The following is a 72089-nucleotide window of genomic DNA, read 5'->3' as shown; positions in this document are numbered from 1 at the left end:
GCGGCGGTGAGGGCTACTTCGGTGTCCCGATCAGTTTTTTGTGGAATCCTACCGATTTCTGGAGGTCCCTCCTTCAGAAAAAAAAATCAACAAAAACAAAAAGGGCATCAAATGAATGGCAGTGCTGCCAGAAAAGAATGAAAAATTGGTTCTCATGTGTTTGAGTGTGTCGAAGAGTATTTTTGATGTGTTTTACACAAGGTGGCAAAGTGGCTTACCCCCTGAATAGAACACACCATTTTCCACTCGGTATCTGCAAACTTCTAATAAACTAGACAGATGCGCCAGAGATGCTTAAAACATAGACGCCTAATATATAAAAAAAAATATAAAAAATGTCTTATCTTAATAAATAGTTATTTTGGCGTTCTTGTACCAAAAAATAACGATTTAGGTCCGTTGTGCACTTACCTTCTGAAAACTTTTAAAATAATAGGTTTGGATATTAATTCCATTGCTTTAGAAAATGCATCAGAAAAATAAAAAACACTTTTCTTTAATTTGTTTTCCGAAAATGTTACATTGCATTGAACTTTGTTTTAGATAGTCTATCTTATGTAAAAATGCTCACACGATGCTGGACACGATGGTGCAATCAAACCAAATATTTAGATGCATCAACTTAAAAAAAATCACGTTTAAAGTTTTTAGTCGCTAAATAATATTTAAATTTGACAACACTGTTTTTGGTAATGTAATAGATTTTTTTTTCTTTAAATATTATTTTACACAATAAGTCATGAGAATGAATCCACTTATGAAGAGGAAACGGAAAAAAAAGTTTTACCCTCATAATTTATGACTTTCATTCATTCAAAATGCAATATCTCAGGAACTACGCAAATTGCTTTTTGTCGTTAAGTGTTTCTTATGTAAAAAAGGATGAAGAACACGATGGTGTCCTTAAAATGAAAATTAAACGACACGTATTATGAGAAAACTGCATTTAAAGTTTTCAAACAAAAATAAAAAATATTTGGCAACACTGTACAGAAACAAAAGTTACAGATTTAGATTTCTTGTCTAATTTCCTTATTAAAACAATACTTAATGCAATTTGTAGCTTTATTTGTTCCGGAGATATGAACAAAAGAAAGTAGTGCTTTCCAAAGAATTACGAAAAATGGAAAATGCGCCCCTTGACCGAGGGGTGCTCCGATTAGCATAAAACTTTGGATTTTGAAAATTTAAACTTAAATGAACATTCCCTACAAATTTGGTTCAAATCGGAAGAGGTCAATTTCATGTGCTGTGTACACTTGGCGCGGAATGACCCATATATATATATATATATATATACCAATATATATACCAATATATATATATATATATATATATATATATATATATATATTTTTTTTTTTTTTTTTTTTTGTAAATTTAAGCGTAATATCGTATGTATGCAAGCTTGTAAGCAATTTCAATGTTTAGGCCAACTATAGCTCAAAATTAAACGAGAGGAGCTTTTACACGACAGTTAAAATGCAGATTTTTTTTCTGCAAGGGTTGCACAATTTTGAGATAAAATTAGTTGTGCCATTTAAAAGTCAATATAACACAAAAACTGCAGAATTTGAACCAATATTCTTTAAAAAAAAGCTCCGTATTCCGGAAAGATTGAAAGCTCCATATAAGGTATTACTTTAATTGTTAATTGATCCATTTGAGTAAATTCCCCTTGACCGAATCCTGTTATAGCAAGCGAAGGCCCCACGTGGATATAGCTACTATTCAATTTACCTTGTGACTATACAACCTCGAACGGTGAACTCTGGTAGTTCTTGCGAACACTGAAATCGAATTCCCTAATAGGATTGTCAATGCGATTATTACTTCAACCGTTCGAGAAACTGGCAGTCTATCGTCGTCTCCGCGGTCACATGCGTGTCGTCCACGTGGCTTCCAAAACAGCCCGAAGCCGCCCGTGTCCTAGAAGAAAAGAAAATGAGCAAAATTTTGCGGAAGCATTCCTGCCACTTTTCCAAATGTGCCTAGGAAGTCTTGCAAAAAATAACGCTAGGTTCACCCCAGAATAGAACACTAATAATAAAAATAATAATAATGACCAGCTATAGGGAAACGAATTCAATTAATAGCTCGTTGCCATTGGCTATGTAAATTTTTCGAAAGTCCTTGTTACGAGACGAGAAAATGGGAGTAAGCTTAAGTGAAGGAAAATGCGACGAAGAACAATTTGCGCTGATTTTATTCGAGGGGAAAAGTTACGCCGGAAAGGAAGAGGTTAGGGGTATGAAATGGGGGAGACTTCTCTCCTACTCACATCCATACCGCAGGAAAATTGTGCCCCCTGTTTGTGGCGATCGGTCTGCTGCATGGTTGGTATGTGATGGTAATTCACTCCGAATCTCGGGGCAAAAATATGAATCACTGATTTTCTCACCCTCTTGCACTCGCTGCATACATTATAGTGGTTGTACGCAGAGAAAGGAAGTTTTTTTTTTCCATTAATGAAGTCACGATACACTTGAAACGAAGTAGTTTTACAACTTCCCCTTACCTCGCCGGTGCGTTTTTAGCAGTTATCGCACATGAAATCACTTGAAATATTGCAATTATGCTTCATTTTTACGGAATTTTGATATGAAGGATGCGGAGGATTGATTATAAGCATCATTTGCTATGTTTGATTATAAGCCAAATTAAAACCGGACAAGTCACATTAATTCGTTTGTATAAGATACTCCTTGCGTCTTGATAGGGTTGGATACTTACTCACTAATGTATATATTATGAAGTGCATAATAGCCGTTACTGAGCATTGTTATTCCTGTGCACTTGCCTTCCTTAGAACAGAAAAATTTGACCATATTTGACCTTCCTGTGGTCCCCAGAAATTCAAGTGCAGAATATGCTTTTACCCTAATACGTAACGTTTTATAGGTACTGCCCTCTTTATAAATGTTGGTATGTTACTGCCTAACGAAGCATGTAGCGTTGTTACTGTTAAAGAGTTTTACTTTAGAAACATTTTCCTAGATCATTTCAAAACGCTATCTCGATGTTTTGCCCCTCATATTGGTGATATTTCTCATAATGCTGTGTCTTTCAGACCGTTGATCACCTCCGAGTTGCGAGCTCGCTGCGCTGATCTCATATTCGCCTGTAGGTATACGCGCAGCACTTAATGCTCCACGGACTCGCAAAACGTGGGATGGCACCTGAGCCAGGGCAAGTAGCAAAAACAAAACATAAGTGTCAGGCTCGACCTTCTCCGATTTGCATGAAACTTTGCATAATTGTTTGTTATGGTCAATCATTTGCATTTGGGCTGAAATTCGGTTATTCTGATTCTCGCAAAAACATGTATTCGCGTATTTGATATTTAAAAAAAAATTATAAGTCGAAAATGTTAGTTCCATTCGAGATGACGTCTGAGATAATGTTGTAGGGAAACAATAATTGCTTTGAAGGAAAAATATACACGGAAAACAATCCCAAGGAATTTTGGGTGAAAATGTGTTTAAAATTTGAGTAACAAAAATTAACCCTTTTCAATATTTTTTGTCGAAAGCTCTCAATTAATAATATACGATAAGTATAAGCTTGAAATGCGAAGAAGAAGAATAATAAAAAGAAGAAGAAATGTGATTTAAATTTAAAAACATTTTTTCTTTGTCATCATGGCAAAAAGTTAAACTCAAACAACCGAAAAATTCGACCGTTCGGTTTTTGTTTTGAGTCCAACTTTACTTCATAATAAGATAGAAAATAGGTTTTTACTTGTTAATTTTCTTAAGAATCTAAGGAAAAAATAATATGTTCATAGATTTTTGATATATTTTTCCAATATTTTAAGGAAAAAAATTGACGGTTAGCTTCCCCAATGGGAATTCGCCATTCAGACGTTCACGCAGAAGTTATTGACGGTTATCGATTATCACTGCTACGAATTATTCGAATCTATCTGAATCCGCTGTAGATATTTCTAAAAACTACACACTAAGAAATACTTAATTTTACACGTGACGGAATCCATCTTTGACATAAAGGATGAGACGTAAACAAACATGTCATGTAAAATTATGTGCTCCGAGACTGAAATGTTTGAAAGTACGTTTGATTGAGCTGAATTTCGCGTCTGTTATGACTCAAATTTATGTCAAAATTGACGCTCGTATATGTCACTCTCAGAGCACCTAAATTTACATCATTTTTTCTAAGTGTGTACACAAAATGCGCTGTGTTCACTCGTTCTATACAGGTTGTTTCCTCAAGCACACACCCCCCAAACGAAAAACCACAAGCGCTACATTTTGACGCCACAAATTCAAGCCTTACCTCGCAATTCAATTTCCGCCGCACCGGCAACGCACATTTCGCGCTGGAATTAGCTAAATCTGTACATTGCAGACACCGTCCGGTTCTGGGCTAGGCTACGTCTGGCTAGGTATAGCTTACACACATGTTTCAGCTGCAAGTGCCAGTCGTGCAGCTAAGTTCTGTAGTTTATTTTGATTGCGATTATTATTAGCACTAATCCGTCAGCGAGTTGAACACGCGGGATTCGAGAGACGTGTGAAATATTTTACAAACAAAATCAATAGGGTGTTGGAGCCTATGTTGGCCTTCGCTTCGTATACTATTCATATTTGATTCTTATGTATTCTTCATAATGTATCATTATATCAAATTGTTGATGGTTATCGTTCAAGTTCATCAAGGTTTTAACCTCTGGTCGAATTGCAGTGGAACTGATAAAGCGTTTGATACATTGGTCGTGCATTTTGTGTTGCTTTGGCCTGAATACTGGGGCCTTTGATAGCCACTAGCCGCTAGTCAATAGCATCCGATCATAATACAAGGGTCTACTAGCGTGTGTAGAAGGACTCGCAAAAAACTCTCAAACTGCTACCGACAGTAATTTCGTTCATTTGAGAGCTATTTTTGGGACTTTGGGACACCTTAAATGGACACCTAACTTTAATTAGTCTAAGTAATCTAGAGCAAGCGTGCCCCTGCCACACACGCTAGTGCTAGGGGCTATGGTATTGATCCCCAGTTCTGGTAGGAACGAATAAAGCCCAGAAGAGACATAAATGAGTTGAGTCCCGCTTACGTCTATCAATTCAATAAACAATCAAATTTGAACAGAAGTAGTAAACACTCTCACTCAAAAGGAACAGATTCAGCTCATATTATTTCAGCACATTTAACTGCATATATAAATGATAGGTATGGAATGCAACTGAATTCCAATTGTGTGTAGCTTTATTTATAGATTAATTGAAATTATACTTTAGTCTAAACACAATGCATGGTGTACTGGCACTGTGCTTTGTTTTAACATACACACTTGGAAAAAATCATGTAAATTTAGGTGCTCTGAGACTGACATATATGAGCGGCATTTTTGACATAAAATTGAGTTATAACAAACGCGAAATTCTACTCAATCAAATTAAGTTTTCGTCGAGAAACAAACTTTTCAGGATTCCGTCACGTGTAAAATTAGTTATTTCTAAGTGTGTACTTCTTAGTTACCATATTGCAGGGTGGCCACTGAGATTAGGAAATTAAATTCCTGGATTTTTCCAGTTGCCCAACATATTTTTTTCCGGTTTCATATAAACTGCTAGAATTAATTTCAGTAATTTATGTCACTGGAAACCAAAAATTATGGAATTTATTTTTAATGCAGAAAACCAGAGGAAAACCCAGGTTACCGCTCACCCCAAAGGGCCTGGGTTCAATCCAAGTCAGCATGAGTATGAGCATGAGCATGATTGACCGCCCGTAGATGCAACTCCGTTAGTGTCAGATGAGCTGTAATTACACAGAGAACCAATAGACGTTGCTTGGGACTAGCATTCATCCTCAATGTGTAAATACTGGCGATCTAAAACTAGGCAATATCAGCGCCGGCCACGTCCAAATGGTCAAGAAAGGAATGGGTAGGAATATGTTGACGTAATGCTTGCTTTAATGAAAGCCGAGAACACCTCTGCACTTCCACGAGAAATCACTGGGATGTTGGGTAAAAGGGTTGGGAAAGCAGCAGGATTCCTATTGCTGTCACTACAAAATACTCCATAAAGGTGTTTTCTCATTATAAAACCGTTTGGTTTCATTGGTATTGTTGCTTTTTGGTATCAATAAAGTGTGCCACAAAACAACCAAATATTTACAAATGAAACTAAAAAGATGGGTCCATCTAGAGGCAGAGAAAAATAAATCGAGTGGGGCTTTCAAGCGTAGAATCACAAGGAAATACCGAATGATACACAGCAAAAATAAGGAATTGCATGATATGTAAACCAACACCATTTTAAAATTACATCGCTTTAAAAAAAAAATTATTTGATTTTACATTGCACACCACCGCGTCCTAGCAAGAAGTACGGTCGACTTGTTTCGCGCTCCGTTAATTTGGAAGTTTTCTCGCTATTATCTGACGTAAATAATCAGTTTTTCTCGCTTAGTGATTCCTGGCATAATTCCGGATAAATTTATCAAAAAGTGAGTTTTTTTCTGAGAAGAAAGTGTGTTTTCGGCATCATCGAAAATTGTTTTTGCGATTGGCAATTCGCCAATCATTTTGCGCACCATCGGTGCGTGGTCACGCATACCTGTGCACACGGATCATCGTCATCGAGTGTCAGCATCTGCCTCCACATTCAAACCGCTCATCCATCATCTTCATACAAGCACACACCAACGAAGACCGCCCGCACACGCGGATCGAAGATCTTCAAAGCTGCGCGTCGCTCCGCTGCTGCTGTGTAAACGCTCGGTGATAGTAGTATAGGATTATCAGATACGTTTTTGTTCTTGTTTCTTTCTTTCTCCCATCTGTTAAATTTTAAGTTTGTGTTTCTGTGTTAGTATTTTTTTTTCTTCGTGTATTGTGTCCGAGTAATTTTGATTATCGTTGCAGTGGTAGAGCGTTTTTCGCTCCCACTAGTACGGCAAAATGGACATTTTGTCGGAAGACGAAATGGACGTTTTGTCGGAAGACGACACCACTTTGCCACGCGATAGCAAGAAGGGTCGAAAACGTCTGTCATCCCAGAAATCGGATGATGCCATCCCTGCTTCGTCATCTCAGTCTGGTAATGGACAGGGACAGATAAGCCCCCGATCGCGAGCCTACCCAGAAGACTCGACTGGCCCATGGGTTGTTTACTATCAGCCCAAAAAGAAACCTTTGAATGTAATGCAAATTACTAATGATCTGACGAAGCGGTTCTCGGCCGTGACCGAAATCTCGAAGGTGAGGTACAATAAACTTCGCGTTGTCGTCTCTAACCTGAAACAAGCTAACGAGATTGCTGCCTCCCAGCTCTTTACACTCGAGTATAGAGTGTACATCCCAGCTCGTAATGTGGAGATCGAAGGTGTGGTCACCGAAGCGAGTCTGACCCCCGAGATCTTGGCGAAGCAAGCGGTTGGCCGTTTCAAGAACCCCTTGCTTCCCACGGTTGAGATACTGGAAGTCCAGAAGCTGAACTCAGTATCTTTCAGTGAGGGTAAAAAGAGCTTTACCCCCACAGACTCGTTTCGGGTGACCTTTTCTGGTTCAGCCCTTCCTCACTACATCGAGTTGGGAAAACTTCGGCTACCTGTGCGTTTGTTTGTTCCTCGGGTCATGAACTGCCAAAACTGCAAACAGTTGGGACATACGGCCTCTCACTGTGGCAGCAAGGCACGCTGTTCCAAATGCGGGGAGAAGCACGAGGATGGCGCCTGCACAGTCACTGCACCAAAATGCGTGTACTGTAAGGGAACTCCTCATGGTCTCTCATCGTGCCCGGCGTACAAACAACGCGGGGAGAAACTAGAACGCTCTCTTAAGGAGCGTTCCAGGCAGTCTTTTGCAGCAATGCTAAAAACAGCCACACCATCAACCAACGACAAAAATCCCTTTGCTGTTTTGTCTGATGACGAGTCTGACTCTGACTTGGCTGAGGAGGGAGTTTCTTTCAGTTTTCCGGAAGGTTCTGCACGGAAACGAAAACGCATCCGTTCGCGGAAAGTTGCAGATAAGGAACCCCAAATCAGCTTGCCCAAATCAAGGAGTGATGGAAAAAAGGAAGTTTCAACTCCTCCTGGTTTCCGCAGAACTGATTATAATCAGAATTTTCCATCTCTCCCGGGGACATCAAAAACCCCTGATGGCCCATTTTTAAGAACAGAAGCCCCTTCTTCATCCGGGTTGTTCTCATTTGATAAAATTGTGGACGATATTCTCAAGTACCTCAATATTTCTGATCCTCTCAAAAGCATTGTTCTGGCAATGCTTCCTTCTGTGAAGACCCTCTTGAAGCAATTGACATTGAAGTGGCCCCTCATTGCAGCAATCATTTCCTTCGATGGATAATTTTCCAAACGAGGTCGGGGATTTGATCACTGTTCTACAGTGGAATTGTCGAAGTCTCATTCCTAAATTAAATTCTTTTAAGTTTTTAATTCACAATAATGATTGTGATGCATTTGCTGTTTGTGAAACTTGGCTCTCTTCAGATATCGATCTTCCTTTTTATGATTTTAACATTATTCGACTGGATCGTGAGGATTCGCGTGGAGGAGGGGTACTTTTGGGGATCAAAAAGTGCCATTACTTCTATAGAGTGAATCTTCCACAATTTCCAGGTATTGAAGTTGTTGCATGTCAGGCTATTATTAAAGGTAAGAGCCTTTGTATTGCTTCTGTTTATATTCCTCCTAGAGCCGTTGTTAATCGAAAACAACTTTCAGATATCTGTTCGGTACTTCCTGCTCCACGGTTGATTATGGGAGATTTTAATTCCCACGGTACAGGCTGGGGGGAACTGTATGACGACAACCGTTCTACTTTGATATATGACCTCTGCGACAGCTTTAATATGACAATTCTTAACAATGGAGAAGTAACACGTTTGGCTGGCCCATCCTCGAATGGAAGTAGATTAGACCTCACATTTTGCTCTAACTCATTATCGTTGGATTGCACGTGGTATGTGATCCAAGATCCCCACGGTAGTGATCACTTGCCGATCAAAGTTTCAGTTGCCAGTGGGTTCAATCCGTCGGAACCCGTTAACGTCACGTACGATCTTACCCGTAATATCGATTGGACAAAGTTCAAGAATGTGATAGAAGATGCCCTAACGTCGGTAGAAGGGCTTCCACCGTTGGAGGAATATAACTTCCTCTCCAATCTGATCTTGGACAGCGCGCTTCAAGCTCAAACTCGGCCGGTTCCAGGAACGTCTTTCCGTAGGAAACCTCCTTCCCCTTGGTGGGACCAGCAACGCACTGAGGTTTATCGTAAAAAGTCCGACGCGTTTAAGCTTTTCCGGAAACGTGGAACACCCGTACATTTCGAAGCGTACTCGGCTCTTGAACGCGAACTCAAGAGCCTCATCAAAGCCAAGAAACGCGGATACTGGCGGCAATTCGTGGACGGATTATCGCGCGAAACGTCGATGAATACGCTTTGGAATGCGGCGCGAAGGATGCGTAACCGGTCTTCAAACAACGAGAGCGAGGAGTACTCCGATAGTTGGATTCTCAAGTTCGCGCGAAAAGTATGTCCTGATTCTGTGCCGGCACAGATGATTCCTCGCGAAACGACGAATTCGGTAGACGAGATCAGCCAGCCTTTTTCAATGCTCCGGGGGCTGATAGAATCAAGTTCAACTTGTTGAAGAACCTCCCAGACGTCGCTAAGAGGCGCATGTTGAACTTGTTTGGTCAGTTCCTGGAGCTTAATATTGTTCCGGATGATTGGAGGCGGGTGAGAGTTATAGCCATTAAAAAGCCTGGAAAACCCGCGTCAGATCACAGTTCATATCGTCCCATTGCGATGTTATCGTGTATTCGAAAATTGTTGGAGAAAATGATCCTTTTTCGCCTGGACAAATGGGTTGAGTTGAACCACCTACTCTCAGATACTCAATTTGGTTTCCGTAGGGGCAAGGGAACGAACGACTGTCTCGCGTTGCTTTCCACTGAAATTCAGTTGGCTTTTGCTAATAAAGAGCAAATGGCTTCTGTCTTCTTGGATATTAAGGGGGCTTTTGATTCAGTATCGGTTGAAGTCCTTTCAGACAAACTCCACGCTTGTGGCCTTTCTCCATTAATTAATAACTTTTTGTATAATTTGCTGTCAGAGAAACATATGAGCTTTTCTCATGGAAACTCTACAGCTTCACGATTTAGCTACATGGGTCTCCCCCAGGGCTCATGTTTAAGCCCCCTTCTGTATAATTTCTACGTCAGAGAAATTGACAATTGTCTAAGGGACAACTGCACGTTGAGACAACTTGCAGATGACGGAGTAGTGTCTATGACAGGACCCAGAGAGGCCGACCTGCAAGGACCCTTACAGGATACCTTAGACAATTTGTCTACTTGGGCTATCCAGCTAGGTATCGAATTCTCCACGGAGAAAACTGAGTTGGTCGTTTTTTCTAGGAAGCATAGCCCAGCACAACCAAAGCTTCATCTTTTGGGTAAACCGATCACTCATTCCATGTCTTTCAAATATCTTGGGGTCTGGTTCGATTCCAAATGCACCTGGAGATCCCACATTGAGTATCTGAAGCGGAAATGCCAACAAAGGATCAATTTTCTCCGAACAATTACCGGAACGTGGTGGGGAGCCCATCCGCAAGATCTTCTAACGTTGTACCGGACAACGATTTTATCGGTTTTAGAGTACGGTAGTTTTTGCTTCCAGTCGGCGGCTAAAACGCACATCATCAAACTGGAACGGATCCAGTATCGCTGTCTTCGTATCGCGTTAGGATGCATGCACTCGACTCATACGATGAGTCTCGAAGTGTTAGCGGGCATGCTGCCACTCTCTGATCGATTTTCGGAATTATCCCTCCGGCTCCTCACCCGTTGTGAAATTATGAACCCACTGGTGATTGCAAACTTTGAGAAGCTTCTTGAGCTAAACCCTCAAACTCGTTTTATGTCATTGTACTACGTGTACATAACACAGGATGTCAGCCCTTCGCAGCATAATCCCTATCGTGTTTGCTTCTCTGACTTCGACAGTTCTGTTCATTTTAATTTATCAATGACGCAAGAGATTCGCGGAATCCCAGAGCATCATCGTTCCATGATTGCTCCGTCAATTTTTGCTGCAAAGTTTGGCCAAGTTGATTCCGCAAGATCGTTCTTCACAGATGGATCACTAATAGAGGCGTCCGCTGGTTTTGGTATTTATAACGAATTTCATAGCGCCTCTCGAATGCTTCATGCTCCTTGTTCCGTATATGTTGCGGAACTGGCGGCAATACATTATACGCTGGAAACGATCGCCTCACTTGCACCAGATCATTATTTTATTTTTACGGATAGTCTCAGTTCTGTCGAGGCTATTCGCTCCATGAGGCCGGTAAAGCACTCCTCGTATTTTCTCATGAAAATACGAGAGCTTCTAAGTGCTTTATCTTTAAGATCTTTTGTCATCACCTTTGCATGGGTCCCATCTCATTGCTCGATTCCGGGCAATGAGAAGGCGGACTCGCTTGCAAAGGTGGGCGCTATGGAAGGCGATATTTACGATCGACAAATCGCCTACGACGAATTTTTCTTCATTTATCGTCAACAGTCACTCGCCAGCAGGCAAAATAAATGGAGTGAAGGGAGTTTGGGACGATGGTTGTATTCAATTATCCCTAAGGTGTCGAAGTGTCCTTGGTTCAAAGGTTTGGAGGTGGGTCGAGACTTCATTCGTGTGATGTCTTCACTAAGCGCTCACTTGTTCCGTGTTGGGCTGGGGGACAGTAATCTCTGTGAATGTGGACAAGGTTACCAGGACGCAGATCACATTATTTGGTCATGTGCTGAGCACCGTGGAGTCAGACCCGAGTTGTACGATTCCCTTCGGGCTCGAGGTAGACAACCTAACGTTCCAGTTCGGGATATTTTGGCTAGACGCGATCTGGAGTTTATGCAACTCATATATGTTTTCTTGAAGAATATTAACCATAGATTGTAAGTTTGATTAACCTTGTGTTTAGTTTGTGTTTTGTATGTGTGTGTGTATTTTTTTTTTGTAGATTTGTTTCTGTAATAATTGTATAATTACAGAGTTGGTATAACGTCGATAGGATTAAGTATATGTTTTAGAAATAGTGAAATTTTTTAATCATAAATCATATTCCAAATCTCCTTTTCCCTCTCCCGATCCAAACAATTGTCATCCACTAACCTCGAGAAGACCGCGAGTAATCGGTTCCAATCCTTTAATTTTAGATTTAAGACATTTATAATGTATAAAGAAAATGATAACTTGGCTCTGTAAAGTTTATTCGATTGAGCCTGTACAAATAAAGTAATTAACAAAAAAAAAATTGCACATTATAAGAACATGATAAAACTCATAAAATAACACGTTTATTCGATTATATTTATCTTACAGTGTATTATTCTCCAAGCGATGTAAAAACTTATCGAAGTATATCAAATTTTCAACGCTAAAACCTATAAATTTACATGCTCGTGTAAATTTAAATCAAAAAAATTCTTCTGAAAGCAGGGTTGCTTCAACTCACTAACTATAAAACTTTTTTTTTAATTATGGAATCATTAGATGATGTAACAAGAAGAGGGAGTAAAGCGTGTGTTTGACTCATAAAACCTATCAATTTCGCATTCAGAGCGTCACAATCAGCGATCTTATAATTCGTGAGCGTTCACGAATCGTGACATCGCTGATTTTGACACAATGAATGCAATATTGACAGGTTGTATGTGTAGAACACATTCTTCACGACTTCTTCTTGAAACTTACATGTACTAATTACAATTATAATATCGATCTACTGATTTCATAATTACAAAAAACAATGTTATATAGCAAGTGAGTGAAACTAAAAACGTTCGGATCAGTGGTGGATCGCCCTGGTAGAGGAAGGAAGCGTAAAACGGATGCGAGAACAGACACCAAGATCATGCGCCAAGTCAAGAAGAACCCGAAGGTAACTGTCCGCGAGATCCAGGAGACCCTTCAGCTATCAGTTTCCGGTCGAACTGTTGGTCGACGTCTCGTAGCAGAGGGCTTGAATAGCAAAGTTGCCCGGAAGCGCCCTTTTATCGGCAAGGCAAACAAAGCCAAATGGTTTATGTTTGATAAGAAGCAACAGGAGGATTTTCCATCCCGAAAAATTTCTAAGCCAAACTGGAAATCGAACCCAGCCACCTCCAGCATGGTCTTGCTTTGTAGCTGCACCTTTACCAACTGTCCTAAGGGAGGCTGAAAATGCTCTATGGCCTTTGGTTAGTAAAAATGGTATAATTTTACTAGCTGTTGTTATATACAACAGTCATTCTTCCAGGTGGATGTAGTCAAATTAACAGAACATAAAATTGCATTCATAGACCCCCTATCTACTCTCGTTAGTGCGATGAAGAATGGTACCTACTTGAAAAGTTACTTCCATCCTGACATATTCGGAACAGAAAAGTGTTTCGCTAACGAACTGCAACCTAGTTGCAGTTGTTTGTGTGTCAAGCCATATCCACCAGAACCCGGGTGTGATGTCCCAGTTCTACTCAACCCGAAACGCTAATCAGCACGTGATAAAGCAGCGACATGATATTTTACTTGTTCATTTGCAAGAGGGCAAACAACCATCCAAGTGGGGCCAAGTGAGCGACCGGCGCCGTTGTTTATTTAGCCATTCGTTCGAAGAGGATGCTTGTTTACATGTTCAACTTGGTGCCTGGTGCTGTTATCGGTGTAAAGCGGAACAAGTAAAGCAAGAGTTGTATTAAGGGGGTATTCCCGATCTTTTTTTTTTCAAAAAATCAATTTTTTTTTTCACGTTTTTTTGTACTTTAGACTATATACTTTCATCCCCCCAAGCCGTTTTCCGATCAGCGAATTCGGTGTCCAGGCATAGCTGACTAATGGTAAGAACCCCCAAAATGGCTTTAACTAAAGTCAAAACTTTAAACGCGTTTTTCTCGAAACCACATTTTTTTTATCGGGCGAAGATTTTTCTCAGAAACTATAAGAGATATTGACTTGAATCTTTGCGCATTTTGTTCCTTATTAAATTATTTGGAGCTTCTCTCACTTTCAGCCAAAAATATTAAAATTTAACATTGTTTGAAGCACCTTAAAGCTGCAAAAAAGTGGGCTAAAAATCGCCTGTTTTTTCATATGGCCGCCATTTTGTTAATTTGCAAGATTTTTTGCTGCCAACGGGAGAAGCTCCAGAGAATCTTATGCAGATTATTAATTTCATCACGAAATCTGTTTCAGATGAAGCCGTTCCAGAGAAAAGTCTTCGCCCGTCCAGGCGTTTGCGGCGAACAGGGGTCTGTTTGCCGCCATTTTGTGACGTCAATAATGTCTTTTTTTATGTCGAAAAAAATTTATTTGTAAACTTTAATGTTCAATAAACAAGAATCCAAAAGAGTTAGGCGCATTACTATTCATTTTCCTTGAAAAAAAAATTAATTGAAAAACAGGCCGAAAAAAGGCAAAAGATTGGGAATACCCCCTTAAGAAACCACGGTGTCCAAAAGCTGCACGGACTCAGCAGGTTGGCCCAAGTTTGTCTTTCCAGTAAATTCAATGTTCCTAATTCTCAAAATCCCTCGACACACAGCTCGGTACCGGAAAATGCCAAGAGCTCTGCGGCAAATCCCTGCCCATACAAGATTGGTAAGATTTGGTTTTCTTCTGTTTTCGTTGGTCCCACTAATTTGCATTGCCATGCTTCCTTGCCCGTAGGAGGAAGCATCTTCAACGGTCGTGAATGAATTAACTCTCTGTAGGTACATGACATTCAGTGCATGCTTCCTACACGTAGACAAGAAACTTCTTGTTTCTAGGTTACAATCGTGCTTGCGTTTGACCGTGTCCGTGGTCAGTGGGGAGCAATTTAATTCATAAATTTCACTCGCCCAGTTTTAATTGAGATACATGGTCCAATTGTTTGCATCGTGATATTACTCGAGAGCAGGGACGGGGACAGTATGCTTCCGTTCCGTGCTTTTTTTTTGCTCTACTTCAGTGTTACAATGGCAAATCATATGCCTCAAAGTTGCACCTGACTGAAGTAAAGGCATTTTTCAAGACAATTGAGATATGTAGCCACTTTGGGACTTTTCGTGAAAAGTTTTTAAATGAAGAATAGGGTTTTTGATATAATTTCCGTCTTACTAAGCACAACCCTCACTTTAACTTTCTTTTCTGAACGAGTTTGCGCGAAATATGGAATATTTCTGTCAAAGCTGACTTCTAAATTTATTCACCTTTCCATACGTACCGTTGGATTTGATAAAGAGTCACAAATTGTTGGGATATTGTTTAAAATATAATACTGCTTCTTGATTCTAAATTCGTTCTACGAGTTTCAATTCCGTCCTAACGCATTGAAACGCCATTTGATTTCCTTCGTCCTACGGATAAACGTAGAAAAGGGGATTCGCTAGGAGCGCTTCTTTTGTTTTGAGAACAATGAGCGTAAATATTCATACAATTCGCTCTAACAGGATTTATGTTGTAGCTAATGAACTAACGCATCGGAACAAACCTATTATTGATTTGTTCATGGTGAAAGCAGTGACATTATTGATCTTTTCTAATCGATAGAACGGAAATGGGCGATTACGACGAAGTAGCGCTCTACCCTACTGTATCAGATAGGGACAAGGAATTCAAAATTATGGAGTATTTTTCAACAAAATCTCTCTATTTATCAGCTTTTCAGGCAAATAGAAAAAATTGTTCTAATGTTGACCTATGGAGCTAAGATTGGGCCCATCGCCAAAAAGCTGCTATTTATCAATTTTATCTAGACGAACGCGTCATTGGGACGGTATATTTTTGGTCGCTATTGAAAATTTTGTCGATTACTGAATTGATGTATGGGCCCAAATTAGGGGCATTTAGGCCGACATTACATCCATTTCCCCTAGGTCAACGTTTTGAGAATAAATAAGATTATTTCCCTCTTATCCAGCATCAAAATATTCGCATATAGTCTCTTTTGAATTTATGAGCATGAAAATTGATGACCATACAATTTGTAGTTGCTATTCCATAATAGAGCAGATCCAGTGAAATTTTCACAATGAACCATATGAATGGGGCTTGGGATTAGCAATCACTTCTCAGTGTGCAAACTCCGCTGTATCAGTATCAGAAAAGATTGTTAGTTCGACGCGACACCTGTTGTGGCTAGTGATCGAATATCAATTAGCTGGATTACCGAGGTGGAGCAGTCGGTTAAGTTGTGTGAGTAAAACCCCTGTATGATACATGCAATTAGTGACGTCACTACTTGCGTTTAGGTTGATTTTTTGGATTACTAATGCAACCATATTTCACGATCTGCTTCACCTCTCTCTGTACCTCATTGATCGAATATACCTCTGCATCTCCATGGTTGTCACCAGAAGGACTAACAGTGGGAAGGGGGAATTAGATCTGAATTCACTTTGGAAAGTGATGCGATCTTTAAAAAAACACGGTAAGCAAATTATGGGAGCGTATATACTCAATAACAGAAGGGGTTTCGGTTCTAACCCACTTTCTTCCGCTCCGTAAGTAAAAACGGTCGCTCTAAGACCACCGTGCTCCTTACATCAAAGGAAAACAATAAGACGTACAATCCTTCAGTGCGGGTACAAGCTGCTATTCAAATGAAATGTCGTCCCCGAAAGCAGTGAACAATGTTTACCGAACCGTATCAAGCGTATGTCATATTTTTCTAAACGTATTTTGTTTTGCGCCCGGGTCGAGCATACATAATATTTTACCAAAACTGTAACTTTTTATATTTCGCACCTCTCGCACGTTCAAAAGTGATTTTGTACTTTATGTAATACAATAAAACATCCATCAAAACATACCTTGATATACCTAAAACAGGGTTGCGGCAATTCATATGCTATAAAAAAATAGTTTTTCGGAATTATGAAAGCATTAGATTTTATGAGGATATTTTGGACTTGCAAGTTACAATAAGAGATTGTAAAGTATGTGATTGACACATGAAAACTGTCAATTCCACTGTTAGAGAGGCATAATTTTATGATCAATGAATAATCTTCGTAAAGAGTGAATATTCACCGATCATAAAATTGTTGATGCTGACGACCCTGGCTGTACTTTGGCAGTTTCACGTGGCTGCTCTTTGACAAGCATTTTCAGTTAGTGCGCACTAGCTTATAGCACAAACCAAAAATAAAATCAATTTTATTATTACATCTATCAAAATTTGTTGAATATAAATATGGTGAATTGTTAGAAATATATGTACAAAATGTTTATTTTTCCCATAGTAATTCCCATATAAACTTCAAATGAAATGACAGTCTGTTTTTAACTAAATGAGTTCAAATTTTGGGTGGATGATTAGAACCGGATTTGGAACGGTTTGACCACTGTGAAGCGAAAAATTCAAATTTTGCATCAGTCTAGTCTACTTAAATTACCAATCAGGCTAAGGTCTGTCCAAAGTAGTCGTCTCTTCTCTACTCAAACCGAGGCCATATGTCCGCCGGTCACCTTCTACCTGGTCGATTCATCTTGCCCGCTGTGCGCCTCTTCTTCTTGTTATAATTGGGTCCCTTTCGAGAACTGGGTCATCGTCCGGTTTTCTTACGATGTCCCCAGCCCACCGTAGCCGTCCAATTTTTGCAGTGTGGACGATAGATGGTGCTCCCAGCAGCTGGTGCATTACGTGGTTCATTTGCCTCCTCCACGTTCCTTCATCCATCTGCACTCCACCGTAGATGATCCGCAACACCTTCCGTTAGAAAACACCAAGGGTGACCAACGCCACGAGCATAGGCCAATCAGCGTCTTGTAGATAGTCAACTTCGTGGTGCAGCGAATTTTATTCGACCGGCGTCCTCCGGAGTCCAAAGTAAGAACGATTATCTGCCTTAATGCGTCTTTGAATTTCTCTGCTGGTATCATTTTTGGCGGTCACCAATGAGCCCAAATACACGAACTCTTCGACGACCTCGATTTCGTCACCGTTAATCTGAACTCGGGGTGGGAAGCTAACATTGTCTTCCTTAGAACCTCTTCCTCTAAAGAAGCCCTAGCGGCACCGGTGGTGTAGTGGTAAGCGTGATTGCCACTCACTCCAAAGGGCCTTGGGTTCAATTCCAGTCGGCGCCGTCGAGATTTTCTGAGGCATAAAATCTCTGATCAACGCATTCCTTCGGAAAGGAAGTTAAGCTGTTGGTCCCCGGTATATGAGTTGATGGGTCGATAGGTAGGGTCCAAATATGGTTGCTGCCTCCCTGGCGTCGGTAGCATTGGTGCTTAGGCTGTCTTCTATTCATTTGGTAAATTTTCAATTAAATTTGACACTTCGAAAATAAATTAAAATGTCTTATGTCCTCTGTTGATGCTCGTCCGATTTTCAAACATAATAATTCAGGTGAAATAGCAGATTTATTTGAAAACATTCTATCAGTCAAACTTAAGTGAAAATTCACCATATCGAAGTCTCAGTACGGAAAACAAGATTGACGAAAAACAAATCAAGGGAAAAAAAACAGATGAACTGAAAAAATTGTGAAATTGTGAATTTCAAATAGATTTGTGCCATTTGAAACTGCATACTTTAAAGATTTATTCGGAATCGATAGGTTTTAAATCTATTGATAAATTACTTAGCCATGCTTTTTCAAACATTGCCAATTTTCCGTAACACATTTTACCGGAGGCATCGTGTTCGAAGCGTTAAAATGGGCGCGTGAATTTATTTATCATTCCTAAATAAAGCTAAATTAATTAATTTATTTATCATCATCTGACAAGAAGTCTACACGAATAAAACTTAACTAATCCTAAACAGTCGACAAACAAAATACATCGTACGCAGACAAGTTGAAGATTTTCAAATAACTTTTATAAATATTAGCAGAATGAGAAAAATAAAATAAATGATACCTAAAGTTGAATTCCCGTCACATAGCTTGATCCGGCTCATTATGCCCGTAGGTCGTTCTCCAAGAACAAAGTCTTAAAACTTCTCTCGATCTTAGGAACACTGCTGGCAGCAAGTAGCAGCTTAGCAACAAACAAAGCTCTAGCGTAGTCTCGTCGTTTGAGATGGTTGGGGCATCCCTTAGCTCAGTCGGAGAGGCGCAACTATAATGCAAGACCATGCTGGAGGCGGCTGGGTTCGATTTCCGGTCAGGGTTTTTTTTTTCGGGATGAAAGGGTTCTCGACCTCCCTGGGCAAGAGTAAGATTGTACTTGCCTTGCCCTTTTTTTAACAAACCGTGGATATCGTAGTTGCTACTCCGTTACTGATCAGAACAAGTTTTTTTTAATCTCTATTAAGATAATTAGAACAAGTGCAATTGCACAGAGAACCACTTTGATGGCTTACCATTGCGTATCTACGATTGTCATTGGAAGGAAAGTTGTTTTAGTGTGGGTCAGGCTATTTTTGATCTGGATTCACTGTGGTAAGTGACAAGGATAGGGAACAGCACAACGCACAGGCAAGTAAACACATCTGTGTGTTTGCACGTCAAAAATAAAGAGACGTGCAATGAGCTAACGCTATGAGCGTGCTAATGAAAAAATTGCACTCATGCAGAATGTGCTAATATTCCAAAACATATCAATGTAGAAAAGTAAAGTAGAAGTGAAGTATAATATTGTTCCATGATACGGTACTGACATTCAAAATGTTGTTCTTGTTTACATTGGATTTGGAACTGTTTATAATAAAATGAGCTCGTGCTAATTTTGAGCTCTCTTTGTGCTGTTTCTGTGCAATGCCACCCACATTGCTTGCCTCTAAAATTATTGAGTGCTCTTTCCGCTCTTGCTCAGATCAGTGCGAAACCAACTTTTTGTCAGTTCGACGTGAGGTACGTTTTAAAAACAAACGATCAAACTGACGTTAGTCAGAAAAAAACAGACCCAATTTTGATACCCGATCCAAGTTGGAACTGAATAATAAACGAATTCGCTATTTTTAATGCATTGCACAACAGTTTTTTGAGCTGTGCGTGTGCATCTAGACGATCCCCTAGTACGTGATGCAATGGGTAAAGTAGATTTATTTATTTAAATCTAATTGGGATAGAAAACTAATCATAGTGTCAAATACAAGGAAAGAGACGGGTCTGGGATTGAACTCCTGACATTCTGCTCGGTAAGCTGAAATGGTAACCACTAAGTCGAGCCTTGTCATACTTGCCACACAATGGGTCTGTTCCCGTACTTGCTTTTCTGTAAGATTCTGAACAGCAAAAAGCAAAAGTATGCTCCCGTGCTTGCTACATCATATTATATTCTTACAGCAACATACAACAACATACAGAAACCTGCAGCAACCTACAGCAAAAGCAAAAAAGCAAGTACGGGAACAAACCTAATAATACTGATACAAAAATGGTACAGACTTTGAAAGTTCTCAATTAACAACTGTGGAAGTGCTCAAAGAACACTAAGTTGAGAGCCGGCGTAAAGTCCCAGTAGGGACGTAATAAGACCAAAGACGGAGAAGGTCAGGCAGCTGAAAAATCAGTGAGTAACCAGCTCTAAATTTGCCATGACAGCATTGTTGGAGACTAGCAGATTGTAAAGTTATTTAATATTTAATAGTTTAAGACCTCCTACTCACCTCATCATACCGTTTGACGATATTGCTCAACGGGTAAGCTTGATATCTGTATGTACTCATAGGAAATTTTCTCAGATGCACTCACATTCACAAACCGCTGCCATAGACAGCATCCTTCCACACTACTCACCAGGCTATTTTTGATGATGATGATGATGTCTACAATATGCTACGGTGAAATGTAAAGTTTAATCCCATCAAAACAGTTGACGTGTTGATGGTACACATCGCCCCTTCAGCGTCAACAGAGGACAGAGCTTTTGCACTGTCGTCCTGTGCTTAGGTAATGTTGCCTGTCTGCAACAAAATGTGCGCAACCGTGTTCAAAATCAAATTGAAATGGAAAAGACAACCAGTCGGCACATTGGCTTTGAGCGGATGGTGGAAAGCCCAAAACGGGACACAAGAAGCAGAAAATCCGATTTTTCGCATAGTATGGAACCCTGTCTCTAGTTTCGAATGATGGCGCCACTGTTGTTATAGATATTTATACGGATGTACGGAGGCGTCAGTGTCATGTAACTGGTGAATTTTGCTTGGGAATAATGTTTTGTAACCTGACACACAATTGCAATCCCAGAGAGTCGTTTCAATCTGAACGGAAATTAATTCCATTGCCTATTGTCAATTTTTGTCCAGCATTTCTTTGGATTGGCGTGTTCAGGGAGCCTGGGGGAATTCAGATTTGAACCATTTACTGCTGCAGCTGTTGTTATTAACCAAAGCTGTTCCCCAAACACAGTGGGAAAATTCGACCAAACCATTCACCTACATCCATGTGATGGTTTAAACATATGGACCAATTGGTTGTTTTGTGATGGATAGGACCCATATCAAATGGGTAGGAACTAGGACTTAGTTTGAATGTCCATCATGATTGCTGGTTGAATCCGAGACCATTTCGGAAAAGTGAACACAAAAGTCTAATCTACATGCGACTTTTGCTGGCCGAGGCAATTGTCATCCGATCATTCCGACATCAGAAAGAAAACTAACCCTGTCCGATGAATTAAGCATTCATGAGCGAGTGATGGGCTTTGGCTTTGTGTGAACATATTTTAGCTTCCAAAAATTCATACAACTCTCTTCGGTCTTTAAGCTCACGCCACCAATCAACACTCTGCTGACAGTCAGGCTCATCAATCACGTGAATTATGTTCGAGAGGAGCCAGTCATAACATAAATTGGCTTTTCGTATTATAACAGACAACCGTCTGCTTCGAACAATAAATTAATTAAAAATCTCCATCCGGCCAATTTCTCGTTCCGTTTTGTTTTTTCCGATTTTGTCTATATTCCATCGGTTTGGCAGTGCCCCAACAGTCCTCCAGCATTGGCATTGAACCTGTGTTTATTTGGGAACTGATATTTTTTTTATTGTACTATTTCCACCCAATTTTACCTAGTTTTCCTTTCGAAGCGTGACTTCAAAATAATTGTCTAATTGTCACCGACGTTTTATAGCACACATAAAACCATTAGCAATCACATACATGTCCCTTTCCCAATGTACCACCAACAATCTCGTTCTAATTATTCTAATTATCCCCAGTTACAATTGTCACATTTCTCTCTCTCTCTCTCTCTCTCAATCCCATTTCAGCACTGGCAGGTTCCTCACTGGCAACGGCACAGCCCCGGCGGTGTTACGTCTGCGGCGAAGGGGCTGATACACCCTTCCGGTTAGCTCGGTCTCAGGCAGCGGACGATATGTCTTCCTCGCATCATCCTCGACCGGTCGGCAGCTTGCCAAATATTGTGACCACCTGTGAGGACTTTGAGCGAGATCTAGACGAACTGGACAAATACGTGCTCGAGTGTCCCCCGACGTATACCAGCTGTCTAACCCAGGTCGACGGTAAGTGAACTTGATGGTTCTTGGTACCTACATACTCTAAAACCGACCGGTGCACGTTTATGCACCATTTATATTGAGCACTAACTGTGAGATGACATAATCGTAAAGTTGGCTTTTAACGACGATGCTCTTTCTCGGTCATCACTTCGATCGGTTCGCGTCAAGTGCATTTTGTCAAGTTCCTCTCCCTGTGGGGTTTTATGGGCAGTGATTATAAGAGTCCGTAAAGAGGAGGAGGCTTAAGTAACGGCTGAATAGTTAGTCATCATCACAATCGTCTGATGCAAAGCCAACAATATGTATTGTATTTATAGACAAGGCAGCATTACACAGAGAGACCGCTGTTTGCGGATGTTGTTTTAGTCGGTATTCATTTTTCCAATTCCTAGCTGTATTATCTTTGGTAGTACCGTAAACCGGAGGAAAATTTATCACTGGGGTGAAAATGATCGGACAAACTGTGGAAAATATGTGCTTTTTAGAAGATTTAATATTGCAAGGTGATTCAAAGGAACGTTTTACAGTTATTAATTGAGAGCTTTCGATGCCTGGTACCATTTTTGCATTAGTATAATTGTTTGGCAAGTACAATCATACTCTATGCTCAGGGAAGTCGAGAAATTTCCCAACCCGAAAAATTTCTAGACCGGACCGGGAATCGAACCCAGCCACCTCCAGCATGGTATTGCTTTGTAGCTGTGCCTTTACCGACTGAGCTAAGGGAGGCCCGTTTTACCGATATTTCTCAATAAGTTTGTTTCAAAATCGCATATACAGTTGATAATAAACATATTTTTCAAACATATGAATTATATTTATGAGCTGTAATTACATAAACTCACATTCTGAGGACATACAGTAATAGTACGTTCAGACTACAGAGTTATTACATGTTTCTATGGTTTCTGTGTTGCAATTATTTGACAATCGTTATAACATGTTATAACTCTCCAATCTGTACAGCGTTTAAGCCAAAGCGATAATAAAATAAGTGCAACAACTTTTGGAACAAGTCATGAAAATCAATAAAAAAAACTCTTGTTCAATTTCACCCCAAAGCAGTATTTATAAATTTTCGAACAATAATCATTCAAAATAAATCTTACGTACATAATTAAACAAATAAAAAAAAATATTTTTTTTAACTACATGTAGTTTAAAAAATTCCTTTTTTTTTATTTGCTTGCAAGCAATGAAAATATTCATATATTACTGAAAATCGTGATCAATTGCCCCCGGTTTACGGTACACATTTAATCACGGTTTCCCTGTTCGGTATTTTTTACGAGCTGTAAATCACACAAATTAGCGAAGATTCAGCTATTCTAAATAAAACTAATATCCTGGTTACCGTTACTATAAAATAACAGCTTTGCGGAGAATGACTAAAACCCAGTAAAATAGATTACCGAGTTTTCAGTATTCGTTATGTTTTACTGGAGCAGTCAGCAAACTAAATTTCAATATTGCTGCTCCTGACAATAAATTTGAAAGTCTTATATTCTTCCAGAAGACCTCCTCTTCCATTCCACCTCACGCATTTGAAGTCATAATCAGTGAAACATCTACACAAGGGTGTAGAAACTGCCACGAAATTTGGAAGTTTCTGCAGTCCTGCATTAACTTCCAGATGTTCGACTTAGTTTGAAGAATGAACTTTCACTAAAATTACCCGTTATAGAGCTCCAGTATAAGGTACGCAATCCGGCACATCAAAAGAGCCACCAACCGGCCAACCCACCTGGACTAGTTAAAACAGCATCACTGCTTTTCCGCCATTAAGCATGTACAACTCAGTCTCCAAATAAAAATCTTTATAAATTCGAACTATGTTAATTGAATGAACCCAAACAAAACATTGATTAACAGAAACAAACACGTATTTGATGAAATTACGAACTTTTTCATCAAAAAACTAAAAATACTGAAAAACTCAGCTATTCAAACAAATAAATTACTGAAAAAGGCAGCAATTCTTTATTGACTGAAACGGCCATTTTCGACAGTTCAGAGATTCTACGATTTACTGAGTTTTCAGTAATAGCAAAAACTACGGGGTTGATTATTGAAAAGTCAGCTGTTTGTTTGTAAGAATACTGACCGCAAATGGTATCATTATTACCAAAAACCTGCTATCAAGGAATCTAGGAACATGAATACCGGCTAAAACTCAGTCCGCAAACAACGGTTTTGCGCTGTAGTTGCATTAGCCATGAACTGATAAAATATGATGCCAATCATTAACAAAAATATGCTTATACAGTGCTGATGAATTACCGGATAAAGGCGAAGGACTTCATAATATGATTTTGATTGTGGTTGAGAGTATTTAAGAGTCTATATTATTTCTCATGCGACAATATGACTGTCATGACAGAAAGTCATGAGTTCAGTCTCAGATCCCACCCACTTGGAAGTTTTTTTTTTAACTTTGATAAATTGCCAAAAACGGTTACCAAACGTATCCTATGGCCATATTTGGCTTATTTATCTACTAACAAACATTCAACCATCCCGTGACACGTGGGGTCGTAGGGGAAGTTTCAATAACTTCAGGTAAATTGCCGGAACTTAATAGAAATTCCCTGAAATTCAGAGAAGTCCAGACATAATCAGAGAAGGTCAGAGATCTTGTTCGCGATTGAAGCGAACGTAATGTGTTGTAGAAGTAGTAGTAGTAGTTGTTTTGTGTAATCGCCCTAACCACTTACCCAATCCTTTAAAACTCTACTAACCCCGAGGCGACCGCGGGTAATCGGTTTCCGAAACTAACCCTAATGTGCTACATGTTTAATTTGTATCAAGACCCTGAAAACAAGCTTTGATCATTTCCTTACGCTGCCGCTGGCTTGGCACGAGCATGCAAGCAGCAGCACCGACCGAGCGACGAGCGACCGACCGACCACAAACCAACGAGCGTGCAGCGAGTGCTGATTGGTTATGAATGAAGGAGAAATCAATGAATACAACATCAAAAAGAAGAAAGCCAAACATATTTAAAGCGACGCATTTTGCGCGTCGCCATCATACAGTCCACAAGCTTTGTAAAGCAAACACCGAAATATAGCGCCGTTGAAAGTTTTAATTCATTCTCGTTTTTCCTCTTTGGACAAGCCGAAGCCAAAACAGTCCTTTTCAGGGCTATGAGTTGAGTTGAATTTCAGTCGAGCTTTTCGTTGTGTTCCTGTTGGCATTCCCACAGGGGGAATTGGCCAAATCAGCTGGAATCCTCCGAGCCGAGGATTGCCACACCATCTCCAGTGTCCGTGATCGGACATTTTTGGTCCTGCCGAACCGGATCCGTGTGATCCCATCCGTTTCTGTTGCAACCGCAACAGCGTTTCGACAATCTGACGATTGTCGAAAAGTTCCTGCCTTTCGTCGCTGTGATCAGCCGATCGGATTTCCTGCTACCTCACGAAAAGCTCGCAGAGTTTTGTTTTAGAATTTTCTTGTGGCTTGGCTAAAAGGAAAACCGCAAGTTTCTTCGAAAGTACAGTCGCGAGTGAAATCGAACCTGTTCGTCGTCGCGTGTGCAAAACAAAACGTACGCGAACGTCTTACGTCGTGCGCAAGTGGTGGAACGTGTTTATTCCTGTCCGTTCCTGCCTACCGTTGTGCAGGTGATCGCTGTGCTTGATGCCAATTCAACACACACCTGTGAAGACCGAAAAGGAGAAGATGGCTGAAGTGAAGACTCTTGTTCACCTTCGTGGGCAAGCGAAGGCCAAAGTGACGAGGATCCGGAAGGCCGTTGAAGAAGCATCTGGAGCTGGAGCAAGGCAATTGAGTATGGTGCAGCTGAAAGTCTTCACACGCAATTTGGAAACGCACTACCAGGAGTATTGTGATATTCATCGGCAAATCGTCGCTTTGACTCCCGCCGAAAAACTAGTGGACCAGGATGAAACGTACATGCTATTCGAAGACCAACACAACGAGGCTTGCATGTTGGTCGAAACATTAATCCAGTCGATGACCGAGCCGCAACTTCGTCCGATGCCATCGTCCCAGCGAGAAGGGATTCCTCGCATCATCGTACAGCAGCAACCACTCAAGGCTCCCATTCCCACCTTCGATGGGAAACCCGAGAACTGGCCACGTTTCAAGGCCATGTTTCTCGACGTCATGAGAACATCCACCGATTCCGACGCCATCAAACTTTACCACCTTGATAAAGCGTTGATTGGTAATGCCGCTGGAATCATCGACGTCTGCACCTTGAACGAGAATAATTATGCCGGAGCATGGGAGCTGCTGGAAGAACGTTTTGAAAACAAGCGGCTCATCGTAGACACACACATCCTGGGGCTGCTTAGCCTGAAGAAAATGAACCGAACAAGTGCCAAGGATCTTCGGGAATTAGTCTACGAAGTATCCCGGCACATCGATGGATTGAAGCTCATGGAGGAAGTGATGAACGGTATGTCGGAGCGTTTGGTTGTCAACCTCTTGGCAACAGCTCTGGATGCCAAAACCCGGATGGAATGGGAATCAACCGTTCCCCACAAGCAAATTCCCACGTACAAGGACACGATGGAGTTCCTAAAGAAGCGCTGCGCAATCCTGGAGCGGTGCGAGGATGCGATCGTGAAGCCGCCCGTTACGAAGCCATCTGTACCAAGCAAGAATCAAGTGAAGAGCACCTCTACCAAAACTTTTGCTGTCACCGGAAAGGAGTCTTGTGACATGTGTGGAACTGGAGCCCACCCGAACTTCAAGTGCGAGATCTTCCGAGCGATGACCGTCGTGCAACGGCAAGCCAAGGTAAGAGAGATCAAAGCTTGTTTTAATTGTTTGAAAGTGGGTCATTTAAGTAATTCGTGTACATCGTCATATACGTGTTCTAAATGCAAGGGTAGACACCATACCCTTCTGCATAGTGATAAACCGGTTTTCCAGTCTACCTCGAAATCCAATGTCTCGAACGCTGAATCCCAGTCTGTTTCTGAGGTTTCACAGTCAATTTCGAAGTCTCAAACTTTTCCTGATGTTTCGCAGTCTGTCTTGAAATCGAATGTCCCAAATGTGCAATATCAATCTGTTCCCAAGGAATCCCAGTCCAATAGTGCAGTCTCGCGTTCACTGAAGCAACCCCCACGTCTGAGTCATAGTTTGTTGATGACCGCTAGGGTTCAGATTAAGGATTCGGATGGAAATCTGAAATACTGTCGAGCATTTTTGGATTGTGGTTCCCAGGCTCACCTTACTTCTCGTAGTCTGGTTAAGTCTTTGAATCTACCCTGTTTCTCCACTAACGTTGAGGTAGTCGGAGCAAATGGTCAGCGTTCAACGCTATCTGAGATGGTTAGAATTGAGATACGTTCTTGTAATTCTAGCTATGCTGCGCAACTTGAGTGTCTTGTTGCTGACAAAGTTACTGGCCCTATGCCATCTGTTCCATTTGATGTAAGGAAGTGGAACATCCCTCCGAATCTTCCACTTGCAGATCCTGAATTTCATATTCCTGGTGAAATTGACTTGCTGATTGGAATTCAGTTGTTTTTCAAATTATTGCTGCCAGGTCAAGTCAAGATGGCTGATGAACTTCCAATCCTCCAAGAAACTCGGCTTGGATGGGTTGTTGCTGGTTCTATCGAAGAGTCTCATTTTGCACAACATTGTTACTCTGTGGGTCTGCAAAGTCTTGCTGATTCTATGGAAAGGTTTTGGTCGATTGAATCCGTGGATTCATGTAATCCTCTCACCAATGAAGAACAGTTGTGCGAAGAAATTTTCTGCTCCACAACCCATCGCGACCAGAATGGTCGTTACATTGTTCAGTTGCCCCTGAAAGATTCTATTCATCGGGTAGAAGACAATCGTTCGATTGCTCTTCGTCGATTCTTCATGCTGGAACAACGGTTCCTGAAAAACCCTGAGCTGAAAAAACAATATGCAGAGTTCATCAATGAGTACAAATCCCTCGGTCACTGTATTCAGATTGATGAGTCTCAAGATCCTCCAAAGCTTTTGAAGTATTATGTCCCTCACCATGCGGTTTTGAAGCCTACGAGCTCTTCAACGAAGCTCAGAGTTGTGTTTGATGCTTCATCGAAGGGTAATGGACCTTCCCTGAATGATGCTTTGATGATCGGACCAGTGGTCCAAGATGATATCCTCTCGATCAACCTGCGTTTTCGTAAGCATCGGTTCGCCTTCTCTGCTGACGTTAGTAAAATGTACCGGCAAATAGCACTTGCCAGAATCCACACTTCTTTGCTTCGAATTTTCTGGAGAGAAAATCCAAATGATCCCTTACAAGTTTTGGAATTAACGACAGTAACCTATGGTACATCTTCTGCGCCATTTTTAGTCACAAGGGCACTTCAGCAGCTTGCTATTGATGATGGTGATCAATTTCCGATTGCAGCCAAGATCGTTCTTGAAGATTTTTATGTTGATGATGTTCTGTCTGGGTCTGAAACCATAGAAGGGGCCATCCAATGTCGTCTCGAGCTCACGGAGCTACTCCGAAAAGGGAGATTTCCCATTCATAAGTGGTGTGCGAATGACTCAGCGATTTTGGAGTCAGTTCCAGAAGAAGAAAGGGAAAGGTTCTTGTCTTTTGAAGTTTGCAATCGAGTTGCAGAAATTGTTGATCATTCTGTTGATGCTAATTGGAATTACATCAAGTCGTCCGAAAACCCAGCTGATGTTGTCAGTCGTGGTCAACCCTCCCAACTCCTTGCCTCGAACGAACTTTGGTGGAACGGACCTCCGTTTCTGCGAAGTAATTGCTATCCGATTGATGAGCTTAATCCTCTTCCCGATGATAAACTACCGGAATTGAAACCAGTAGCCGCGTCTACTGCCGTTCTTGTTCCTGAAACCCTCCCAGTTATGACTGCCTTTAGTTCATTCCGAAAGCTTCAGCGAGTGATTGGATATGTCAGGAGATTTGTTGTGAATGCAAGGTCTCCCAAATCGGAGCGCATCACTTCGGAATACCTAACTGTGCGAGAGTTGAAAGAGTCATTAAATTTGATTGTTAAGTATATTCAAGGAGTTGCATTTTCTGACGAAATTCGTCGGCTTGAATCAGGTGAACCTTTGCGTCGACTCAGTAGTCTGAATGTTATTATGAATGATGGTGTGTTGAGAGTGGGTGGAAGACTGAAACATTCATGTTTGCCATATGGTTCAAAGCACCAAGCCGTACTCCCTGACAAAAACCCAATTGTCAAATCGTTGCTAAGAGCAATGCACTGCGAAATGTTGCACATTGGTCCGTCTGGTCTCATTTCGTTGGTCCGCCAGAGATTCTGGCTTCTGAATGCTCGTTCTGTTGTCAGGAAAATCATCCGGTCTTGCGTTACATGTTTCCGATCCAATCCGAGGTTGCTTCAGCCATCTATGGGCGATCTACCTGAGGTTAGAGTCGTTCCAGCTCCACCTTTCTCGAAATCAGGAGTTGATTTCGCAGGGCCAGTTTTCATTCGCCAAGGCAGTAGGAAACCTGTTCTAGTGAAGGCTTACATTTGTCTTTTTATTTGTATGACCACCAAGGCCATACACTTGGAATTGGTATCGGATTTGTCTGCTTCATCCTTTGTTGCAGCACTTCATCGTTTTGTTGCTCGACGAGGTCTCATCGAGGAACTGTTCTCGGACAACGGGACAAATTTTGTAGGAGCCAAATCTGATCTGCACGATTTGTTCCAGTTGTTCAAAAGTGATCAACTGCATGGACAGTTGAATGAGTTCTGTCAGGTTCGGGAGATAAAATGGACTTTTATTCCACCCAGGGCGCCCAATTTTGGGGGGTTGTGGGAAGCTGGAGTAAAGAGTACCAAAACACACCTTAAAAAAGTTCTTCGTGATGCTTCGCTGACGTTTGAGGAGTATTACACTGTGCTCACACAGATCGAGGCGATCCTTTACTCCCGACCACTGTTTCCGTCCTCTTCAGATCCCAATGAGCTTGAAGCTGTTACGCCCGGGCATTTCCTCATTGGTCGCCCATTGACTGCTATTCCGGAACCTTCACTTGAAGATGTAAACATTAATAGACTTACACGCTGGCAGCTTGTCCAGCGTATCCGTGACCATTTTTGGAAGCGATGGTCTCGCGAGTATTTGAATACCCTACAAACCCGTCAAAAATGGACAAAGGGTTCCAAGAATGTAACTCCAGGGATGGTAGTATTGTTGAAGGAAGATAACCTTCCACCTCAGGCGTGGAAACTGGCTCGAATTCTGAAGGTCTACCCCGGATCAGATTCAATTGTTAGGGTTGCAGATGTCCAAACCTCTCATGGTATTTTCCGCCGCCCAATCTCGAAGTTGGCCCCTTTACCCTTTGATTCAACCCAGCCCTCTGTTGTTCATCAAGTTCCTCTTTGCCCGGGGGGAGAATGTTCGCGATTGAAGCGAACGTAATGTGTTGTAGAAGTAGTAGTAGTAGTTGTTTTGTGTAATCGCCCTAACCACTTACCCAATCCTTTAAAACTCTACTAACCCCGAGGCGACCGCGGGTAATCGGTTTCCGAAACTAACCCTAATGTGCTACATGTTTAATTTGTATCAAGACCCTGAAAACAAGCTTTGATCATTTCCTTACGCTGCCGCTGGCTTGGCACGAGCATGCAAGCAGCAGCACCGACCGAGCGACGAGCGACCGACCGACCACAAACCAACGAGCGTGCAGCGAGTGCTGATTGGTTATGAATGAAGGAGAAATCAATGAATACAACATCAAAAAGAAGAAAGCCAAACATATTTAAAGCGACGCATTTTGCGCGTCGCCATCATACAGTCCACAAGCTTTGTAAAGCAAATACCGAAATATAGCGCCGTTGAAAGTTTTAATTCATTCTCGTTTTTCCTCTTTGGACAAGCCGAAGCCAAAACAGTCCTTTTCAGGGCTATGAGTTGAGTTGAATTTCAGTCGAGCTTTTCGTTGTGTTCCTGTTGGCATTCCCACAGGGGGAATTGGCCAAATCAGCTGGAATCCTCCGAGCCGAGGATTGCCACACCATCTCCAGTGTCCGTGATCGGACAGATATTTAGGGAAGTTTTTTAAAATTTGGAACCGTTCTGCGAACTTCAGAGCAGAAAGTTCCGTTAACATCAAATTTCGAAAAGTTACGAACAGTTCCACTAATTTTAGGTAAATTGAGCGAAGCCTAAAGAAGTCCAGAAAAGTTTAGAGAACTTCATAAAAATGTCGAAACCATCGCAGAAGTTCCAAGAAATTCATGGAAGTGCAGAGAATTTTGAAAACTTATTTGAGGTTCCTTAAACTTTTGAGAAGCTTGTAGAATTTCAGAGCAGTCCGGTTAACCTTACGAAAATTGTAGAAGCTAATAGCAGTTACGAAGATTGAAAGTGAATTTCGAAGATTTCATCAATATACTACTGGAACATTGGGGGAGTATAGAAAATTTCTGCAATTCAGGACCTCCAAGTGGTTTCGAAAAATTCAAGGCGGTTTCATTAACTACAGAGCAGATGCAAGAATTTTCAAGAAGTTCTGAGAATCTCAGGTACTTGAGAAAAATTTTGGTTACATAAAAAAAAATAATTCATGAGCTTCAGGAAGCTTACAGATCTTTAGGAAAGTTTCTAGAGCTTAAATAAAGTCCAGACTTTTGGGGCGGTTCAAAGACCTGTAAAGGTAAGTTGAGAATTTTAGAAAACCTCATAAATATATCAGGAATTTAACAGAAGACCATGGAACTAAATGAAAGTTTCAAGATTTTTAAAACCATTTCATTAATTTCTGTGCAGGTGAATTCCGAGAACTTCAGGAAAGCTCCAAGAGCATCAGGAAACATAAAATTCATCAGGACAGTTTTACTAACTTCAATTAAATTGTAGGAACTTTAAAGTAGCAAAGTGCCAATAGCATCAGGAAATTAGTGGAACATCAAGAGAATGTGGGAACAGTTTAAGGAAAGTTCCGTAAACTTTAGAGCAAAAAACTTAAGAAAAAAAGCAAAGATCAGAGAACTTCAAGGCAGCTCGGACAGTTTCAGACAACTGTAAAAACTTTTGAAATGTTCCGTGACCTTCAGAGTAGTTCAGGAAACTCCTGAAAGTTTAGACGAATTAAGCGCAATCTTATTAATGATCATCAGGAAAGTTCCATAAATTTCAGGATGGTTGCCGGGACATTAAGTCAGTTCCAAAAACTTCAGGAAAGCACAGAGAAGATCAAGGAAGTTTAGAGATTTTGAAGAAAGAAAAAAAGAAAGTTCTGATCTTTAGGATAGTTACAATCTAGGTTTGACGAAGTCGACCAAGTAACAATTTCTAGTTGGAAAATGCTTTCGTTTTGATTTTACCACAACTTCTGTGAATCCCTTGTTTACATTGTTTTGGAGAATCTATTCCACTGCAACACAAAGCTTTTTATAGGTGTTCACTAACGTATTCAGGATAACATTTACCCAAAAAACAATTTCTTGTTGAAGAAACGCTTTCATTGTGATTTTATTCAGCTGCATGCTGAATAATAACAGTACAATTTGTTTATCACAACTTCTTTAAAACCCTTGTTTACACTGGTTTGGAGAATTTTTTCAACCACAGCATTATATGTATACGGTATAGAAGTAGATGCATCTTTTATATAACCTATAGTTAAACTTAAGCTTTATTGTTTTGCATGGTTAAATCTCTTATATCACGTTTGTTGACACTAACAGCTGCTTCGAAATTTAGTAGAGAGTAAACCTAGAGTAATATTAGTATAACAATTGTCGTGGAACGCCAAAATAAGCGCTTGTACAATTTGTTTGTGCACATTTAAAAAATATGTAATATGATGACGAAGGAAGTAGTATCAAGCATCTATTTAATCTTTGATTAATATTCTTTCAATTAATCACTCTTTAATGCCTTAACTAAAAGAACCTATCCAGAATTAAATTATTGATTATATTATATATGTCCTAAATAAATGTTTGCATTTATTAATAACACCTATAAAAACACCGTCGAGTATTTCTCGAAGCACGATTCGACCTCATGATCCTGGATTGCCTGCCGCTTCTGTTTCCATCTGCTCTATTATTGATTGAATAATTTGATCATATGAGAGAAGTATATCAAGATCTTCGGTAAAGTGACTTCTTTTGCAATCGAATAATCATTGCTTTACGGTCATATAAACGTACCTATAACTTGTCATTAAACAACAACTTCATCAAAAATGTAAAATGACTTTACAATAATTGAATAAATGCTTAACAAACATACCTGGAAGCACTGTTAGAATGCTCTAATAAGAGTTGCTTAGATAACTTGTATAAGTTTCCGTGCTTGACAGCAACTTTTAGTGTAGTTGAACAATGTGTGCAGTGATAATCATTGAAACTGTTTTTCATGATCGTGACAATACATAGTGTTGCATAAAAGAAGTCTTTTGGAGTATAATGCTTCTATACCACGTTATATACAACTCTTGTCAATCTGCTTAACTGAGGTGCTAAAAAAGGTATCGTAAGTCTTATGAAGCATATAGTTAAACCAAACGCAAAAAATCATTCAAAAGCGCTCCATGCAGTTTTTAAAGCTTTTAACCAAACGGTAATATAACTTAATTCTTGTTCAACTCTGGAAGCTTTTATTCAACGTTTGATCAACTCAGGTGGTTTATAAGTGCTCTCAATTGTTTGTTGGGGTAACAGTTTTCGAACCAATCAATTGAACCAGTCATTTATTGCTTGGAGATTATATACCAGTGATGAACGAGTACCCAGAAAACAATTTGAGCTGATTAAGAGCTGCATAAGTCATGTTTTAGCTGAAAAAGCACATGTTTGCTTGAATAAGCTATCCTTCAGCTTGCAATGTTCATTGGGTAGTCAGCTCAGCTAATTCTTTAAAAGCAGCTTCCCTGAAGTTATTGTAACCTAGTTCTGGCAAAGTCAGCTCAGACTTTGCCAGAACTAGGTTACAATAACTTCAGGGAAGCTGCTTTTAAAGAATTAGTTCCTATAAATTCAGGGGCAGTTTCATGAATTTCAATTCAATGTCTAGAACTTCAGTGACATCTTGCAACCGCGTTAATTATATTGATTATGAATTTCAGGAAAATTAACCTTATAGAAGTCCTGATAATTTTAGGGAAGACTAAAGAACACCAAATGAATTTAAAAAAAAACTTTAAAAAAGATTTAGGAACTTTACAGGAGTCCAGATAACTTCAAATAATCCCGAGAATTTCAGAATACACTGAACCATCATGGATCTTCTGATGAATCTTTCATGAATATTAGGAAAATCGCGGCAACTTGTGAGAAGTTTCGAGAACATCTAGTAAATTTTAAGAACTTCAAGATGCTAAGGTAAATTTTGCTAGCATACTACAGGGAAGATCAACACACTTAATTTTTTTCGCCGAGATTCCAACAGCCGATTATTTCTGCAATTTGTTTTGCTGAGGTTCAGTAAAACAATTGCTGAGACTCAGCTAACAAATAACATTTTGCTGAGATATCAGCTAACAAACAGATATTTTGCAGAGATATCAGCAGAGAGTAAATGCCGAGGTAATCGGCTGTTGGAGATTTTACCGAGCTAGATTAAGTGTGACATCAGGAAAATTTTGGGAACTTTTAATATAGTTCTGTGAAATTCAGAGAAGTCCAGGGAATTTATTAAATTCCAGAAAATTTCTGAGAGAACTTCAGAGAAGTTGAAATAATTTCTGGGAAATCCAGAGAACATCTAAAAGTTGATATAAATTCACAAATGCTTATAAATTTTTACTGAAGTTACGTGAAGTTCGGGGAAGTTACGAGAATGTTTGAAATATTAAGTCCGAGTCTTTAAATCCGAGTCTTTACGTCCGATCAATGAACATCTGGAAGATTTTGAGAACTCTAGAAGAGTTCCAACAACTGTCGCATAAGGGTTTTGGTTTAAGAAAAATCTGGCCACGTAAATGTCGGGATAGACCAGTGGTTGAAGGTTAGGTTAGGATCTCGATTCACATCGAGTACAGAACACGAAATATAAAAGGCAAAAAACCATAACATAGCAAAAATTAAGCAATACTCGAATGAAGGTGGGGGAGGTGACTGTCAAATACGAACAATCGTCGCCTACCTTGCATAACTGGTTTGTTTATGTTTGGAACCAAATTCACATATGGGAAATTAATGAGCGTAAACAGGTGAGGCCCAGTAAATTTATCGTCTCTTTTGTTCTCTGGCTGATTAAGGGAAGGTTCATTTGGATTTGGCCGAAAATCGTGCAAACTTTGCGAATTTTTTGTGGGAAAACGAAAAGACATACAAAGTTGTGCTATTGAGTTTTAATGCGTTATACATTGATGACTACAAAATGTTTTTTGTTTTTGAAAAATTCAAAATGGCGGCTTCAAAATGGCGGATATTGTCGGCATCTGCGCACGAAACAATGTCCCCTGCTGTCAATTGTAGGGCCTTCCGTGGTAAACTGAAATGAGTAACTGTCATATATTATGAAAATACATAAAATTTCCTACGGCATATAGGGTAAATGTCGGCTTCGGCACCCATTGACTGTTTTCGTCAATCAAAATTTAAACGTTAATTTCACTATGTTTTACCATCAACACACTTCCCTGAATGTATCCAAATGATTCTTCAGTCTTTCAGCTTCAATCTGATTATATTTGTAGGACCGAGCAATCCTTTTATGCCAGATTTTTCTTCAAATGAAGCATACGTAATACAAAATGGGGCTGATTTCGAGTTGCCGATAATAGAACAGCTGGTTAACACGCAGTTCTAATGGGAAGGTTGCCGAAGAAAACGAGGCTGCCGACAATAGTCACACTCACCTGAGAAGTTTAGAGCGTTGTAAAAACGCTTTCAAACAGTTTTGAAGAATTCTGTCGATTGGAATGGATAGAGAAGCAAGCAGCAGATGAATGTTAACAAACAGACACGTCATATATGTGCGTGACGCTGTGAAAATGCTAATAGAAGTGCGGACGCTGCTTAGATTGACGAGAATACGTAAATTCCCCTACCTAACCTAAACAAATTTTTAACGAAAAAAAACCTAGCTTTTTGGACATTAAAAAAAAAGTTAATTTTTTTTACTTCGATCTCGTTTAAAAATTATAAAAAAACAATTTTTCATGCCAATGATAGGTATAAGCCGTAAAGAAAAGTATTCACTTTAAAACTATGTTTGAATGAAGCGAATCGGATGAATAGAACAAGACTTATCATTGACAAGAGTTCTCAAAACATGGTTCCGAGAAAAACGCGTTTAAAGTTTTAAAGAAAAATACGTATTGTACCGGAATATCCTTTGACACATATATTCTACACAAGTGTAGTTTTAATTATATGTAAAAAAAAATCGATTTTTTAGACAAAATCTAATTGAACCTCCCCTTAAATGGATGACAGAGTTTAACGTCACACTCCTTCAACCGTATAAACAGCGGGAGAACGAAAGAGATGAGAAATTCACTGAGCCTTACATATTAACATCTCATTGATGGATTTTCAGTAGGCCGATTTGGCAGCACATCCCGCCCTTGGTCACTCCCAGTCCCATTCAGTTAATTAATTGTGTAATTCCCCTGAATTTTGATAAGTGCAATCAGTTTAAACTAACCTTTGGATATAATATTCCAACTGGAACTTAGCACTTGCCTTCAATATGTTGGACTTTTGATCAATTATTGATAGATTTTTAAGCCTTCACATTCACACTCTCGAATTATGAAGAATATTTCTTTTTGAAGAATATTCCAATCTTTCAAACCACATGCGATCAACTTCAAAAGCAATTATTCCTAATGTCTCCAGGATTGAAAAAAAAAACCCATCATCTACCATCATTAAAATTTCATTTCTATCCTTCCCCTCTCGAACTGAAATTCATTTTAATAAATATTCACCCTCCCATAATCTACGCAATCTCCACCAAGTACTGGATGTGCCATACCTCCCTTACCTTTACCTAGGCTCAATTCCTCCAGCGAAGAACGGTCGCATTTCGGAAATTGGAAGAGACAACCCAGCCGCAACTATTTTTCAGCAAAGAAACAACCATCTTATTAGTGTGTGAGTGGTGAGACGGTGGCGAGAACGAGCGTGGGGCCGGAGAGCGAAGCATCCATCCGCACCGGGTGGTACTTTGGGGAAATATCATTAAAATTAAATTCATAGCGGAAAAGGTTTTCCTCTTTCCATCTGAGCGACGTCAGGAGGTTTGCTCGCCCGCCACGGCACAGCACCCGCTTTGTTTATTTCCTAGTTCGGAGAGGGTTGTTGTGCAGTCTTGTGTGCGAAATGGCGATGACGGTTGTTGTGGATTTTCTGATCGTTATGAGGTGAAAAGGGGCGCGAATGGATGGTAGTAACAATTGTATCATTCTTCGGGGGAAAGGGTTGGCGGCACTTGACTTTGGAGGGTGGTTTTAAATTCTTGAAATTCGTTCGTAATTGCAGTTCGTGCGCTAATAGTGCTCGCTGATAGTTTGTAATCTTGAAGTAATGCGCTTGACAAACAGAATCTAATATGTTTTTGCTCCAATTTGAAGTTGCATCTCGCAATTATAAGCTCATGCGGTACGGTTGAGAACGGAAAAGAGGGTTGATTAATAATGAACTAGTGCATGTTATGAATTGTAAGAGACTGTCTTAGTCCCCTTAGAAGTAGAACAAACATTGTCAATTATTACAGCGATCCTAGTGGACGCCAACCAATGCATGAAATTATATATGTACAGTGTATCTCAAAATTGAGAAAAACGGCTCTAAAAGCAAGTTAAAAAGATATGTCTCTGAATTTTTGGCAGCTGACTCAGCATACATTTATCAATTATTGGCACAGCATTGAGCATATTTGGTTGAGTTTGCAAAAAGTTAGAGCAATTTAAGAAAAACGCCTTTTTCTTGGAAAAATTTATTTCAAGAAAATAAAATGATCGTAACTATTTGAAATTTTGCTAATTTTTAGTCGTAATAAAGATCATTCATATGCCACTAATTTTACTAAAATTCGTTCACTAGGTAAAAAGTTAAGAATCGAGCGTTTTACTAAAACAAATCTAACTTCATACAGGCTCATCCAATAAAGACCAAAACAATAACAATAAAGCAATATACATCTGTTCAACCCCCAGCCACAATTTAAAAAAATCTATTCACCATGTTTCAAAAAATTGTCCTCTAGTGCTACGAAGAAATTTAATAAAATTTAAGTGAAAGTGTAATAAAATTCATTTAGAAAGTACTATAAAATTTATGTTGCTTTCTAGTGGATTGGGGAAAGATCTTTTCACTTTGAGTAATTTTCACATAGATGTTACATGAAAATAAAGTGAAATTTAATTCAAAAGCCTACACACTACGAAAATTTCATGTAATTTTCCGTTCCCTGAGACCGAAACATGTAAGCGGCTCTTTTGACATAAGAATTAGTTGAAAGAAACGAGAAAATGAATTCAATAAAACGTTCTCTTCTTCGATTTGCTTATGTTTCGGGTTGAGAACACTTAATTTTACATGAAATGTTTGTTTACGTTCCACAATTTACGTCCAATATGGGGGGGGGGGGGGGGTGGGGAGGTGCAGGGTTGCCAAAAGTAAATCTGTGTTTTTGTCCAAAAAAATCATTTCATCTTAGGTGCTGTTCATACACTACGTAGACAGTTTTTTTTATTCTTGACCCCCCCCCCATGCGTAGACAATTGTCCACACAATTTTTTTTTAATTTGTATGGGCCGTGGATAATCCCCCCCCCCCCTAAACTTTCTACGTAGTTTATGAACAGCCCCTTAATTTTTGTCCAGGAAATCTGTGATGATATCTGTGTTGATAATTCATTAATTGAATCCTTAAAAAATGTTCTTTGAAAAGTGATTACTTATGGCTTGGCAAGAAATAATAACTCTGACAGTTTTCATTCTCCTTTTATAATCGCAAAAAAAGCATGTATACATGCAATTAGTTGGCAAAGATGAAATTTGGCTGAAGTGACAAAAAAAAGTTTTTAAACATCTCAAGATTCAGTTTTAAAATTGTTTGATCATATTTTAAAAATATGTGTAATCTGTTTAAATCTTAAAAATCTGTTGTAAATACAGAATCTTGGTTTTAAGAACTCTGAAAAATCTGTAGAAATACAGATTTATCTGTAGTTTTGGTAGCCCTGGGGAGGGGGCGTGTTTCGTGACGCTGATGCCCTGCTTGCATTATGGTGGTTACTTTTTTGCACAGTGCTAGCACAAACGAAGTGACGGACGGAGAGACTCGAAAACTTTGGTGACGAACCTGCTATTGCAATTTTTCAGTGTACCATATGGCAACACTACTACTGGATTGTACTAACATTTTCACCAAATGTACTATAATGTTTTGGTTCTATCTCTTTCACTCTACTCAAAACTGAAATGCATAAAATAATGACAAAATGATACACTCTTTGCACACTGTCAAAAATCATTGCACACTCAAAAAAAATTTGTTCAAATCAAAACATAAAAAAATAGCCCATCTGGTGGCTAAAGGCACAACCTTCTAAGAGAATTCTATTACAGCGAACCACATTATTTTAATTGATTTCTTCGCCAGTTAGTCGTCTGTCACTTCGTTTGTGGTGCTAGTACACTAGCGCTAGCAAATCCGCATAGATGTAAACATGAGTGGTAATGAAATGAGCAGATGCACGACAGCAGCGCTGTTTTATATCTTTTCAGGTTGAAACAGAACGATGTGCAACCAAGTGGTATTCGATTATGACGACTGGGTTTGGGAAAAACGTTTATTTCATGAAAACAGTGATAAAATTAACATTTGTATATTTATCAAAAGTTTTTTTTATGAAAAATTTGGAAATTATTTATTTCAGCAGATTTGTTAAGTAATATCCTTTCAATTGGCGTATTTGGATTATAATTTCATCTATAGGTAAATAACAAAGTTACAATTGAACGCTAACACTATTTCACATATTTTTTTTTATTTTTTTCACGCCGTCGACAAAGACGTAGTTCTACGTCAAAAGAAAATTGTCGCACCATCCTGTCGGGCAAGAAAATGTTCTGGATCTGGATTGAAAACCTCCAATCCGAAGAAAAGTAAATACGAAACCGGTTGGGATCCACGAAAGCAGCAGCATCAGGAGGAACAGATGTAAAGATATCTTGCAAGAAAACCAAGACAAGCGCAACGGAACAGTTTCTGATTGTAAATCCTAGGTTCACGCCAACACAGTCCCAGTAATTAATTGAAAATTATACTCATGGCCTAGTCCTTCTGCTCGGGTGGCACGTGCCCATTCGTCTTCATACCACAGCGAGAGGGCTAATGCCCGTGTCAAGGACTAATCTTCAGACAAGTTACCCTCAACGGTAGCCGCACGTTGACTAATATTCGATCTCTAAAGTTGTGAAACGTTTATGGAACTCTATCAACCGGTGGAAACTAACGATTTTAAATTGGTTCACTACTTGACTAGCCTATTTGTCCCAAGCAAATCGATTAACGTACCCCATTCTAGTTGAAATTCTAGTACTACACTAGGTTTGTTTTGATTCGCTATGTGGTTCGTGGATTTCCCTAAGTTTCGTGGGGCGCATCGATTAGCTTGGGACCGAAGATAGTAGCAGAGCTGAGCCAAAAAGTTGAGCTCGTTTCTTCGGGACCATCTGAAGTTTTTTTTCCTGATGAAAACGTTTTGTGTATACGTATACGTGAGGTAGTGTGCGTACGGCAAACGTCAGCAATCTCTATAACAAACTGGTGGAAACTAACACAGACACACGGTGACAGAGTGGCTTACCACGTGGCTTACTCCTTATGTTATCTATATATACATAGCATAGAGGTAACTCTAAGACCAGGAGGTCACGAAGAAACGAGCTCAACTTTTTGGCTCAGCTCTGGTACTATCTTCGGTCCCAAGCTAATCGATGCATCCCTCGAAACATAGGAAAATCGACTAACCCCTCATTTTATCTGTCATACTTTCATAGCGAATCAAAACAAACATAGTGTAGTACTGGAATTTATACTAGAATGGGGTACGTTAGTCGATTTGCTTGGGACCAATAGGCTAGTCAAGTAGTGAGCCAATTTAAAATCGTTAGTTTCCACCGGTTACATAGCGCGTTACTAACAAGCAACAAGATGTTTGAACTTAGGGTTACCATATTTTTTAATAGGGTGACCCAGTAACTTTTCTCAATGTTTATATTGATTGCAAGTAGTTTTATCGGGATCTACAAACTCCGCTTTAATTGCAATTTTAAAGAGGAGCAAACTCGGTGCTTTCCTTTGGATGACACAAAATTTTTGGACGCAAATTCGAGCATGCATTCATCCGTCCTTCGGTGTCGAAATTTGGTTAGCTCTCAGCGCACGAGAGAATCAAAACAAACACTATCAGATAAGCTAGAATGTTTATTATGTAGAATAAGTTTGTCCAGATTGGGCATAAAGCGGGCAAACCCAGAACGTAGGCAACATTTATAACCCAAGTAAGTTACATGAAATTTGGATAAAAATAACTCAAATAAGGATCACATTTACCAATATTTTGGTCAAAAACCCACTCATATTCTGGTTTGTTCAGTTTACATCCAATCTGGGTGATCTCTTTGCACACTAATCGAGTCAGTACGGTTTTACCAAGTTTTTGAATTGCGGAACTGTTCGGTAAAAGTTTAAACATCTGTGGAAAATTTATTAATGAGAAAATTTGTTCTGAACTTGTTCGTACTTAGTTTTGTTAACCCCATTTAATGATATAAAATAAACTTGGTTGATTTCATTGATTCCTTACGGATAACGGTCATTTGAATTTTTACCGACGTTTTCAGCAAATTCAAAAACCCAGTAAAAACATACTGACTCCTGTAAAAAAAATCTTAGTGTGTGCGCAATCTGGATAAACTGATCTTAGCGCTCGTCTTATGGTCATGATGGTTTTGATACCAGCTACAATATTTTTCTCGCTACCACCCTCCTGGTTCCAGCACGTTTTCTGCCATTTCTGAATGCAATGAATGCAAAGGTGGTGCAATTTGAATTCATAATGCATTAATCCGCAATTGGACATCCATCATCAATAAATTTGGTGAGTCCGTTCCAGTTGAAAATCATTCTTACAAATTTATTATCATTTATCTTGCTTCCCGTTTGATACTCGGAAGGATACACTTTTTTGTTCGATTGTTGCCGTTAGGTGATAAGTTTAATTTATGCTAATGTTGAAACATAATTCCTAGAAAGCGTAGAAAGAGATAGCTGATGTTTACTCCAGTCATTTCTAGAACAAATTAAAGTAAAGCTGGTGTAATTTTAACTCGTTGTATTTGAATTCGCACCATTAAGGTCCACACGCAATGTGGGCGGAAGCGGAATGGAAACGAAGAGTTTAAATGTAGTCACAAATCACATCAAAATGATTAACCGAAGCCATTTTGGTTCTAACTAGTTTTCAATCCGACAATAGGTCGTATGAATAAAAGCGTTTACTTTACTTTTCCCGTAAGAAAAGCACGGGAAAGTAAAGTAAACTCTTTTTATTCATACGGCCCAATATCTGCCTTTTCCGTTGCCGTTCCGCTTCCGCTATCATTGCGCTTGGGCCTTTGGACTGATAAGATGCAATTTAAAAAAAAATGGTGGTCAATTATTATCACGATTCTCACAATTAGTGCTTTAATATACAGCCAAATTCACCAGCAAATCGTTAATTCTAATTTTTATCTTCTCTCCACCCCAGGTGACATGGAACTGCGAACCTGTGGTGAAAATCTTCCAATCAACGATTGCAAGAGCGCCAACAAAATCGACTACTGCTACTGCAGTGAGGATCTGTGCAACAGCCTAAAGAGAACCCAAATCCGAAGGGAAATTGAAGACTCCCAGCTGGGTGGCCAATCGGAGCATCTAAAACAGCCGCACAATAGCGACGACGAAGATCTAACCGAGTCTTCCGGAATGGAGGATTCCCATGAAAAACATCGAACCAACAATCATCGGATGAATACGGTTGGTCACGCTGCCGGTAGCAGTAACCATCGCAGCGACAAGGACTACGAAACGACACAGATTGTCATGACTCTGAAACCCGTTTCTCCTGGCTCTAGTGAACGGTGGAATAACAGTAGCGGAAGTAATTCAACCGCCAAAAGTGGCAGCAGATCGCGGTGGGCTTTGGAGCGCAGCAGAAATGGTTGGGTAGCTCTGGTGCTAATTGGTGCATCGATGTGGCGATTTGCCGGTAGTAGAGGATTCGTAAAATTAGTTTAATTAATTGGATGCAAATGTGTACGCTTATGTGATTTGGAAGATTAATTGGATGGTGGCTGGTTTTTGAGCTCCAGCGGAGACTAAAAATTCAATTATCACCAGAAGGGGCGTTTAGCAGTGAACTCAAAACTCCGTTGGATTGCGTGTATTAATTTGCATAATAGTTTTGTTGTGCTCCATACTTTCTTATGATTCAACTATACCTATAATTTAACAAAGGTCCATTAAAACATAATTTCTTTCCGAACATTCAGCAACAAAAGTATTTGGTAAAACTTTGACTCTCATTAGTTTTTGGCTTAGAAAAATCAACTATCGGTTAAATTTTATCGAAATTTCGAATTGTCAACACCCGTTAAAACTGTTTAACCAAAATAATTGCGATGAAAGCGCTAACAGTGACAATGTTAAACAAATTGAATATATTATAAAAGTGGTGCAGCTGCAAAACGTCACCCAAATTAACTGTTATTGACTGCTTCTTTGGAAACAAAACGAGCCAAAAGCATTGCAGAAATCGTTGTTATGCTTTGTTTCCGTGCTTTGTTTCCAAAGAAATAAACAACTATACGATCTCAACGAGATAATCATGCATTGATTTGTTTGTTTTTTTTTTGTCAATTTGACATCCGGCGCAGCTTACAGCAGTCTCAATGTAGATGCGATTTGTCATCGCCAGACCCAGACAATGAATAGTCACTATTCCGTAATGGATCGAAATCCGTACAATAAATCCATAAATCCAGACACTTACCATGCTCAAAATTAAATTTCAACATGATCTTATGTCTTCGTTCAGAATCATCACACATGTACTTTGAGGTTACTTGTTTTTGAGTCGAAAATCATTCAGTCCAGCCTGCCAGAGTTAAAGGGTGGAATGGTCAAAAATTGATCAATCATAATACAGTGCACACTGATTATGTTATTGTACACTCATAATGTTATGTGATTGTACACTCGACGCATTTTTATTGGCGAATTTCCATGTAAAATTCCACATAATTTTCATGTGTCCACACATAAACAGAATCCACTTAGAAGTACACATGAAATTTATGAGTCAAATGAATAGTATGTGTGGTTACACATGAATTTTATGTGTACGCATAAGAACTATGTGTCCGACACATATATATCGTTTGGTTATCACATTGCAAAAATTCATGTGTGGGACACAAACAAATAATCATTGAATTTTTATTAGTGTATAAATGATCAAACTTTATTTCATTTTGAAATTCAATTACTACAAAATACAGGAAAATTATTTGATTAGGCTTCCGATTTTCCAAATGCGAACTGTCGGGCTTTGCGTTTCACACCTTCCATCAGATTTTGTACCGCTGTTGTATCAACCTTATTTAATGCTGAACGTCAGTTTACTTTGAACTGTTTGTCATTTCCAACTGTTTTCAGAGTTTTCTTGAGGTTCCTTTTAATGATTGCCCAATATTTTTCAATTGGGTGCAGCTCCAGCGAATTGGGAGGGTATTGTCCTTGCGTACGACTTGCACGTTGTTGGCAGTATACCGTTCCTGAGCCATCTTTCCATAGGGGGTGATGCACAAATAGTTGTGGATAGTTTTCCGAACGGAACTTTGACAACTGCATTAAGGTATGTGTTGAAAAGTGTATGTTGATCTATATTCTTTTAAATCATTTTCACTTAAATTTGGCACTTCGAAAATAAATTAAAATGTTCGAAAATCTCTCTGTTGTTGATCGTCCGATTTTCGAATAGGTGTCAGAAATAAGTCTGGTAGAATAGCAGGTTTATTTCAAAAGTTTCCATCTGTCAAATTTAAGTAAAAATTCACCAAATGGAACACAGCCCTAGCATCGGGCCGATCAGCCTGCATGCCGTCTCGAACGACAACGGCCAACGATATGTAAGCTTTGCGGCCTCCCGTGGTATGCTAGTCCGAAGTACCTTTTCCCACGCAAGGATATCCACAAAGCCACCTGGAGATCACCTGACCAACACACAAAAAACCTTATCGCTCACGTTCTAATCGATGGAAAATTCTTCTCTGACAGCTTGGCGCGGCTACTCTTGAAGATGGCTGGAAGGACATCCGTACTGCTGCGGCGGTACTACGTTCTGCGATCCCGAACCGAAGAAATGACTGGTTTGATGGCGAATGCAAACTGTTAGTAGAGGAGAAGAATGCAACATGGGCGAGAATGCTGCAACACCGCACGAGATTGAATGTGGAGCACTCGGTTTTTCGAAAGAAGAAGCGTCAGCAGAAAAGATCGCGAGGCGATGGAAAATCTGTACACACTGACAAATTAAACTATTCCCATTTTGCTTGAAATTTAATCAATTTGACATTAAACTCAGTTTAATCATATCGAATGATTAAAAATTAATACTCTCTTTCTAAAAAATAATCATCCGATATTTAACCCAGTTTAATCAAGGTTGATTACATTGAAAATTATCGTTTTTGAATAAATTTTAATCATTTTTGATTCTATTTTAATAATTTTTGATTGAATTTTAATCTTTTTTGATTATCTATTAATATTTAACTAAATAAAGAAGAAGAAAAAAATATTCATAAAGAATAAAATTTAATACTGGAAAGATTAATTCGAATTTAATCATGCATGACTACTGCCGAAGTAATCATGGTTCGGACTCAATAAGATGAAGCGGGAATCGGTGGGGAATCTGCATACTTGTTAAGCTTTTTTGATTTAATTTATCTTTGAGCGCATCGTAAACGACACATGGAAATTCTAAAAGAAGTTAAATAGTTCGGGCAAATGCTACGTGCCGCAAGCCGATATGTGCAAGGAATTGGACGGTAACCTTCTCACGAATGAGCGTGAGGTGATTGAGAGGTGGAAGTAGTACTATGACGAGCACCTCAACGGTGATGCATCAGTAAACAAAAATAGCACGGCAACAGACCTTGGATCAACTACCAAATGAGCTATTAAAATTCGGTGATGAAGCTAGAGCGCTGCACTGAGTAATTGCCAAGATTTGGAAGGAGGAGATCTGAGGAGTGGATGGAAGGTGTCGTATGCCCAATATACAAAAAGGGCGACATGTTGGATTGCTGCAGCTACCGCGCGATCACACTACTGAGCACCGCCTACAATGTACTCTCCCAAATTATATGCCGCCACCTGTCCCCATTTGCAAGAGAGTTCGTGGGGTCATATCAGGCGGAATTCATGGGTGCCCGTGCTACCACGAACCAAATTTTCGCGATTCGGCAGGTTCTGCAGAAATGCCGTGAATACAACGTGCCCATACATACAATCGATCGAGATCAGCTATGGTAGATTATGAACGAATACGGATTTTCGTAAAAACTGACGCCATTGGTCAAGGCGACGATGGATCGAGTGATGAGCGTTGTTTGAGTATCGGGGACACTCTCGAGTCCCTTTGAATCTCGAAGGGGGTTACGGTAACGTGATGGACTTTCGTGTCTGGAATCTTCAGGAAGTCAATCCAACTTCTTGGTTACGCCGATAACATCGACATCATGGCACGGAACTTTAAGACGATGGCGGAAAAGTATATCAAACTTAAGGCTGAAGCTAGGCGGATTAGACTTGCCATCAACGCATCAAAGACGAAATACATGAGAGGAAGAGGATCTAGGGATGGCAATATTAGCCTCCCAGCCCGAGTTCAGTTCGTGTATTTAAGCTTACTGGTGACCGCCGAAAATGATACCAGCAGAGAAATTCAAATACGCGTTTGGAGGACCAACGCGCCCTTAGCGTTTTCGAACGGAAGGTGCTGCGTACCATCCACGGTGTAGTGCAGATGGATGATGGAACGTGGAGGAGGCGAAAGACCCACAAATTGCATCAGCTGCTGAGAGAACCATCCATCGTCCACATTGCAAAAATTGGGTGACTACGGTGGGCTGGGCATGTCGTAAGAATATCGGGCAAGGTGGATCGACCAAGTAGAAGGCGACCTGCGGACCCTTCGGAGACTACGAGGCTGGCGACGTGTGGCCATGGATCGAGTAGAGCGGAGACGACTTCTTCGGACAGCAGAGAACATCAAGGCCTGAGCCTGATTGGTAAGGTAAGGTAGCATCGGATTGATGAGGTACTACGGAAATTAAACCATTACGAGCGATTGAGCGAGAAACGTCCATTGCTAAGATAGATAACATCGATGAAAAAATGCTCCCCAAAAAGAGGTCACTACCTCTTGGGACCTGATCACACCGGGTTCTATCTCTACCTGAACGAGTTTAGGTGATACAAATACTCACATTCTTGTTGTGATTTAAAATTCAACGGTCTATCAGCGGCCGGAAAAGGTTGGAACCGGTAGGAGCTTAAATATCATTACGGGATGGGGTTAGGAATGGTTGACCAAATGTTTAAATCCATCAACAATTGTTGGAGACCGAATGTAGAGCATGATGGGTATCGCTTTAGTGAGAACTGGGGGATGTGCTTTCTGTTGTTTGTTCTGTGTGGGTTGCAGCATGGTTTAAATTACGGATACTAACGTCTTACTTACACCCGAAGCTAATCTAGCAACCCTGCCTCTTACTTTGAAGTCGTTTAAACATACATGTCGGATTTAATCCGACGTGTGGAATGCTGGCTGGACATGTGACTAAGTTCCACTGGTAAATTTTATTGAAGGACGCCCTGAAATATGTAATTAAATAGCACGTAACGCTACACACAACTTTAATCACAGTTGTCCAGCAGTGCTCCCATTTTATTTAAATAACAATTCAACACCTACTAGAATGTGCCGATGGTTGTTCCCAAACTGTGCCGAATCTACTTTTAGCACGCTGTGCAGAGTGACTAACCCCTTGGTACTCGCACATATTGGACGTAATCCCCCATATGTGACAAGTGTGCCTCCACTGCCTGTACACTCACATAAAGGAAAATTAAACTAAATGAAATTCCAGCCCAAAGCAAAAATGTTTGCTATGGACAATCATGCACATTTTTGTTGAAATTGGTCCATTTTGGAACTGGTAATTTATTTCAAAATTGCGTCTTTGACAGTTTTCAATAAATTGTAGCACGAAAACATCTCTTCTAATCGAAATGAGACAATGTTGTTGTGAATTGTGAAGTCTTTTTGGAAAAAATATACACGTTTTCTTTTTTTGGTAATTTTGAGTAAAAATTCCAAAGAAGTGTACAAAACTCAAATATCTTAAAAGTATACCTCATTTTTAATTATTTTAATAAACAGCTCATGAAAAATTAAAACTTTTGAGATATTTTATACCATGGACAATTGAAAATTGTCAAAAATCGTAGAACATCTACTTTGGGTCATACTTTTTAACTTCTTGTTAGTAAGTTTTTTAAGTAATATTTGCACATTACAAAATGTCTCAAAAATTGATTCCTGTGTAAAAATTACATTATAAAATCATACTAGGACTAGCAAAAAGTTCACTTTCAGTGTTTATTTCCGAAATTGGAAAATTCGCCCAAGGTGGGTTTCATACTTCGATTGCGGAAACTTAATTTTATCGTATTCTTTACTACAATGAATATCTCCAGTTTTTTTACAATCTTGTTGGTCTAGTGTTAAGGCGTGACTACTTTCTTACCCCAGCCAAGGTCGTTGAAATTTTTCTGAGGCGATACATCTGGTCACGTCTGCCTTCGGAAGGGAAGTAAATTCGTTGCGTTGTTCCTGGCGCTAGTGCTGGGGTCGATATGTATGATCCGTGTGGAGTCGCCTCCCTAACGTCAGTGAATGACACTTACGTGGCGCAACCAAGGAACAAGGAGTTTTTTTTTGCCATCATCCCCAACGACAATATGACTGAGCTGTAGCTATGAACAAAGCGCACTAAACCAATAACTGATTCTACCGAATATACATACTATTGTGTGATCCACACCGAGAGGTACATCTGTTGTAGCCAGTCTCGACAACAGCTGAGTTTGAACAGGTGTTTTAATCATTGTTTTAGTTGAAGCTTAGAAAATTGAAGCCATGACATATTTGCCTCACTTTCTGCCCAACATGAAATGAAATCTTCCAAATCACAAGCATCACCTAGTTGTTCATTTTTCTCTCTGAAACGCTATTCCCAATCAACGTACTACGACAATGTGACGCATTGAGAATGCGCCCATTCGACTATCTTGCAACTGTTTTTCGAGTTTATCGCAGGATTTTACGAATATGCGAAAGAAAAGAAACGTATTCGTTACCTAGCTGTGATGGTGCTTTACCGATGCTTCAAAAGCACACCAGACACACACACAAAAATTCCTTTTAGTTCGTAAAATTCACATCGCTTGAATGGTGAAACGATTAGTTTTTAATTTTATTTGAATCTAAGAAGTTAAGTTATAATCAAGAATGCTCATTTGCGTTAGTGGAAGCTTTGTAGGAAACAGAATAAGTGTAAGTATATGTACTGGACATTCAAAAATAAGTTGAATAATAGAATTAAATAGTAATACAACTATCTAAAACTTGAGGAAAGGTTTAAATAAAAAAACTATATTAAATACGGAATGCAAACGCCCATGTACCGATAAGATTAAAGCAAATAATTTGTGATGAGTGTCCCTATATCGAACTCCTTTTGTGTAAATATTACTGTATGTACATACTTTGAATTTAATCTAGCTCCCGTGTATTATGCTGGATTACAACAAACAAGAATGTATTGTACCAAAGTTGAGACAACATCAACTCTAAGCGTACGAAAGAAGTAGAATTCCCCCTCGAAATGGAATTTTGGTATCATTTCGTTAAGACACTGTGTAATTAAATAATTAATTGAATGCAACGAGTATTTATTTTCCTGTACGATGCTCAAGGAAAATTACAAGAATGTAAATGTAGATTATTATTATTTATGTAGTAGAAATGAAAGGTCGTTGCATGCAAACATACATACATGTTAGAACATGAGGAAATTATCGATCAATCTGTAAAATCAACGAACCGCAAACGGATGGGATTTGATTCTCGTACGAATAATTCATTGAGAAAAATGCACCAAAATAGTATAATAAACGAAGTCATTATTAGTCGGTGATTCTTCCCCCGATCGAAAGGAAATAACCCAGTTTGGACTTCACTTGCCATATCTAGATCGAAATAAATATGGACGACGCAAAATTGAAAGGGTGCGTTTTATGTGACGACTACAGTTTTGAAGACACCACCCGTTACACTTAGGGTAGCGAAGTATCACGTAAAACTACTCCCAGTCATAATTAAAGTTTCTGTAAAGAGAGAGAATGACGTCACCGCACTTATTTGATAGGGTATTAGAATGACGTTTAATGACGAATAATTGATTGTTTCAATTTTGACATGTCGTATCTCTCTCTACAGGCACTCTAGACAAGGTAAGTGTTCTAAAATACGTCTACTTCCATGCTTTTTAATGTTCGGTTTTACATTTATATAACTATCTTGAAGATTCACTAAACGTTCACTAACAAAAAGTGAGTTTTTGGTTTTTATAAAAATCGTATCTTTTTTCAGCCCATTTTCTATAGCAATCCTCTTCCACAGGTATTATATGAAGCATTATTGTGTATTCACAGACTTGTCAAATAGCATGTCACAGTCTCAGCATAGTTGTGTCATTTGATGTAATTAAAAACTTCTCCAAACATACAATATCTAAAAGAACTCAAATGAATGTGTTACTGAAGAAAGGCCGGTATTAAAGCCATAATTACACTGACATTCTCAATATTTGATTAACTGTCACGCAGTAATTAACAATTGCCCCTTCAGTATTTTTGCACCAAAATGTTCACAAACATATTTAAAATCTCACCACGGTATTAGTTTTTGAAACTTTTTGCCCCATTTGCTGTCTTCTAAAAAGTTGTGTGTTTTTGTAAAGTAAAAAAAATACTGAACATCAAACAAAAAAGTAAAACCATAAAGAACGCTTCATATCTCAATGAAAATGATATGCTGCCAAATTTGGGTATTCAGCAAAGTTTATGGAAATGATCAGTTCTACAATTTTGAAGAGCATTTTAGTATCGAAAATATTCGGTTAAAAATGTTACAATTTTCAAATGGCTATTCAATGAGTATTATTTATGGATGACCCCTTCATCAGATGTGCCTTCGTTCAACTAAAAACTTCTCTCAATACACTGGAGTAGAATTAACTTCATCTTCATGCACTTTTTATTATTTTTCTTGAATTTTATCCTTCTGGACCACTGTGCAATAGAGGTTTCAAATCTTTATATGCATTTATCTCTGATAATGTGGCCTTAATCGATATTTTAAAGCTATTTTGTGTTCTAAATATTTAAATGCATTAATCTCTCCAGATCCTGATTATATAGTAGGCAGGCATGGAAAATCATTTGCATTCATTTCGTGCATTCATTTACATTCATTTGTCCCTAACTTTTTTCATCAACAGAGTTCCACAAAATGATGTATGGAGTTTTTGTAGGTTTTGTTATTAGCTACAACTTTTGTTAACAACTCAAATCCGTATCTTTTATGCATGACGAACCAGAGCGAACAGAAGCCACTACTGTTTTTCAGTGAATGTATTTTACCATCACTAAAAAACAGTAACAAGTTCTGCCCGCTCTAGTTCGTGATGCATAAGAGATACAGATTTAAGTTTTGGGTTAATAACAAAACCTACAAAAGCTCCATACATTATTTTGCGGAATTTTGTTGATGAAAAAAGTTAGAGGCAAATGAATGTAAATGAATGCATTAAATGAATTTAAATGATTTTCCATCCCTGTATTAGTAGGGTGATGTTTTCGGCAAAGTTGATCACTTGGTCAAGGGGTGAGAAGGTGAACAGATCATTTCTGAATTCTGTTGCTAGGCAGCGGTAGTGAGCATCCCACATGCACATATTCTGTATTGCTGTCTCTGATTATTGACACCGGTAATGTCTTTGGCAAATTTGATCAGGGGGCTGGGTGGTTGATAAAACATTTAGGAGTTCTACCGCTAAATAGTGAGTATTCCACACGAAAATATTCAGTATTTCTGTATCTCAAGATTCTGATTATTCAGACTGATCATGTCTTGGGCAAAGTTGATGAGTTGGTCAAGGGCTGTTGGGTGATGGACAGTTCAATTCACAATTCTCCCGCTAGGTGGCGCAAGTGAGGATGCAAATAATCTATTCTTCTGTATGTTAAGATCCTGATGATATAGAAAGGTGATATCTTCAGGCAAAGTTGGCCAGGAGGTCAAGGGCTGCTGGGTGGTTGACACCAATTCGTAATTATGCCGCTAGGCGGCACTAGTGAGTATCCATGCATGCAAATATTCTGTTGTATCTCAAGACCCTGAATATATAGAAGGGTGATGTCTTGGGCAAAGTTGACCAGGAGGCCAAATAATGCTGGGAGGTGGACAGATCAACTCTGAATTCTGCCACTAGACTGTGCTAGTAAGCATACAAATATTTGATACTGCTATATCTCCAGATACTGATTATAGAATGGTGATGTCTTCGACAAAGTTGGTCAGCGGTCAAGAGCTGCCGGGTGGTTGACAGAACTATCACTAGGTGTTGCTTGTGAGCATCCCACATGTAAATATTATGTGCTGCTGTATCTCAATATCTCGCTCCATAACGTGGGTAGATCTCTATGTCTAGTAGGAGTTGGGTAGACATAGAATTAAGTGAATCTTGTTACACACAGTGAACAATGAATTATCGGCTCCGTAAAGCTAACGCGATTGAGCCTTCCAAATAAACGAACTAGATAAAAAAAACGTGGGTAGATCAGCTTTTCGTGGTACGTTACGGGATGTAAGATCTACCACCAATTAGGACTAGGAATAGTCCTACTACTAAAGACTACTTCAAACTAGGGGAACAGGATTTTTCAGTAATCAAAGGAACACATCTTAGTCATTGTTACTTTTTATGCCTTGTTAATAGTGATAGTCCTCGGGTTGCTTGGACCGAGGATGATATTGAAACAAGATAATAATGAGTTAGTTAGTCTTCATATACCTGATTCCTAATCTTCTATTCGTTGTTTCATAGTTTCAAGTGGTTGAAACTAGGGTTCTAGGGTAACATATGTGGAACTTCATGAAAAACTGCTGACTAAAAGTTGACCACTTTTTTTGTAGTGTTTCAGTGGTATAACTGGTATAGTCGGACATCGATCTGTCAAAATTAAATTTTCGTGATTCGACACTGAGCGTTCATGTGGGCCAATGGGTAAACGTAAGCAATGGCTTCTTTCGTACATATCTTGTAATTCAAAGCCAATCCATGTAACCCAGCAATTCTATCAGCTATGGGGACTTAGAGATGAACTAGCCTAAGGCTACAAATCTCTTTAATAAAGCCTTAAAAAAAAAGCTATGTTGACTTTCCCTATACACATCCATAGTGGTGGCTTACTTGAGCGAGTTTCCATTCTCAAGAAATTCGTGGAAAAACCAGTGTTTACGTTTGGCCCTTATGAAAGAAAAGCAGATATTTGATTGCATGCTCAGTACACGCTATTTGAAAACTAATCAAATTTGAGTAAACCCTGATCAGTCAAAATTAAACCTATCAAAAAATTGGGAAACTATGTTGGGAGTAGAAATACTCAGAGGAAGAGATAGGCGGAGAGAATGTTTTGAGCCAAAGAAACTGTCAAAATCTGAGGCAATCGAACATTCCAATTAGAATTTTCCGAGGATTTCTCATTCTTTCTAGAATACATTTGAGAGTTTTGCAATCGAACAGACATTCAATCACCTTTATGTTTTGTGTGCTTCTCAAATTCAACTAGTTTTTGGAACCAAAAACAATATTCTAACTCTATTGATTAATTGATCTTCGTTGGTTAATGAATGGCACCAGGAAATGTGAAAAATATTGCGATGCAATCAATTATTATTTTGCACGTAAATCGAATCAAAAATAAAAGTCATTTGAAATGCTAGCTTCTAGCAAGGGTTGCAAGATAATTTAGGAACAAATCCCTGCTGCCGAATTGTATTTTGTTTTCTCCGCCTATCTCTCCCTCTGAGTATTTCTAGTTGGGTTAACAATTGAATAACGTCGTCGTGCCAATGTTGTCCATTTGTCAACTTGTCACTCCCAACATAGTTTACCCATTTTTGAGTAGATTCAGTTGTGCCGATGTGGGAGGATTCTGTCCAAATTTGAGTAGTTTTGAAATAACGTGTAAGTATTGACGTTGGGGCAGCTCTGTAACTCTTTACTCACAGCAAAAAAATAATTTTAATATCACATCAAAGTGGATGCACTTCAATCGTGTCGAAAATATGGTGTAATAGTACTTGCCAAAAAGTGCAAAATTATCATTAATACAGTGCATGAACTGACATTACGCTGGTTTTAATGCATTTGTTTATTTTTGTGGTCATAAGAGATTTTCGACATGATTGAAGTGCACCCTTTTGGATGTAATATTAAAATTTATTTTTTGCTGTGCTTCTATGATAAAATCCTATCTGTCAATCTGTGCTTGAAATTTAGCGGATTTTGTCTTATCTCTTCACTCCACCATGGTACCAGCGAGCCGCTATCTCTTCATGCAAAGATTAACAATATCTTATATGGGATTTTTCACTGGAATTAAAGGTTAAGGAAATGTCGAACATGTTTCACGCACAGACTGACGTTCGCATTTTACCATAGGAGTAAAGAGTTACAGAGTGACCGAAAAGGCAAATTGTCAAGCTAATGCGGCCATTCTTGTTAAGACTAGCTTTAGGGCACAGGGGCCCAAGTAACCAACAAGCCCGCTAATTCGCCTTTTAGCAATATAAGGCTAATATGCGACTAATATAAACCTTAGCATACCCTATGTTAGCCTTATATTGCAAAAAGGCGAATTGGCAGACTTGTTGGTTACTTGGGGGATTATCAAAGGATTTATTAACGCGTGTTTTCAAGTCGGTCAGAAGTCAAGTGTAAACCAGTCATATTGTAGATAACCAGTCAGTAGATCTTTGTGTTGGGATTTGAGCAGAAACATTCAATTGTACGCAATTGAGAAACATAGAGAGGATTGAAACCTTGGGTGTTACAGGTATCGATAACCGCTCGATTTCATTGGTCCTTCTTCCAAAATTCTTGCAAATGGAAAGATGCAAGGTCACCTCAAAACACAATATCCAGAGATTTATGTCTGTTTTACGTATTCCAAGAATAAGAAGAAGTTCCAGCACAGCTTTTTAATGAAAAAAAGGGGGATACTACTTTTTTATGCAAACGTTAATTTATGTTATGCTGTGTGAAGCATTTTTTAAAGCTAGCTTTATAATTATAAATAAAGAACATAAATGATTAAGGCAATACAAAGACATCAGTTCAAGGGTGCTAATAAGACATAGAATCATAAACCTTGTTAGAATTATTTTAATAGCATTGACTACCCTCTTGATCTCCTTTCTCATGTTACAGCTAGTATAATCAGTTTGACAGATCGATGTCCTACTATACCACTTGAAATCACTGAAATGGGGTCGATTTTTGATGATCAAGTTCCATATAAGTTATTTGCGCAAAGGTTAAAAATCAACTATGGACTCATGTCATAAATTAGTTAATGGATAAATTCCAAATGTTATACATCGCATTCCAAATTTAATTCTTTTCCAGAGAAATCGATGTAACAAGTGATTTCTATTAGCCGAGGGTACTCAGCAAAGTAATTTTTCAACTGAAAACCCAATCGCTCTCGCTCGTCTGCGTTTCATATAGACAGCCTGGGGTACAAGGGACGGTTGGCATCTCCCACCTTTTGATGCAACGTTGTCATGATAAATTGATTCTATTGTGACCAACCGGTCAATCGACATACCATGCACGCCACGGAACTATTGTGGTCAACAGTGAGGTGTTAATTAGGTTACGGAAAGTTCGAATACGTATGTGTGGACAATAATTTCATTAACACAGACACACACACGAAATGGCCCGACGACGATTCACAGTTTCCAGTTTGGGACTCGCCGGCATGTTTTCCCATACGGCTGCTAATATATCTCAGTTTTTGAAACTTTTTGCCCCATTTGCTGTCTTCTAAAAAGTTGTGTGTTTTTGTAAAGTAAAAAAAATACTGAACATCAAACAAAAAAGTAAAACCATAAAGAACGCTTCATATCTCAATGAAAATGATATGCTGCCAAATTTGGGTATTCAGCAAAGTTTATGGAAATGATCAGTTCTACAATTTTGAAGAGCATTTTAGTATCGAAAATATTCGGTTAAAAATGTTACAATTTTCAAATGGCTATTCAATGAGTATTATTTATGGATGACCCCTTCATCAGATGTGCCTTCGTTCAACTAAAAACTTCTCTCAATACACTGGAGTAGAATTAACTTCATCTTCATGCACTTTTTATTATTTTTCTTGAATTTTATCCTTCTGGACCACTGTGCAATAGAGGTTTCAAATCTTTATATGCATTTATCTCTGATAATGTGGCCTTAATCGATATTTTAAAGCTATTTTGTGTTCTAAATATTTAAATGCATTAATCTCTCCAGATCCTGATTATATAGTAGGCAGGCATGGAAAATCATTTGCATTCATTTCGTGCATTCATTTACATTCATTTGTCCCTAACTTTTTTCATCAACAGAGTTCCACAAAATGATGTATGGAGTTTTTGTAGGTTTTGTTATTAGCTACAACTTTTGTTAACAACTCAAATCCGTATCTTTTATGCATGACGAACCAGAGCGAACAGAAGCCACTACTGTTTTTCAGTGAATGTATTTTACCATCACTAAAAAACAGTAACAAGTTCTGCCCGCTCTAGTTCGTGATGCATAAGAGATACAGATTTAAGTTTTGGGTTAATAACAAAACCTACAAAAGCTCCATACATTATTTTGCGGAATTTTGTTGATGAAAAAAGTTAGAGGCAAATGAATGTAAATGAATGCATTAAATGAATTTAAATGATTTTCCATCCCTGTATTAGTAGGGTGATGTTTTCGGCAAAGTTGATCACTTGGTCAAGGGGTGAGAAGGTGAACAGATCATTTCTGAATTCTGTTGCTAGGCAGCGGTAGTGAGCATCCCACATGCACATATTCTGTATTGCTGTCTCTGATTATTGACACCGGTAATGTCTTTGGCAAATTTGATCAGGGGGCTGGGTGGTTGATAAAACATTTAGGAGTTCTACCGCTAAATAGTGAGTATTCCACACGAAAATATTCAGTATTTCTGTATCTCAAGATTCTGATTATTCAGACTGATCATGTCTTGGGCAAAGTTGATGAGTTGGTCAAGGGCTGTTGGGTGATGGACAGTTCAATTCACAATTCTCCCGCTAGGTGGCGCAAGTGAGGATGCAAATAATCTATTCTTCTGTATGTTAAGATCCTGATGATATAGAAAGGTGATATCTTCAGGCAAAGTTGGCCAGGAGGTCAAGGGCTGCTGGGTGGTTGACACCAATTCGTAATTATGCCGCTAGGCGGCACTAGTGAGTATCCATGCATGCAAATATTCTGTTGTATCTCAAGACCCTGAATATATAGAAGGGTGATGTCTTGGGCAAAGTTGACCAGGAGGCCAAATAATGCTGGGAGGTGGACAGATCAACTCTGAATTCTGCCACTAGACTGTGCTAGTAAGCATACAAATATTTGATACTGCTATATCTCCAGATACTGATTATAGAATGGTGATGTCTTCGACAAAGTTGGTCAGCGGTCAAGAGCTGCCGGGTGGTTGACAGAACTATCACTAGGTGTTGCTTGTGAGCATCCCACATGTAAATATTATGTGCTGCTGTATCTCAATATCTCGCTCCATAACGTGGGTAGATCTCTATGTCTAGTAGGAGTTGGGTAGACATAGAATTAAGTGAATCTTGTTACACACAGTGAACAATGAATTATCGGCTCCGTAAAGCTAACGCGATTGAGCCTTCCAAATAAACGAACTAGATAAAAAAAACGTGGGTAGATCAGCTTTTCGTGGTACGTTACGGGATGTAAGATCTACCACCAATTAGGACTAGGAATAGTCCTACTACTAAAGACTACTTCAAACTAGGGGAACAGGATTTTTCAGTAATCAAAGGAACACATCTTAGTCATTGTTACTTTTTATGCCTTGTTAATAGTGATAGTCCTCGGGTTGCTTGGACCGAGGATGATATTGAAACAAGATAATAATGAGTTAGTTAGTCTTCATATACCTGATTCCTAATCTTCTATTCGTTGTTTCATAGTTTCAAGTGGTTGAAACTAGGGTTCTAGGGTAACATATGTGGAACTTCATGAAAAACTGCTGACTAAAAGTTGACCACTTTTTTTGTAGTGTTTCAGTGGTATAACTGGTATAGTCGGACATCGATCTGTCAAAATTAAATTTTCGTGATTCGACACTGAGCGTTCATGTGGGCCAATGGGTAAACGTAAGCAATGGCTTCTTTCGTACATATCTTGTAATTCAAAGCCAATCCATGTAACCCAGCAATTCTATCAGCTATGGGGACTTAGAGATGAACTAGCCTAAGGCTACAAATCTCTTTAATAAAGCCTTAAAAAAAAAGCTATGTTGACTTTCCCTATACACATCCATAGTGGTGGCTTACTTGAGCGAGTTTCCATTCTCAAGAAATTCGTGGAAAAACCAGTGTTTACGTTTGGCCCTTATGAAAGAAAAGCAGATATTTGATTGCATGCTCAGTACACGCTATTTGAAAACTAATCAAATTTGAGTAAACCCTGATCAGTCAAAATTAAACCTATCAAAAAATTGGGAAACTATGTTGGGAGTAGAAATACTCAGAGGAAGAGATAGGCGGAGAGAATGTTTTGAGCCAAAGAAACTGTCAAAATCTGAGGCAATCGAACATTCCAATTAGAATTTTCCGAGGATTTCTCATTCTTTCTAGAATACATTTGAGAGTTTTGCAATCGAACAGACATTCAATCACCTTTATGTTTTGTGTGCTTCTCAAATTCAACTAGTTTTTGGAACCAAAAACAATATTCTAACTCTATTGATTAATTGATCTTCGTTGGTTAATGAATGGCACCAGGAAATGTGAAAAATATTGCGATGCAATCAATTATTATTTTGCACGTAAATCGAATCAAAAATAAAAGTCATTTGAAATGCTAGCTTCTAGCAAGGGTTGCAAGATAATTTAGGAACAAATCCCTGCTGCCGAATTGTATTTTGTTTTCTCCGCCTATCTCTCCCTCTGAGTATTTCTAGTTGGGTTAACAATTGAATAACGTCGTCGTGCCAATGTTGTCCATTTGTCAACTTGTCACTCCCAACATAGTTTACCCATTTTTGAGTAGATTCAGTTGTGCCGATGTGGGAGGATTCTGTCCAAATTTGAGTAGTTTTGAAATAACGTGTAAGTATTGACGTTGGGGCAGCTCTGTAACTCTTTACTCACAGCAAAAAAATAATTTTAATATCACATCAAAGTGGATGCACTTCAATCGTGTCGAAAATATGGTGTAATAGTACTTGCCAAAAAGTGCAAAATTATCATTAATACAGTGCATGAACTGACATTACGCTGGTTTTAATGCATTTGTTTATTTTTGTGGTCATAAGAGATTTTCGACATGATTGAAGTGCACCCTTTTGGATGTAATATTAAAATTTATTTTTTGCTGTGCTTCTATGATAAAATCCTATCTGTCAATCTGTGCTTGAAATTTAGCGGATTTTGTCTTATCTCTTCACTCCACCATGGTACCAGCGAGCCGCTATCTCTTCATGCAAAGATTAACAATATCTTATATGGGATTTTTCACTGGAATTAAAGGTTAAGGAAATGTCGAACATGTTTCACGCACAGACTGACGTTCGCATTTTACCATAGGAGTAAAGAGTTACAGAGTGACCGAAAAGGCAAATTGTCAAGCTAATGCGGCCATTCTTGTTAAGACTAGCTTTAGGGCACAGGGGCCCAAGTAACCAACAAGCCCGCTAATTCGCCTTTTAGCAATATAAGGCTAATATGCGACTAATATAAACCTTAGCATACCCTATGTTAGCCTTATATTGCAAAAAGGCGAATTGGCAGACTTGTTGGTTACTTGGGGGATTATCAAAGGATTTATTAACGCGTGTTTTCAAGTCGGTCAGAAGTCAAGTGTAAACCAGTCATATTGTAGATAACCAGTCAGTAGATCTTTGTGTTGGGATTTGAGCAGAAACATTCAATTGTACGCAATTGAGAAACATAGAGAGGATTGAAACCTTGGGTGTTACAGGTATCGATAACCGCTCGATTTCATTGGTCCTTCTTCCAAAATTCTTGCAAATGGAAAGATGCAAGGTCACCTCAAAACACAATATCCAGAGATTTATGTCTGTTTTACGTATTCCAAGAATAAGAAGAAGTTCCAGCACAGCTTTTTAATGAAAAAAAGGGGGATACTACTTTTTTATGCAAACGTTAATTTATGTTATGCTGTGTGAAGCATTTTTTAAAGCTAGCTTTATAATTATAAATAAAGAACATAAATGATTAAGGCAATACAAAGACATCAGTTCAAGGGTGCTAATAAGACATAGAATCATAAACCTTGTTAGAATTATTTTAATAGCATTGACTACCCTCTTGATCTCCTTTCTCATGTTACAGCTAGTATAATCAGTTTGACAGATCGATGTCCTACTATACCACTTGAAATCACTGAAATGGGGTCGATTTTTGATGATCAAGTTCCATATAAGTTATTTGCGCAAAGGTTAAAAATCAACTATGGACTCATGTCATAAATTAGTTAATGGATAAATTCCAAATGTTATACATCGCATTCCAAATTTAATTCTTTTCCAGAGAAATCGATGTAACAAGTGATTTCTATTAGCCGAGGGTACTCAGCAAAGTAATTTTTCAACTGAAAACCCAATCGCTCTCGCTCGTCTGCGTTTCATATAGACAGCCTGGGGTACAAGGGACGGTTGGCATCTCCCACCTTTTGATGCAACGTTGTCATGATAAATTGATTCTATTGTGACCAACCGGTCAATCGACATACCATGCACGCCACGGAACTATTGTGGTCAACAGTGAGGTGTTAATTAGGTTACGGAAAGTTCGAATACGTATGTGTGGACAATAATTTCATTAACACAGACACACACACGAAATGGCCCGACGACGATTCACAGTTTCCAGTTTGGGACTCGCCGGCATGTTTTCCCATACGGCTGCTAATGATGCGGTCATATTGGCACTGTCCCAGGTTCATGTGAGGTGCATGTGTAGTGTAGCATACTCCTAATTAGGTCATCAGGCTATTTCAACTCTCAGCAGAATGTATTGTATTAATTTTGGACCGGAAGAACTTGAATTCGTTCTCATTAAATTAGCAACGCGACTGATTATGCCTCGGATTAATTAGTTTCAATATATTTTTGAACATTTTCGAACAATGAGGCACTAAGCAGGGTTTTTAATCAATAACCGTCGTCTACGTTAACGTCTGTAAAGCTAATTCACCTTTGCGCTGACGTTTTTGGCGGTTATCGATTAACACCCCTGGCACTAAGGCTGTATTGCTGTTACATATAACTCAGATTCTCAAAATGATGATTCTGCTGCTGCTTTCCCATGTAAATAAAAGTACCATAAACAAATATATAATATTAAATGACTAAACATGCAAGATTTCATACACAATTAGCTTATCTGTTGGCAAAAGATCAAAGCTGAAATTTCCCAATAACAATTCAGTGTGAACACCGTTTCACGGTCACGTAACCCCAGCATTTCCCATAATAATAGTAATAATACGATGCGACCGAACGGCACGAAGAAAGGTGAAACCTAAAAAGAACTAAACTGCCTGAATGTATTAATAACATCATAAACAAAAACAAATCTCCCATTGCACTCAAAACCGTTAAATAAGACATCATAATGATTCCGTTTTGTTTGTTTAGACTGCCACCCGTTGCTTCACGCGGTATTTCGCTCCCAGACCCAGCCCAGCTGACTTCCGAATTTGGGAAAAATAAGGGGGTCGTCATATCACTTAATTAATAGCCGGGCGCGGAGGAGAAATTTAAAAATAATGTTCCATCGTCAGGAACATGTGAAATTGATATGTACATAAATTACCGTCCAATGGCGCATAAGCAGACAAATTAATGGGGCTTGGAGTAGGAGAGCCCTTTTCAGAAGCACGTTGTGTCACGATAAACCGGCCGTTATCTCGCATCGCTTTCCCGTGGCGAACGAAAAAAAATATCACACATTCAAGCTTTGTTCCGCATTCAGATGGGCTCAGCTTTGTCACTTTATCTCCACGTTATCCGATTCTGAAACAAATAGATTAGTGAATTTATTGCCATTCTCTACAACGAAGGGATTGTGGAGTGGCTTTCAATACTGAAATATGAACATGTCGCTTTCAAGTTGACAATGCAATGGTTGACAACGCAACAGGCTGGTCATTTTTTACCATCGCAGCAGTAATACCGTAATGTACCGAATACCAGACAGTGCATTGATCCGGACATTTAATTTATTATTTAATATTACATCTACTTTACAACATAATAAATATGTACAATAGAACAATAATAAAAGGCTCTGATAAAATTTACGTTGTATTTTGATAACAATAATCAATACGAAACTAACAGTTTTAAATTGGTTCATTACTGGACTAGCTCATTGGGCTCACCTATAAGCGTACACCATTCTCGTAATAGAATGTGTCAAAGTGTGGGTTTGTTTAGGTTCGCCTTATAAATTTGATAGATTTTAATGAGGGGTTCGTGGATTTTCCTATCTTTCGAGGGGTGTATCAATTAGCTAGGAACCGTAGGTATGGTACTTCCTGTGCAAAAAGCTTAAGCATGTTTTTTCAGGACCCTCGGTTTTAGTGTTAGTCTATGGTGATAATAAACTTTTAAAAGTGTATGGACTAAGTGTCTGGATTTCACGTATTTACGGTATAGCTTCAGGTAATTTACAATTGACCACGTTTCCACTGCTTATGCATGTGACCTTTTTAAGCGACGCTGTTATTATTTATAATTATGTCAATGCCCATATTACATGATCGTGTACATATTGATTGCTCGGTTACTTAAAAACGAATTATTTATAAGTGATTTTAATTATGAGTCTTAAGTTTTACTCTCGTTGCCTGACTTGTGAACTCCAAGTTGGATTAACTTGTGATACCAACTCTGTGTGGATGATTTGCAAAATGTTTGATTACCTAACAGGATGTCATTATCACGTAGACAACATGTCATACCGTAACAGCGGGCCCGGCACAACAAAAACAGGAATACTGGGTAATTCCGGATTTTTCCAGGACATCAACGGAAAATTTTCACGTTTTTAAAGATTTTTTTTTTTTTTTGAAACGTTGAAAAATATGCCCTAACCTCGGTCTTATATAACAGCTTCAATTACATTGTATACCGTATCTTATGTAATAATTGAGCTGCAGTCGATGTTTCACTGTCAACATGTAAGCTTAGATATTCTTATGATTTGGATATTGATTAGGCACGTCTGAAAATTGTTTAATCTCACCATTTTATCTATCATGAAAACATTCCAGACACGTGGATGTAATGTCGGTCTACTGTACTCAAATTGGGTCTATAAAAGAATGTAACTTCGTCCTTTCGAAGATGAATCTCGATCCTGAGCATTAACCAGATTCAAATAAAATGCTCCATTTGCAAAATAAAAGCATTTTAAGATTGCACTCGTATACCTCAACGTGGAAAATTTTGAAACCATCATCACTTTCATAGTTCTTCTATTCTCCACGAGTGCCAACTTTGATTTGCCAATGAGGTTTTCCTATATTGTTCTCCAGATGCACAAAAGTGTCCGTGAGACCGCGCGTTACCTTTTTAAGTAGTTGTGATATCGCGATACCTTTTTGGTTCTTATTATTATTATTATGATTATTATCCTTCTTCTTCTTCTTCTTCTTCTTCTTCTTCTTCTTCATTTTTAAATATGGATGTTGGACTTTAGTGTTCGTGAGATTGCGCTTGAAGATCTCTATAGGAGTGAACAGCTGCAGAGTCGTCGTCAACGCAAATGGTTTCTCCAATACCAAAACAAAGTTATCAAATAAAGTTCGTAGGCCACAATTAGGAACACGTCTTAAAATTATGTCTCTAAAGTTGGGTCATTGTTATAAAGCGGGGTTTAGATGATTCAAGTCAATTGATCAACTCAGTTGAATTAAATTGGCTTGAAAATTTGAGCCTGGTCCAACTGTTTTTCAATTCAAGTGAGTTGATTAAGTCAGTTGAATGGCGTGGTTTACACGTTCAATTCATGTTCAAGTCAGTTGAATTCAACTGTTTTGATCAATTGACTTGCCCTGTCTAAATCCAGCTTTAAATCTTCTAAAGTTATATTAAAAGTGAAAAGTGTGATATTGATTTATTAGGCTAGCATGTTACAAAAAGGTAAGTCTATTTAATTCATGCAATTTTCAGATTTTTTAATGACCCCCGAAGTGTAGATTTTCGTTAGTGCAATAATACGGCAGGATCATGGCGCCTAGAAATCGAAAATAAAGATAATTTCACTAAACTTTTTCTTTGAAAAAAAGCAATAAATGTTCAAAATTTGTCTCAAAAATAGGCATTTGATTCACGGATTAGAATTTTGCAGCGGATGTGGTATTAGTTTTTCATAACTATTGTGCATTATTGCTGAATGAATGAGTTATTTAATTGATTGACATTACATCCCATAACCCTGTTTTGGGAGAAACAATAACTCAAGTGCCACAAATGTTTTTACTTATTGTGCATGAAATTGAAAGCTGATGCGAGGTTTTTGCTGGTAACACTTGAATTTCCACCGCCAGTGGATATTTTGACGTCAGAAGTCTAAACTCAGACTCACAAGCTTCAGTTTAGTGGAGGCGTGACAACAACTTAAATGCCATAAGCATTTAAAACTGCGACAGCGGACAGCGTTATAATCAAATCTATGAAAATTAAAAATTAAAAGTTAAAAATAATTAAGATGAAGTTAAAAAGTTAAAAATAATTAAGATAAGATTCAGAACTTAGTCCTTATTTTCAGATGATCGACTTGGAAAAGTTTTCAAGATACTGAGAGTTGTTTGATTGATTTGATGATCTTGTGTATAGGAAGTGTTTTGAGACCTAAGATTTGTAAAAATTTAGATCTCGCATATAGGAACATTTTCAGCTAATGATTTTTCAAAGCAGATTGCTCCTTCTTTCCCTGACACATAAGCAGTTTTTCAGAATTTAAAAAGTTTCAACTGAAGACATTTCTTGACTAACATTTTCATAATTTCGGCCCAAATACCCATTCAGTGTCTTAAGCTATTCGGCCTAATGGATTCAATATAATAGTGGCCTAGACGCATTCTGCCTAATGACCCCTCAGCAGATAGGGAAGTCTTGCATATTTCAGATAAGATTTACTGTACTTGGCCATTTTTACTGAAAATGAACATTTAATGTTCATTGTTCGTTTTTAGTAAAAATCACCCGATGTCATTTATAGGTCACTGTACACGACGAATGAACTCCATCCATAGGATACTGCACGCTGACATCACAAATGAACGCGATGAATCCGAATTCATCAGTTTGACATCCACTGGTGGTTTGTTTATTTTTGTCTGTTATTCGATTCATGTGGATTCGTGTTTTTAAATAAACAGAACCAAAAGATATGTTCTCTATGTTCATTTAAAAAATATTCCTCTCTAAAAAATAAAAAAAAAACATTTTTTTGAATCGATTTTTTTCTTTTAGTCAATGTAAGCAAACCACCGCCAGATGACACAAAAGTTAGGTTTACCTACAAACTATATAGTTTTGCACCATAGGGGTTAACCAAAATCGGATGAACTTTTATGACAGTTCAGTGGTACCATAACACGGGGAGACATTGGGCCAAAATTTGAAAATGTTTATTGATGCAAGTTTAGAGATGAACTAGCCTAAGGCTAAAAATCTCTTAAATAAAGAAAAAAAAAAAAAAAAAAATTGATGCAAGTATCTTGAAAATACAGAAAATTATGACTACAATATGTTCCTTGAATTCCTGGAGTAAAGTGTAGATAATATTATACAGATATTTTAATTAAATAGTGTAAAGTTAAGTGTCATAAATAACAGCAAAAACACGCTCTTAAAAATGTCCACATGCAAACAAAAGTTTGAACACATTTTTAGGTGGACAGATGAGAGTTACACGCGATCTTTACAGGGGCGGCAAATCAGCATACTGATCATCCATTAGCGATATGTAAATAGGTGAGGCGCAGTAAATTTGTAGTCTCTTTCGTTCTCCCGCTTTTTAAATAGTTATACGAGTGGGACGTCCAATTCCATCATCAATTTAAATAGTCGAAGAACGAAAGAAACGCCAAATTCAATGGGTCTCACCTGTTTACGCTCATTGATTTTCCATAGAAAAAATTGGTTCCAAACATCAACAAACCATCGTTGCTTATGGCTTGTTGTTGTTTGGAACCAGTTATGCGAGCTACGCAACGATTGTTCGCATTTGACAGTCACCTCCCCACCCCCCCCTTGGATCTTTTTTATTTTAATTTTTATTCGAATAGAATCGGAATTTACTTATTTATTTATTTAGTTATTTATTCGTCAATAAAAAAAAATCGTAGACTACATAATAACATTATAACTTATGATCTATAATTTCGCAGTGCTTGGAAATATTTTTTTCAGTTTTAGGGGCGGCATATTTAGGTCTATCATTTCACAGTGTAGATTATAAAAAGGCATCATCCGATTTATCGGTCCATATTTTGCGCAGTTAGTGCAGTGACGATCTACCGCGAACAAATGTCGATTACGCAATTGACGAGAAGGTACATAAAAATTAAGTCTTGATAATAAATAAGCTGAGTCGCATACGCATATTGTTCACGGAAGAGACCATAGCATAATCTCGACGCTCTTTCAATGACTGAATGTTGATTAACAAGCAACGAGCTTCATAAGATGGGAGAGGAAATTCTGTCCATCCCAATTTACGTAGTGCATATAATAAAAATTGCCTTTGGATTGACTCTATTCGTTCTTCATGCTTTTTCATATAAGGTGACCAAACAACACTGCAATATTCTAATATAGGCCTCACATAGGCAACATGAAGTGTTTTAATTGTGTACGGATCTTTAAAGTGGAAACCAATACACTTTCAAAGTGTTTTTATGTTACTTCATACGCGAAGTTAGCGATTTTCAGAGTTGGTTGGAAATGCTAACATGAAGCTTTAGTGTGATAATTTATTAGCTAGAGAATGATCTTTAGAAGAGGGTAGGTGGATAGTTCCGTTAGAGTACGGCAGTATGAAAATTGAATAGAAGTTGAAAATGGGCGTATGGCCATTAATGCGACAGTATAAAGTCAAACGCACATCTTTTGCCTAACCCGTACGATGTACGCGGAGACTTGAAGTACACACCATCGATTGGAAATGCTCTCGCAACGTGGGACTTTACGTAGTTATGAAACGCTGGGGGTGGACGTGCAGTCAAATCAGCCTACTGATCATTCTTGTATGAAACTGGTTCCTTAAGCTTGAGCTTGAGCTTGATTGACCGCCCCCGGTTGCTACTCTGTTATTGCCAGATCAGCTGTAATTACACAGAGAACCAATAGACGATGCTTGGGACTAGCAATCATCCTCAATGTGTAAAAACTGGTGATCTTAAATTAGGCAATACCAGCGCCGGCCGCGCCCGAACACAGGTCAAGAAAGGAATGGGAAGGATTGTGTTGACATGACACTCGCTTTGATGGAAGCCGAGAACACCTCTGCACTTCCACGAGGAATCACTGGGATGTTGGATAAGAGGGTTGGGTTTGCAGCAGGGTTCGTTTTGGTAAACGATAAGCTGAATTGATGTCCTAACGATCATATAACGCGAAGGAGCTTGGGACTAAACCCACGGTCTTCTGCTCAGTAAGCAAAAACGTTTGCCACTAGGCAGACGAGCACCTTTTTAATCACCGAGTTGCTGTTATTACCATGTAGTCATATTAACAAATAAAACGATTGACGAATCTTGAATGTGGAAGGGCCTGAGATTAGACTCATGATGTTCTGCTCAGTAAGCGAAAACGGTTGCTCTAAGGCCACCGAGCCCCTCATATCACATAATACCGTTGCTCAAATTTTTGTATCCATTCAAACCCGGAACCAACGACAACAACGAGTTTCGCAAAATACACGATACACAAGCGATTTTACCATAAATCTCTTTGATATGAAAGGACCTGGAACCACATTTTTCTGCTCAGTAAGCAGGCCACTGTAACCGACGATCTTTCAAATCCGAAAACTAAAAACTACGAAAAAGTACTTAGGCCTTCATTAAGTTCCACTTTCACGCGACGTTCAATGACAGGGTCCTATCCAGGATTACATCTGAAAAATCCAAATCTGGCCAACGCCCACCTAAACCTGTTCTAATCCACCTGAAATGACTAACGAATGGAAGACTTTGACTACCCAGCCATGCAATAGTCTCATTCCGTGCCTTATGGCATCTTGATGATTCTATTGCGCTCATCTTTTGGCACCACCCAGGGGAGACTTGGTCCTGTACCCAATGCTTAACTTATCTCCATTCCACTCAGCTACTCGCAATTTCTTGTGATATAGTGGGCGGAATATTATTATATGAGACAATTCAATGCAGTCGTCTTTCCAAATTTGGCAGATTGACAGGTAATCGGTGAGTTACCACGATAGTTGCTATTCAACAATTCGACAACGTCCCATCGTCAACGCCTGCTATGAGAATTTCCCATTGCAGACGCCAACGAAATGACGTCATCGAGCTATCGATCAACTACCCTGGTTATCGCCTGGTACCCTATAGCACGATGCTAGGAGGCAAACCGGAAGAATCGATGAGCTACCTCCCCCCATTCTTGTATGAAACTGGTTCCAAACGTAAACAAACGCTGTAGGTTTCTTATGGCTTATTTACGTTTGGAACCAGTTATGCGAGGTAGGCGACGATTGTTCGTATTTGACAGCCATTTCCCCCCCTTGGGTGAAACGTCGCTAGAACTGTAGACTTGAAGACAAACTTCAAGTCTCCGCGTACATGGTACGGGTTAGGCAAAAAATGTGCGTTTGACTTTAAACAGTCGCATTAATGGCCCTTCGCTCATTTCAACTTCTATTCAATTTTTATACTGCCGTACTCTAACGGAACTATCCACCTACCCTCAACGTATATATATATATATATACATATATTGAATAAATGCTGTATAACAGTGTACAATGCTGAATAAAACTAGTTGTCAAATTATGTGCTGAAAAAACCTCTTCACATTTATTCCACTGTTTGCTCTGATCTGATTAATTTTATTATTAAAAGTTGTATAAACGGTGACTGTTTTCCCAATTCAACGCCAGAGGTTTGATCTAATGACAAACTGAATAAGTGTAATTTGCACATATATTGACGCTTTAATTCGACTGTTTTCAATTGATTTAATACCATACTTCATTAGACGTATAATAAATGTTTTCTAGCTCCATTATTAGATTTCATTGCGTTGCTTTACAATATTGCTGAATAAAGGTGGATTCAGTCGGCATAATAGCTCTTATACCACTATGCGTCCATGTTTCCATCGCATGCCTTGTAAATGCTTTATAAACGACGTATTCGATTCATTATTCCACAACACTGGTTTAGTCTAAGAACAAGACGAAATCAGTAGAGTAGTGGTTAACGTTTCCGCTTTCCAAGTAGAAGGTCGTGAATTCAATTCCAAGTTCAACCCTTTTTTTATTTGTGTTTTACGTCTAATTAATTTAAATAGTAATAATAGATCACATGACTCACGACAATGAATGCATTGATCTAGTTTAAAAAATAACCGAGTATCCTTTCCTTGGAATTGGAGAGGTAGCATTGGTCTCATGTAAAAAACGATGAATGAATTAATAATTCCCACAGGGCCTTTAAGGAGCTAGAGTTGCGATCGGGAGTGCTGATAGGTATTCACTTTCAAGCAAATTTTTATTGATTATTAGGGCAGCTTATGATGAATTCTAGGATTGCTCAGATGACAAGGCAAGCGGCTGATGATCGGAAGGTCCATGGTGTTCGAATCCCATGCAACGACATGTATATGTATGTAGTTCATTTTCAAATATCTGTGTGGTACGTTCCACGTCAGAAATAATTAAAACAATCCTTTATCTTTAACTAACACCCCCCCCCCCTCCCTCTTATTTTCGAGTTAATTTTCCACAGTTAAATAATCGTTTAATAAATGTATAATAATGCCTAATTAAACGTTACTTTACATGAGAAATCAAGCGTATACAGCTTGATTTCACTGTTTTAATTAAGGGGAAGCAGTGATGCTTAATAAACACTGAATCATCAAAAATGCTATCGAATATAAGCTCTGTTACAACTCATATAAGTCGAATAACAGCTTCTCGACATACCTTATACAACACCAATAGTTCAATGTGTTGTGGTTGAATAAATTCTCCAGATTTGTGTAAACAGAGTCTGAACAGAAGTTATTATTAAAAATAATGCACGTATATTATTAAACATGCAGTTGAATAAAATCGTTTCTTCAATAGACGATTGTTTGTTGGGCTTACGTTTATAGCTGCCTATTTGCTTTTCCAATCCAGCAAAAGAATTTCCTCAAGGGTCTAAAATCGCCATAGGTCCAAATTCTTCACTATTGGTGATTTTAATGTAAAATACTGTTTATGGAATAATGCTCAAAGCAATTCCAATTGTAATATTCTGTTTGATGATTGTTTTGCGGGTTATTACACTATTCAATATCTAAATAGCCCAACATGCTTTTCTTCAGCAAAAAATCCCTCAACTATTGATATGGTATTAACTGAGTCATGTCAACTTTGTAGCCAATTGGTTACTTCGAATGTCACAGAAGTGATAAAGTGTCACTAATAAATAATAATAATAATAATAATAATAACCTTCCAGTAACTTTTGAAATATCCCAAGAAATAATTTCTAATCCCAACAGCTCTACTTTTAATTATCATAGAGCTGATTAAGCTGATTATCTGATTAACATCACATAATCCTAGAGCTTCCTTTTTGAAACCTAGTAGTATGGTTTTCCAAATCATCGCATCATGTGCAAGATAATTTGCATTAGCAAAATATCTTAGGTTACTAAAAGTGCCTGTAGTTCAGATTTTGAAATTCTGTAGACTCAATCAGATACTGTGCGTTGTACCGGTGAATTTTCGTAGAGCTCCATATAGCATCATGTGAAATGTATATTTGTAACGTAAAAGTATATATTTAGGGTCCTCCACACTACCTTGGAGATTACACCTTGAAGCTTTACAGGTTCAGCGCAGCCTTATGTTCATGGATTGATACAGTGGAGATTCACTAATTATTGTATTTCATTAATGAATGAGTGATTGACCAATTACATATCAAA

General features: G+C 38.8%; 1 protein-coding gene across 1 annotated transcript; it reads left to right on the top strand.

The window, feature by feature from the left end:
• Positions 1–20159: 20159 nt before the first annotated feature.
• On the top strand, positions 20160–47909 carry LOC135706670 (uncharacterized). Its single transcript, XM_065228317.1, has 4 exons — positions 20160–20187; positions 20257–20313; positions 22183–22437; positions 43129–47909. Exons 1-4 carry the CDS (start codon positions 20160–20162, stop codon positions 43656–43658), a joined length of 870 nt encoding a protein of 289 aa, XP_065084389.1. The 3' UTR covers positions 43659–47909.
• Positions 47910–72089: the final 24180 nt, after the last annotated feature.

Source organism: Ochlerotatus camptorhynchus, unplaced genomic scaffold (assembly GCF_037179485.1).
Source record: "Ochlerotatus camptorhynchus isolate MF236.1 unplaced genomic scaffold, CSIRO-AGI_Acam_v1.1 ptg000285l, whole genome shotgun sequence".
In the NCBI taxonomy this organism is placed as follows: domain Eukaryota; kingdom Metazoa; phylum Arthropoda; class Insecta; order Diptera; family Culicidae; genus Ochlerotatus; species Ochlerotatus camptorhynchus.
This window is presented reverse-complemented; position numbering and strand designations above follow the sequence as displayed.

Excerpts from the sequence above, each read along its gene's own strand:
- LOC135706670 (XM_065228317.1), top strand. The coding sequence starts at position 20,160 with ATGGGTCTGTTCCCGTACTTGCTTTTCT. Across the intron at positions 20,314-22,182 it reads CAGCAAAAGCAAAAAAGCAA|CACTGGCAGGTTCCTCACTG; the intron begins GTACGGGAACAA and ends ATCCCATTTCAG. Across the intron at positions 22,438-43,128 it reads CTGTCTAACCCAGGTCGACG|GTGACATGGAACTGCGAACC; the intron begins GTAAGTGAACTT and ends TCTCCACCCCAG.